At 46.1% G+C, this 66,795-nt stretch overlaps 2 protein-coding genes across 5 annotated transcripts in view; both read right to left on the bottom strand.

Moving 5' to 3' along the window:
* PPIL2 (peptidylprolyl isomerase like 2) overlaps positions 1 to 9,129 on the bottom strand; it is a 55,291-nt gene extending 46,162 nt beyond the window's left edge. For all 3 annotated transcript variants that reach the window (XR_011600834.1, XR_011600835.1, XM_070951291.1), the window contains exons 1-5: positions 9,067 to 9,129; positions 7,466 to 7,515; positions 6,656 to 6,701; positions 6,380 to 6,442; positions 5,090 to 5,141 (exon numbers count right to left, since the gene is read on the bottom strand). Coding sequence is in view for 1 of the 3 variants with exons in the window: in XM_070951291.1 (XP_070807392.1) it covers positions 5,090 to 5,141; positions 6,380 to 6,442; positions 6,656 to 6,701; positions 7,466 to 7,515; positions 9,067 to 9,098 (243 nt within the window). In the remaining 2 variants the exon portion in view is untranslated. The remainder of the gene's footprint in view (positions 1 to 5,089; positions 5,142 to 6,379; positions 6,443 to 6,655; positions 6,702 to 7,465; positions 7,516 to 9,066) is intronic.
* Positions 9,130 to 12,950: 3,821 nt separating this feature from the next.
* HIRA (histone cell cycle regulator) lies at positions 12,951 to 64,464 on the bottom strand. 2 transcript variants are annotated; one of them, XM_070950519.1, is made up of 25 exons: positions 64,103 to 64,464; positions 55,530 to 55,592; positions 52,858 to 52,968; positions 51,921 to 52,011; positions 48,365 to 48,459; positions 46,687 to 46,782; positions 44,886 to 45,046; positions 43,748 to 43,915; positions 39,320 to 39,433; positions 35,480 to 35,550; positions 34,416 to 34,521; positions 32,902 to 33,129; positions 31,525 to 31,610; positions 29,893 to 30,087; positions 28,998 to 29,168; positions 27,218 to 27,410; positions 24,811 to 24,912; positions 22,762 to 22,910; positions 20,935 to 21,096; positions 20,748 to 20,806; positions 20,362 to 20,467; positions 18,935 to 19,057; positions 17,179 to 17,342; positions 15,878 to 15,966; positions 12,951 to 14,028 (listed from the first exon to the last, which is right to left on the bottom strand). In XM_070950519.1, exons 1-25 carry the CDS (start codon positions 64,137 to 64,139, stop codon positions 13,912 to 13,914), a joined length of 3,057 nt encoding a protein of 1,018 aa, XP_070806620.1. In that variant the 5' UTR covers positions 64,140 to 64,464; the 3' UTR covers positions 12,951 to 13,911. The 2 variants fall into 2 exon arrangements, with proteins under 2 accessions (XP_070806620.1, XP_070806621.1); XM_070950520.1 differs by lacking the exon at positions 29,893 to 30,087.
* Positions 64,465 to 66,795: the final 2,331 nt, after the last annotated feature.

Here is a 66,795-nt window from a genome sequence, read left to right as displayed (position 1 = left end):
GGCCTGTTAAAAAAATGAGCAAGTGCGCGTGTGAAACTCCTGAGTGGAGTTTCACGAGCGAGCACAAGCGCCTTCTGCTCACACTCGCCGAGCTTCGCACACTCGTGCAAGCACTCGCCGCTCACAGACAAAGCTCCCATTTTGCACTAGTGGAGCTTTGCACATATGTGCATCGCTCCCACACAAATGAAGCTGTTCGCGGACGCATGTACCTGCCACTCACATGCCCGCCTGCCTAGGCCGGGCCAGGCCGCCAAGCTGGAAAGGTTAGGGATCCCTGGTTTAAACCGAGGTTTCCCATTTTCCGCAAGCGGAAAGATTTTGCAGAAATCAGAGGAGAGGATACGCATGCATTTCTGCAAGCGAGTTTTTTTCCAAAATCCCTTTTGGAGAAAAAGACACCCAAGGTAAAAGGTAAAGGTTCCCCTCGCACATCTGTGCTAGTCGTTCCCGACTCTAGGGGGCGGTGCTCATCTCCGTTTCAAAGCCGAAGAGCCAGCGCTGTCCGAAGACGTCTCCGTGGTCATGTGTCCGGCATGACTCGACGCCAAAGGCGCACGGAATGCTGTTCCCTTCCCACCAAAGGTGGTCCCTATTTTTCTACTTGCATTTTTTTTTTACCTGCTTTCGAACTGCTAGGTTGGCAGAAGCTGGGACAAGTCACGGGAGCTCACCCCGTTACGCGGCACTAGGGATTCGAACCACTGAATGCCGACCTTCTGATTGACAAGCTCGGCGTCTTAGCCACTGAGCCACCGCATCCCAGCTAAAAAAAATTATGTGGATTTGTAGTTATAAAAGACCTGCTGGCCGGCTTTAAAAGTTGCAAACTGGCTTGTGCATTTGGCACGTGGCTGGCTGGCAGACTAACAACTGCACAGGTCTTTTATAACCACAAATCCCCACTCCGTCAAACAGCTGACAGACGCACAACTATTTTACTAGGAAGAAGCAACCAGAATATTGTAGGCGTCTGAGGTTTTCCATTTGCTGAAAAGGCAGCGTGTTCTTTTTACGTAACGTCCAGCTGAAAGGAGGGAGGGAGGCCAGGGGCCGAGTCCACACACAGTGCTAAGCCACGGTTAGGGTAGCCAGCTGGGAATTAGCATCCTAATATAGCTAAGATAACGCTTGGGTAGTTTAAATCTGAAATATTAAGCCAGTGTTTCTCAACCTTGGTAGATTGAAGATGGATGGACTTCAACTCCCAGAATCCCCCAGCCATTGAAGTCCACCCATCTTCAAGCTACCAAGGTTGAGAAACACTGTATTAAGCCAATGCCAGGGATGGTCAGATTTTTAAACCCTATTAAGGGTATGCAGAATGCTATTATTTCAACATGGAACAAAGAAAGGAGAGCAATAGCAACGATACTTCGACTTATATACCACTTCGCAGTGCTTTTACAGCCCTCTCTTAAGCGGTTTACAGAGTCAGCCTCTTGCCCCCAACAATCTGGGTCCTCATTTTACCCACCTCAGAAGGATGGAAGGCTGAGACAACTTTGAGCCAGTCAGGATCAAAACTCCTGGCAGTGGGCAGTTAGCCTGCAATACTGCATTCTAAGCGGAAGGAAGGAAGGAAGGAAGGAAGGAAGGAAGGAAGGAAGGAAGGAAGGGATATATAAGTTTAAGGACTTTTGCTATCCTTCCTTCCTTCCTTCCTTCCTTCCTTCCTTCCTTCCTTCCTTCCTTCCTTCCCTTCCTTCCCAGTGCTTTACAGCCCTCTCTAAGCTGTTTACAGAATCGGCCTCTTGCCCCCAACAATCTGGGTCCTCATTTTACATTTTACTGACCTCAGGAGGACGGAACGCTGAGTCAACCTTGAGCCTGGTGAGATTTGAACTGCCAAATTGCAGGCAGCCGGCAGTCAGCAGAATTAGCCTGCAGTACTGCACTCTAACTACTGCGCTACCATGGAGAGGATGAATGTTTACAGCACGGAGAATTGGTGGAAGTGAGGGATGCACACACATTTAGGGGATCCTCGATTTACAATTATTCATTTAGTGACCGTTCAAAGTTACAACGGGACTGAAAAAAGGCGATTTATGACAGTTTTTCACATTTATGACTGTAGCATAATCAGGCCATCAAAATTCAGCCACTTGGCAACATTTGAATGACGATTGCAATGCCCAAGAGTCATGTGATTCCCTTTTGTGACCTTCTGACAAGCCAAGTCTATGGGGAAACAGGATTCACTTAACAACAGTCCTACTAACTTAACACCTACACTGATTCACTCATATCTCAAGAGTTAAAATGGACACCTAACATCAAAAACGTCATCAAAAAAGTTCAACAAAGAATGTTCTTTCTGCGCCAACTCAGGAAGCTCAAACTGCCCAAGGAGCTGCTGATCCAGTTCAACAGAGGAATTATTGAGTCTGTCATCTGCACCTCCATAACTGTCTGGTTTGGTTCTGCAACCCAACAAGAGAGACACAGACTTCAGAGGAGAATTAGAACTGCAGAAAAAACCATGGCTACCAACCTGCCTTCCATTGAGGGTCTGTATACTGCACGAGTCAAAAAGAGGGCTGTGAAAATATCTACAGACCCTTCGCATCCTGGACATAAACTCTTTCAACTCCTACTCTCAAAACGACGTTATAGAGCACTGCACCCCAGAACAACTAGACACAAGGACAGTTTTTTCCTGAACGCCATCACTCTGCTCAACAAATAATTCCCTCAACACTGTCAAACTATTCACTAAGGCTGTATTACTATTATTCTTCTCATCCTTCCCATTACTATCTCTTCCCACTTATGGCTATATCCATGTTGCTTGTATCTTTACAACTTATATTGTTTCTTCTCTGTGGGAGCCCCAGCCCTGTGGAACGAACTGCCCCCGGAAATACGTAAGATCTCCGACCTCCGGGTGTTTCGCTGCGCTCTGAAGACCCTGTTGTTCCGCCAGGCCGGGCTATTAACATAACGTTTTAAACTGGGGTATTTTAAATTTCTGGGATTTTAATTGGAGCCTAATTATTTAATGATTTTAAATTTTAATTGTTGTTTTGTTTCTGTGTTTTTAAATAGGCTGTACACCGCCCTGAGTCCTTCGGGAGAAGGGCGGTATAGAAATAAAATTATTATTATTATTATTATTATTATTATTATTATTATTATTATTATTATTATTATTATTATTATTATTATTTGTTTCCTAGTATGATTTGATTGCTTATTAATATCCTATGACTATCAATAAGTGTTGTATCTTATGATTCTTGACGAATATATTTTATTTTTTCTTTATGTACACTGAGAGCATATGCACCAAAGACAAATACCTTGTGTGTCCAATCACACTTGGCCAAGAAAGAATTCTCTTCAACTGTGGCAAGGAAGGTCGTAATATGGGATAAAGCTCACTTTAAGAACTTGCTTAGCAACGCAAATTTGGGGTTCAGCTGTGGTCAAAAGTTGAAGATTCCCTGTAGACTTTTCTCAAGAATGGTTTAGAACTAAAGACACAGAAAGTTTGGTTCCAGTGGTGTAGGTTAAACTTATACCCCTGCTCACAGATCTTCCCAGAAAAATCTCCAGGAATCAGTAGTCATTTAATGTGACAATCTCCAAATATGCAGCCACCAAGAACAGAAAAAGCACAGAAGAGGTTAAAGGGGTGATTTTCCCTGGAATGGATTTGCTGCAAATTTAGAGATCTGGACAAGCTTTTCTGGCCAAACGCTCTGACTGCCCCCTCGTGTTTAAAGAAAAAAACAACAGCCCGTGTGTTCTACAATCCCAGATCCAGGTTTTACATCTTTTTTATGTGGCTAATACTGTCAACAAAAGAGCGTATAGTCAAGGCGATGGTTTTCCCAGTTGCAATGTATGGCTGGGAAAGTTGGACCATAAGAAAGGCTGAGAAGGCCAAAGAATGGAGGCCTTTGAACTCTGGTGCTGGAGAAGACTCCTGCGAGTCCCTTGGACAGCAAGGCGATCCAACCGGTCAGTCCTAGAGGAGATCAACCCTGACTGCTCTTTAGAAGGCCAGATCCTGAAGATGAAACTCAAATCCTTTGGCCACCTAATGAGAAGGAAGGACTCCCTGGAGAAGAGCCTAATGCTGGGAAAGATTGAGGGCAAAAGAAGAAGAAGGGGACGGCAGAGAACAAGGTGGCTGGATGGAGTCACTGAAGCAGTCGGCGTGAGCTTCAATGGACTCCGGGGGATGGTAGAGGACAGGAAGGTCTGCAGGAATGTTATCCATGGGGCCGTGATGGACATGACTTCGCAACTAACAACAATAGATAGATGATAGATAGATAGATAGATAGATAGATAGATAGATAGATAGATAGATAGATAGGTAGATCCAAGCGAGTCCTGCAAATCGCTTGGATTGCAAGGCGATCCAACCGGTCAGTCCTAGAGGAGATCAACCCTGACTGCTCTTTAGAAGGCCAGATCCTGAAGATGAAACTGAAATACTTTGGCCACCTAATGAGAAGGAAGGACTCCCTGGAGAAGAGCCTAATGCTGGGAACAATGGAGGGCAAAAGAAGTCACGAACCAATTAAGGGAACTAATTGTCTCCTGCAAACTCCCCTCCCCTTTCGCTCCTCTTTTATTCCCTCTGAGAGAGGCCATTCCTCATCCACCTGTGGCTTTCCTCCCAAGTCGACCCTTTGTTCTTTAACTTTTCCCTGGCAGTTCTGCGCATGCGCACACTGGGACCAGGCTCCAGCTGTTCTTCTGCCTCACTGATGTCTGACTCCAAAGGCAGCTGACAACGGTCAGACGGCTCTGGCCCCATTTCTGCCTCCGACGCAGAGCCCTTGTCAGAGCCTTCCCCAGACTCTAGGACTGGCCCATGTTCCTCCCCAACCTCCTCATTGTCTGAATCTGCTGCCAGCTCTGCTGACGGGCCACAACAGTGTCTATTTCCTGATCTGATTCATCTTATCCTGAAGAACTGACATATTTGGGATTTTTTTTCTTGCTACTTTATACATATCCCAAATGGAGTTTTCCACCTGCTTTGTCAAGCTCTCGTTTTTGGAGATTTTAATATTTGTAGTCTGGGGGTTGGAATGGATCCCATATTTTAAAATTCAGCAATACTTGCCTCCCCCGTGATCGGATTGGTTCCATACTTCTTTATCCACGGAACAATATTCCTAAAACAAGACAAGATGCAGAGTCAGAACAGTTTGGACATTGGTTTCTACATTTAAGTACATTTTGGGTAAAAGAAAACAACATCAAAACTCAAAGGGCAGACTTGAGGAATGACCTAGGTTTCCCTCCCTCCCCGGACTCAGTTTTCTGTTTCTGTTCTGCCCATTCTTCAATCTCTGTGAAATCTACTTTGTTTCAGTATGGACTCCGTACAATGGATTTCTGTTACTGTCTGGGCCAGTTAGCAGGCAATATTTCAATTTTGCTTTTGTATCCCCATACATAATCAGGTGGGATGCTCAGTTAAAGGGTTCCAATCCGAACCCAGGTAGTCCTTGACATACAACAGTTCGTTTAGTGACCGTTCAAATGTTGCGGCCCGTCAGCGGCCTGTGCAGCTAGTAGCTGTTTCTGACAGCGAGGAGGCTGGTGTGGTGCTGCGCCAGCAGCCTGTGCAGCTGGCACTCAAGTCAGAGAATGAGGAGGCTGGAGAAGATGTGGTGCCAGAGGTGAGGATTCAGCCAGGGCCTTCAGAACCTCCAGAAGCTCCCTTAAGTGATGAGGACGAAGAGGAGGAGCCGCTTCTCGATGCACGGGCGCGCAGAGCTGCCAAAAGGTAGGAGTGGCTCCTCAGGAGGAGGTCTCCTCGAGAGTAAGGCTTGGGGCTAATTGGCCACTCCCCTAGCCTATTTAAGGAGGAACTCCGACTGAAGCAATTTGCAGGGAACAACATCATTCACATACCTTTGTGTCTTGTCTTGCTTATCTTATCAGCTTCCTGCAAATTGCTTCTGGGCATTCTGCCAACCGCAGTAAGCTTTCAGTTATTATTCTTTGAATTCTTGGCGGCTGTTAATGCAGTTAATTAACAGCCGTGGTTGTAAAAAGCTGATTTATTTAGTAAAATAAGGTTTGAACGGATTTTGTGTGTGCTGCGTTCTTTGGGGTCCATAGCTGGGGCAGAACATCAAAGTTACAATGGCACTGAAAAAAGTGACTCCCTTTTGCAACCTTCTTATAAGTAAAATCAATGGGGAAGTCAGATGCACTTAACAACGTGTTACTAACTTTACCACTGCAATGAGTCACTCAACGATGGTAGCAAGAAAAGCCATACAATGGAGCAAAATTCACTTCACAAATTTCACTTAGCAACTGATGAGATAGATAGATATAGACAGACAGACAGACAAGAGAGAGAGGTAATGTAAGAGAAACTGGAATAAAGACAACTTACAGCAAGTCAAAAATGGTCCCATCTGGTGTGCAAACTGGATATTCAAATGGTTGCAAAGATAAGCTAGGATGGGGAAAAAGAATTCCATTTTCGTATAAAAAAAAGCATTGTGAACCCATTTGGCATAACATTAAGCCAACAAAGAAGAATGACCCACCCAACCCGTATAAACTGATTCCAACCAAAAGCAATTTTCAAGACTCCTGTAAAAGTATGGAACGAAGGAACATTTTTCCGATTTTCCGATTTTTATGATTCGATTTCTTTCAAACTTACCTACAGTGATCAAAAGGCAGGCGCCGGAAGTTGGACTGTGGAATTTCTATTCAAAGAAAAAAAATATTATGTCTCACACATTCAGCACATTCTTCTTCGCATGAATACCCTATAAAAATGTTGCAATTAAGTGACTTTGGTCAATTCTCCCTTTTAGTTCAGCCTATCCTACAACTTTCTGTTTTTAGATAGCACACTAAAAAGCAGAGACCTCACCCTGCCGACCAAAATGCGTATAGTCAAGGCGATGGTTTTCCCAGTTGCAATGTATGGCTGGGAAAGTTGGACCATAAGGAAGGCTGAGCGCCAAAGAATGGAGGCTTTTGAACTCTGGTGCTGGAGAAGACTCCTGCGAGTCCCTTGGACTGCAAGGCGATCCAACCGGTCAGTCCTACAGGAGATCAACCCTGACTACTATTGAGAAGGCCAGATCCTGAAGAGGAAACTCAAATACTTTGGCCACCTAATGAGAAGGAAGGACTCCCTGGAGAAGAGCCTAATACTGGGAACAATTGAGGGCAAAAGAAGAAGGGGACGGCAGAGAACGAGGTGGCTGGATAGAGTCACCGAAGCAGTCAGCGTGAGCTTCAATGGACTCCAGAGGATGGTAGAGGACAGGAAGGCCTGGAGGAACGTTGTCCATAGGGTTGCAATGGATCGGACACGACTAACAACAACAAATCTTACAACTGGGATACTATGAGGGACATCTTCCTTCAAACACCCTCCTCCCAGGGGGTGACCCAAAACATAACTTAAGACATGCAAATGAGACAAACAGCAAATGAGTCAACAGGTCTGGTCACATACCAACTTTCTTCCCTCCGTAAAAATGGGTATATTCTGTACATGTTATGTACCTAAAAGAGAAAGAGACAATTGGAGGAATATGTACCTTGACTTATGTACCTAGAAGAAAGACAAAATAAGCTAATTGAAGCATTGGATCCTAATTAGGTAAAGGTGTTCCCCTCGCACATACCTGCTAGTCGTTCCCGATTCTAGGGGGCAGTGCTCAACTCTGTTTCAAGAGCCAGCGCTGTCCGAAGACATCTCCGTGGTCATGTGGCCAGCATGACTCAACACCATCTATTTTAATATCTATTTATCTATCTATATCTATTTATACCTGTCTATAACTATCTTTATCTATCTCTCTCTATTCATATCTCTCTCTGTTTATCATCTATCTATATTTATATATATATATATATATACCTGTCAATATCATACTATACTTTATATCTTTCTATCTATATCTCTATCATCTATTTATTATCTATCTATATTTACATCTATCTATCTACCTATCTCTATTTATACCTGTCTATAACTATCTTTCTCTATCTATCTATCTATCTATCTATCTATCTATCTATCTATCTATCTCTATTTATCATCTATCTCTATTTATCATCTATCTATATTTATATATATATCTGTCAATATCTTACTATATTTTATATCTATCTATCTATCTATCTATCTATCTCTATCTCTATCATCTATCTATATTTATATCTATCTACCTATCTCTATTTATACATGTCTATAACTATCTTTCTCTATTTATCTATATATATTCATATCTAACTCTATTTATCATCATCTATCTATCTATCTATCTATCTATCTATCTATATCTATCTCTATGATCTATCATATTTATATTTATCTATCTACCTATCTCTATTTATACATGTCTATAACTATCTTTCTCTATTTATCTATATATATTCATATCTAACTCTATTTATCATCTATCTATCTATCTACCTGTCAATATCTTACTATATTTTATATCTATCTAGCTATTTATATCTATCTCTATCATCTATTTATTATCTATCTATATTTATATCTATCTACCTATCTCTATTTATACATGTCTATAACTATCTTTCTCTATCTATTTATCTATATATATTCATATTTATCTCTATTTATCATCTATCTATCTATCTATATACCTGTCAATATCTTACTATATTTTATATCTATCTATCTATTTATATCTATCTCTATCATCTATTTATTATCTATCTATATTTATATGTATCTATCTATCTACCTATCTCTATTTATACCTGTCTATAACTATCTATTTTATATCTACCTACCTCCTTATCGTCTCCCTCTCCCTCCCACCCTATCTAATCTAGTCTATCGCAGTGACTGGTTCGTTGCCTTCCCACCTCGCCTTCAGCCTTGGCAGGAAAAGAGTCTAAGGAAGCCAAGGAATAAAGAAGCGCCGGTGCCCGGATTGAAACCCCTCCAGCAACCCTTTCCCCTCCCCCGAACAACCTCCCTGCCAGGTAGGCTGGGCAGAAATGCCACCCCCAGTCCCCCCCCCCTTCCGGAGAGCTTCCGAGGCGCCCCCACCCCCACCCCTCCAGAGCCGCTTCGCTTACATTTTGTCCTTCTGGTGCTGCCTTTTCCCCATGGCGGCGGCGGGTCTCCCTTCCTCAACTCGGCTCCGAAATCACCCGGCGAGAAAAGCCCGAAACGTTGCCCGGGGGAAAAAAACAACAACTCCACTTCCGGGAAAGACGCTGCGCGCGGCTCTGCTTCCGGTTTAGCGCGGTACGCCGCGCAAAACAAACCCAACCCCCGGCTGAGGAAACAGGAAGCTGCCACTAAAGGTTCCGCCTCTTCTTCTGCTTCTTTTTTTATCGCTTTAGGGCAGAGACTGCCAAACCTTGGCAACTTTGAGATGTATCGGGTTTTTCCAGAATTCCCAAACCAGCATGGATTTTTTAAAAAAAAAATTCCAGTAATAAAGGTGGATATTTCTTCAGCTAACTGGTGAAACTAATCAAGGAGAGAAGCAATCTGAAACTAAGGAGAAACTTCCTAATGCACCAAAGACAAATTCCTTGTTTGTCCAATCACATTTGGCCAATAAAGTATTCTATTCTATTCTATTCTATTCTATTCTATTCTATTCTATTCTATTCTATTCTTTCTCCTCCTCCTTCTATTCTAATTCTAATTCTAATTCCAATTCTAATTCTAATTCTATTCCTTCTTTCTCCTCCTAGTCTAGTCTGAAGTAAAGAGCAAATAAAGAATAATGTAGATAAAAGAAATAATGTGAATAAAATAGGAATCATACAAAGTCAGATATATGGGCTCTGGGGGACCCTCTCTATTCACATTATTATAAAGGGAAGACGTGCTTGGATACATGAACTCTGAGAGACTCTATCTAACATTATTATAAGAGAGGAAAGTGCTTGTTGGAAATTACATTAACAAACAGTTAAACCCTTTTAAGTGGTAATATATCTTCTGATACCTAGATGTCACAGAAAGGACTGCTATATGGAAAAACATCTGAGTGACCTGACTGTGAATGACACAAAGACCTATATGTTACAAAGAGTTACTTAATCTAATGAACTTACCCAAGGATAGTAGTAACTCTCCCATTAGCGACTCTGAGCACTTAAGAAAAGTTGTGTGGCTAAGATAATTTTATAAACTAAGATTAATGCTTTAAGTAATTAGATGAACTTATTAACAAGTGAATGTAACCATAGAAGGAAAATCGGATGTATGATCTCATGATTAACCATATATGGAAAATGTATGATCTCACTGAATCCTTTGTCTTAGAAATGTATAAAAACCATTGTATCAGAGTTCTTTCTTTGTTCAAAGCTTCAGGTACAAATCTGGCTCTGAACCTTGCGCAATAAACTGTCTCTGACTGGCCTTGGAATGTTTTTTAGTCCTTCCATTCCACAACAAGTCCAGTCCAGTCCATTCATACTAACAGTAAGGACAATTAACCAGTGGAATGGTTCGCCTCCAGAAATTGTGGGTGCTCCATCACTGGAGGTTTTTAAGAAAAGACTGGACAGCCACTTGTCTGAAATGGGATAGGGCCCGCTGCTTGAGCAGGGTTGGACTGTAACAGACAATACTTGGCAAGAATGCAGGAACATATATCCAAATTTAAACCCCAATTGTTGGAAATGTGGACAAAAGTACCTTCTTTCACACATGGTGGTTATGCTCTGAAACAAAAAAAATATTGGATGAAAATACATAGTTGGATACAAGAAATAACAGGCTTCCACATAGAATACATACCAGAATTGTTTCTTCTAGGAATAATGAAAAGGAATTATTTAAAAAAACCCTATATTATTCTACACGACAACTGCGGCAAGTTTGGCCTTTGCGCAATGTTGGAGAAGCTCAAATATACCCTCTGAAGATTTAATAATTAAAAAGATATTGGAATGTGCCGAGATGGACAAAATGACACTTGAATTGAAAGGATTGATGGACTCGGATTTTTACGTAATATGGGAGAAACGGTATAACTCGATCGAAAATAGAAAAAAAGGAAAATAATAGTAAAAATATAGAGAGAATAGGTGACTACTAGTATGATATGTAAATGGTCACAGTCATGCACAAGAGTTGAATAATGGTTAATTGTAAAAATTCAATAAAATATTTTTTTTAAAAAACTGCAGGAACAGATCTTCACCCAAATGAACAAATTGTCTCCTGCAAACTCCACTCCCCTTTGTGCCTCTTTATTCCCTATGGGAGGAGCCATTCACCGTCCACCTGTGGCTTTACTCCTGAGTCGACCCTTGTTCCTTAGCTGTTCCCTTCTCCTGGCAGCTCTGCGCATGTGCACATCGGGAACAGGCTCCAGCTGTTCTTCTGCCCCACTGATGTCTGACCCCGAAAGCCGCTGATAACTGTCAGACGGCCCTGGCCCCATCTCTGCCTCCGATGCAGAGCTCTCATCCGGGCCTTCCCCAGACTCCAGGACTGGCCCATGTTCCTCCCCAACCTCCTCACTGTCCAAATCTACTGCCTGATCCGCTGGCTGCTGGCAGGCCACAATAACTATAATATACTAAACTTTTAATATCTTCCCTTGAAATGTGTCTACCCCATCTTTTTTTTCCATCTATCAAATCTGATCCACCTCTCTGAAACAACATTGTGTGGCTTTTTAGAAGACTCCCTCCTAACAAACTAAGTTGAAAATCCTGTCTGGAGATTCAAAACTAGTATTCCTTGGGAAATGATAAAAAAAGAAAAAAAAAAAAGACAACTTTATTACATGACAGAATATGCAGTTGCAAATGAGTGGGGGGGGGAAGACTTAAAACCAGCAAGATTATACAGTACATATAACACACTGGAGACCATTGGACATGTAACATCAGGAAGGCTGTTTATATGTGTTGCTTCATTAAGTCATAGGTCCGTGATGGCGAACTTATGGCATGAGTGCCACAGGTGGCACACGGAGCCATATCTGTGGGCACGTGAATGTTGCCTTAGCTCAGCCAGCTGATTTTCAGGCCTTCCGGGCCCACCGGAAGTCAGGAAATGGGCCGTTTCCGGTCTCTGGGTGGATGGGGAAGGCCGTTTTCCGCCCTCCCCAGGCTCCAACAAAGCCTCTGGAGCCTGGGGAGGGCGAAAAAAGAGGCCTATCGGGCCCACCATGCCATCGCGTGACAAAAGCAGGGGTCACACGTGGGGGGGAGGTCATGCATGCATGCGCAGGGGGCGGAGGGCATTGAATTATGGGTGTGGGCGTGCGCGCAACACCCCTGCGCTCCCCTCGCTTTTGGCATGCGATGGCAAAAAAAATCACTGTCAATCACAAATCATGTTATGAGCCTTGGTGGCGCAGCAGACTAAAGTGCTGTTAAGTAACACCATTACTGCAAGTTCAAATCTCACCAGGCTCAAGGTTGACTCAGCCTTCCATCCTTCTGAGGTAGGTAAAATGAGGACCCGGTTTGTGGGGGCAATAAGCTGACTTTGTATAAAAAAGAACACCGCTTTGGGGGGGGGGGGGGGCAAAAAGCCCTATTAAGCAGGTATATACAAAAGTATGAAGGCTATTGCTTAATGCATTGTAAGCCGCCCTGAGTCTCTGGAGAAGGGCGGCATATAAATCGAGCCAATAAATTGACTCAGCCTTCCATCCTTTCTAAGGTAGGTAAAATGAGGCCCCGGTTTGTGGGGGCAATAAGCTGACTTTGTATACAATATACAAAAGTATGAAGGCTATTGCTTAACGCATTGTAAACCCACCCTGAGTCTCCGGAGAAGAGCGGCATATAAATCAAATAAATAAATAGATAGATAGATAGATAGATAGATAGATAGATAGATAGATAGATAGATAGATAGATCACTCATTGTCATAATCTGATATTATCCCCCTTGCTTTGTAAACTGCTTTGGACCAGTATTACATAAGGAACCATGGCCCCCCAAAAATAAAACTAACTATCTGAACGCTGAGTTCAAGATTTTGTTTTCACAGGTGGAGGCCTGTAGAGTTTAATGCTACAAGCAGCACAAAGGCATTCATGTTTGTTCTGAAATCAATGCAATGTTCATTTATTAATTGTACTTACAAAACAAAAAAAATAATGCCCTCCCACCCCAAATCCCTTTTCCTTTTTTGAGCTATCCCTTCCCGTTTTGCCAATACCTTTTACAAATAGTTAAAAAAAAAAAAAAGACATTTATTTTGGTACAATTGTTCAGCAACGTAGCTGTCATAATTAATGAAGTTACGTTTTGATACGACAAGAGGACTTTGGGGAGGAGGGGGGGAAGGGGAGGGGAGGGGAGGGGAGGGGTGGGACGGGGGAAATTATTGGCCAAATAAAATTCTCATATTACAAGTTAGCAAATTCTAGTATAAAAATAGTCCGCGGTGATCAAAACAGCCTCTCGTTTCTAATGGTGATCCGCAATTGGAGAGTTTTTGTGGGCTGCATAATTCTGTAGGGATTTTCGGATTTTCTGTTTTGGGCGGCTCCTCTTTTTATCTCCCCAATACATAAATCCTCAGTAAAGAACCCCGAAATGAGGGCTTTGTATGACATTCAGTTTAGCTTCTTGTAATGTGCTTTTTTTCAAAGGATATTCAAAAGGCTCACTAAAAACGTGTCTCTGGAATCCAACAATCCTCTTTGAAGACCATTCTCACGCCCTGACAGCTACAAGCTGTGAGGCTCAACTTCCAGGAGAGAACCAAAAAAAGACATCCTTTTGCTTCCCCCAGATGTTCACACTTCCCTCTTGCGATCTTCTTTTTAAAAACGGCAACATTTTAGCTTGTTAAAAGACCCCAGGCCTGGCTCCTGCCCCCCTCCCCCGTGTTTTTCAGGAGTGTTAGCTTCTGCCAATGGACCTTCTATTTCTCCTTCTTCTTCCCTGCTCTCCTATAGGCTGGAGAAAGATCTCAGAGGACGCTACTTGTCTTTCAAAATGTCCAGCTGCTCCTGGTATTCCGTAAAAAGTCGCTGGAAACGAAGGTTCTGCCCGATGACGGGCAACAATTCCTTCAGCAGGTCCCGTTTCCGTAAGCCCTGTACAAAACACACACACAAAGAAGCATGTCACGGAAGTCAAAAGTCAGAGAAGCAGGGTGGATACTACTGCGCTGAGCTCTTCCCTGTCCCTTGTCTGCATGGAAACGCCCCATTTCTATAGAAAGAGGCTCGGGAAGCGTAGTGGTGAGAGTGCAGTACTGCAGGCTACTTCTGCTGACTGCCGGCAATTTGGCACTTCAAATCTCACCAGGCTCCAGGTGGACTCAGCCTTCCGTCCTTCCAAGGTGGATAAAATGAGGACCTAGATCCGTGATGACAAACCTATGGCACAGGTGGCGCGCGGAGTCATATCGGTGGGCATGCGAGTGTTGTCCTAGCTCAGCTCCAGCGCGCATGCGTGCACCGGCCAGCTGATTTTCGGGCCTTCCGGGCCCACCGGAAGTCGGCAATCGGGCCGTTTCCAGTCTCCAGAGGGCCTCTAGGGCGTGTGGGGAAGGCCGTTTTTGCTCTCCACAGGCTCCTAGAAAGCCCTTGGAGTCTGGGGAGAGTAAAAAATGGGCCTTCCGGGCCCACCAGAAGTCAGCAAATGGGCCGTTGCCAGCCTCTGGAGGGCATCCAGGGGGGTGGGGAAGGCTGTTTTCACCCTCCCCAGGCTCCAAGAAAGCCTCTGGAGGGTGAAAAACAGCCCTACCAGGCCCACCGGGTCATCGCGTGCCAAGAACAGGGGGAGCGCGCGCATGTGCAGGGGGGGAGGGGGCATTGAATTACGGGTGTGGGCATGCGCACGCACAACCCTCCCGTGCTCCTCCCCACTTTTGACACACGACAGCAAAAAGGTTAGCCATTTAGGTTAGACCTAGATTGTCGGGGGCAATATGCTGACTCTGTAAACCACTTAGAGAGGGCTGTAAAACACTGTGAAGCGGTATATAAGTCTAAGCGCTATTGCTATTGTTCTTCCTTTTCTCCTTCCTTCCTTCCTTTCCTTCCTTCCTTCCTTCCTTCCATCCATCCATCCATCCACCCACCCATCCACCCACCTACCCATCCATGGTGCACAGTGGTTAGAATGCAATATTGCAGGCTGACTCTGCCCACAGCCAGGAATTCGATCCTGACCGGTTCAAGGTTGACTCAGTCTTCCATCCTTCCGAGGTGGGTGAAATGAGGACCCAGATTGTTGGGGGCCAGAGGCTGACTCTGTAAACCCCTTAGAGAGGGCTGTAAAGCACTGTGAAGCAGTATATAAGTCTAAGCGCAATTGCTATTTTGGAAAGTACTATTACAGTACTTTCCAAAAGGAAAAATACGTTCACAAGACCTTGTATGACAGAGGTAGTCCTCAACTTACAACAGTTTGTTTAATGACCGTTTGAAGTTACAATGGCATTGAAAAAAAAATGCGATTTAGGATCGGTTTTCACGTTTGTGACCGTAGCGGCATCCCCATGGTCACATGATCAAAATTAACCAACTTGGCAACGGAGTCGTATTTATGACAGTCCCGGTGTCCCCGGGGGTTACGGGATCCCCTTTTGCAACCTTATGACAAGCCAAGTCAATGGGGGAAATCAGATTCATTGAAGAGCTCTGTTACTAACTTAAACGACCGCCGTGACGTAACAAACTGTGGCAAGAGAAGGTCGTGAAATGGGACAAAATTCATTTAACCAATGTCTCAGTCAGCAACAGATATTTTGGGCTCAATTGTGGTCGTAAGTCGAGGACTATTTGTATGTTATACGTTCCGTTCTATATGGCTGGAAAAGTGAGCAAGATGGGGGTGTGGGGGAGGCATTCAGGCTGATGCAGCTGAGTTAGGGAGGGAGGGAGGGAAATGTAATTTTATGTGTTCCCCCCCGCCCCCCAAAAAAGCAATGCTTACCACAACGGTCGATTCCCACTGACTTCCAGAGGAAGAATGGACAGGACCTAACAAATCCTTGCATAATTCCCTCAAGCGATATTCAAAGCCTGAGGAAGAGAGTAAAGAAGAAGAGTAAAGACTCACAAAGAAGGCAATACTTTCTCCAACTAATTCAGAGGCAATAGGTGCCTGGGGTGTAATCCCCAAAACAGCCGGAGCACTATTTGAATATCATCGGCATTGACAGAATCCCCATCGGTCAATTGCAAAAGGCAGCTTTGCTTGGAACAGCTGACATCCTGCAACGAGATCTTTGATACCGTCAAACAGAAACATTGGCCTGTCCTAAGCCCTCAGTATGTCCTAAGTCCTTCAATGTCAAATCCAGTTCGAGCATCTGGCTGACTGTGCAACAAAACCATAATCGTAAGCATCCCCAAACACCTGGAACATCATTTGAACACCATCGGTATTGACAGAATCCCGATTGGTCAATTGCAAAAGGCAGCTTTGCTTGGAATAGCTGACAGCCTGCGACGATACCGCTAATACCATTGAACAACAACGGGTCCTTAGGAAGGACTCAGAAGGTGGACAAAAATGCTAATTCCAGTCTAAACATCTGGATGATTGTGTGACAAACCACTGACAACATCTCCATCGGTCAATTGCGGAAGGCAACTTTACTTGAAACAGCTCTCATCCTGTGATGGTATCTTTGATATTATTAAAAACTTCTGACTATTCCAGGTCCTTAGAAGGACTCGATGCTGAGATAAAAATGCCAAATGCAGTCTGAACATCTCTGTATAAAGGTAAAGGTAAAGGTTCCCCTTGCACATATGTACTAGTCGTTCCCGACTCTAGGGGGCGGTGCTCATCTCCGTTTCAAAGCCGAAGAGCCAGCGCTGTCCGAAGACGTCTCCGTGGTCATGTGGCTGGCATGACTCAACGACAAAGGCGCACGGAATGCTGTTCCCTTCCCACCAAAGGTGGTCCCTATTTTTTCTACTTGCATTTTTTACGTGCTTTCGAACTGCTAGGTTGGCAGAAGCTGGGACAAGTCACGGGAGCTCACCCCGTTACGCGACACTGGGGATTCGAACCGCCGAACTGCCGACCTTTCGATCAACAAGCTCACATCTTAGCCACTGTGTCTCTTTTATCTCTGAATCCCAAAGCAACTGGAGCACAACTGGAACAACACTGGCATTGACCACAGTCCCATCAGTCAATTGCAAAAGGCAGCTTTGCTCGGAACAGCTGACATCCTGCGACGAGACTTTTAACACCGTCGAACAAGCACCATCATTCCTTACCTTCCTTAACCAGGTACCGTGCATAGATAAGCAGCCAGTGACGATATTCATGACTTGACTGTAAAGCCAAAGCAGAGGCCACCTGATTCTCCAGGTACGCCGTGGTGGTTTCTTGCTGCACCAAATGAGGCATGGAGAACAATTTGGCTGCCTGTCGCCCAGAGCTGTGGGAAAGGAACAAAGAGGAGGCAGGTTTTAGGAGCTGAGAATGGAAGGAAGTGTAGGTGGTGACCAGGCTGAGCCCGTGGGAAGGGGTCAAACGCGTCATAAGTCTCGAGTCCCTGCGCGCCTGCGAGAGATCTAAGACCAGCCCACTTTGAATGCCTTTCTTATCTCCCGCTCATTTCCCTTGACTGTTAGTTGGCCAGATTCTTGTAGAGAGCTTTAAGCTTCTAATAAATCTTTATAAAGGTAGTCCTGGACTTACGAACACAATTGAGCCCAGAATTTCTGTTGCTACTGTAAGTGAAACCTTTTGTTACGTGAGTTTTGCCACTTTTTACACTGTTCTTTCCAGTATTGTTATGTGTATCATAGCAGTTGTACAGTTAGTAACATGGTTGTTAAGTGAGCCTGGCTTCCCCCATTGATTTTGCTCGTTCAGAAGGTCGCAATGGGGGATCCCATGTCCTCGGGACACTGCAACCGTCATAAATAGGAATCAGTTGCCAAGCATTTGAATTTGGATCATGCGACCACGGGGATGTTGCAATGTCGTAAGTGTGAAAAACAGTCGTTTTTCAATGCCGTTGTACCTTTGAACGGTCGCTAAACAAGCTGTTGTAAGTAGAGGACTACCTGTACTCATTTGAGCTGCCTGAATATCCTGATTTCCCTGGTGCTTGACAGGAAGCTATATAGGAGCTTTTGGGGGATTGATTTATTTAGCGTTTGGCAAATACAGCAGGGGTGAAATCTAAAATTTGTTATTACCAGTTCTGTGGGCGTGGCTAGGTGGGGGTTAATGTGACTGGGTGGGCGTGGCCAATTTTTTTTTTTTTACTTTTAAAACCATTTTTCAAAGAGGTTGTAGAAAAAATGCTTTTAAAAGCCTTTGACGATCCCAGCTGAGCTGCGTGATCATCGGAGGCTTTTTTTTTTTTTTTTTAACTTTTAAAAGCATTTTTTCGGCCAAAGAGGTTGTAGAAAAAATGCTTTTAAAAACTAAAAAGAAAAGCCTCTGATAATTGCGCGGCTCAGCTGGGCATTGGGGGGGGGGGGACAGAGATTTTTGCTACCGGTTCTCCGAACCACCCGCCGCCATCACTACTGGATCGGGCGATCTGGTCCGAACCGGGAGCATTTCACCCCTGAAATACAGGGACTTATAGTAGTTCAAATGTTAATGTCCAGTCCACCCTGCCATTCAAGGACAGGGCAGTCTATGTTGAAAAATATCAGACAAATATCAGACATTGGGCCAGTGTAAGTTCTTGATGGACATTTGGACACAATGTGGTGAATAATTTGTCGAGGAGCACCACAGTCACACTGAGGGGTAGAGACAAGACCCCACTTAAACAATGAGTCCTGGCAGACACCATGTTGGGTACGGATCCTGTTCAGACTTGTCCAATGCTGGCGAGGAAGGTCAAAACCTGGCACCTTTTCGGGGGGGGGGGGGAAATCTGCACAGTTCCAACAGGGGCAGCATTCAGAGTTCAACGCAGGGGTCCCCAAGGTTTTGGGTGATCAAGAGCTTGGCTCGTTTTGGCGGTAAAGACAGAGAGGTAGAGCGAGACAGACAAGGTCGTACTTTGACATTCGTCCTTGAATGATGGCTAAAGGTCCCGAACACAGCATGGACTCCTGGGATGGTAGACTGCTCCTGAAGTCTGCACACTGTGCCAATGTTTCCTGCTTGTCGGAGACAAGGTTCCTGGAAAGGCAGAACATGTTACAGTTATCCAAGTGGAGGAAGGAGAGACCTTCTCGCAAAATTAAACAGGTGCAAAGTGGGAATTTAACCAGGGGTGGGCTGCTCGGGGTTAGCCCTTAGCTAACCTCTAGCTAAGATTCTGTGCAGTTCGGAGAACCCCCAAATCCCACTCCTGGCTGGCCCCGCCCCTCCCAGGAGTCCCCACCCAGCTCGTTTTGGATGCAGGTAAGTCCACGTGCGGAGGCTCGGGGAGGGTGAAAAACGGGCCTACCGGAAGTTCTGGAAGGCCGGAAAGGGGCCTGTTTCCAGCCTCCAGAGAGCCTCCGGAGCCTGGGGAGGCCGTTTTCGTCCTCCTGGAGGCTCAAGGAAAGACTCTGGAGCCCGGGGAGGGCAAAAACATCCCCCCCCCACCGCCGTGGTGCAGAAGGCTGACTAGGCTTGGCCACGCCCACCCAGCAACCCGGCAAAGAACCCCTTGCTAAAATGTTTGAAGCCCACCCGTGAGTTTAACCCATTTCATTTCCCTTCCAGCCGAGTAGATGGACCTCAATTCCCGTTTAGATTCATCCCATTGCGCAAAGTCCAACCCTCCACTTAAACAACAGGTAGGTCAACTGCCAAACAGATTCCCATTTTTTTTTAAAAAAGAAACCTGTATTCTTTTTTAATTGACAGCAAGCCCAAGGGAACTGTAGGACAAGGCAGTGGCAGGACCTGAGGGTGGAGTCAGAGCCTCTAGTACAGTGGACTAAAGCACTGTTATTAACATCTGCTGCTTGCAATTACTGCAAGTTCAAATCTCACCAGGCTCAAGGTTGACTCAGCCTTTCTAAGGTTGGTAAAATGAGGACCCAGTTTGTGGGGGGCAATAAGCTGACTTTGTATAAATACACAAAAGTATGAAGGCTATTGCTTAACGCATTGTAAGCCGCCCTGAGTCTCCGGAGAAGGGTGGCATATAAATTAAAGCAAAAAAAAAAAGAAGAAAAAAAAAGAGAGGCGTTAGCCTAGAGTCCTACGTAGCCACAATTGGCTTAAAGTCCAATTCCCCTTGAATTCTGTCAACCCTTATCTAATTCCGAGGTGGTGCTAACCGTGAGTCGAGCATAGACACGAGTAGTAATAAGTCAAGTTTAATTGGAAGCTCACGGGTGGACCTGGTCTTTCGTGCAGGAGCAAAATAAAACCGTGTCTTATTGCCATATTAACTTTATATAGTTTGTTCCAGAAGCATTAACGGCGGATCGATCCTGCTTAGCTCTTAAAAGAATCACCTCCCTTGTACCTTCCACCTTGGGGCTCACCAAGAAGACAGAGAAGGGTTAAAGCAATATGCTCTTCCGTCCGACATATTCATCACGGGGATGCCATGCTGAGTCAGCAAGATTTGAGAGACGGTGGTTTCACTTCCTGCGGAGGTCAAACATACCCGTCAGTTTTCTTGGTGGCACAAACACGGGATGGGTCTTGTCAACTGACGGGCGGAGGACGGGTAGTCCTTGACTTATAACTATTCATTTTAGTGACTTTTTGAAGTTACAGTGGCGCTGGGAAAAAAAAGCGACTTGTGCGCGGTCCTCGCGCTTGCAACCCTCGGTCACGTGACTGACCACTTGTCACCAATTGCTAAACGAATGGACTACCTTCGAAGAGAGTTTAGGTGGCCCTAGGTGGACTTGAGCGTCGTTACCTGCTAAAATGGTTTGTAGGGACTCGTCTTTCACCACCACGGACTGCTTCCGCACGTTCCTAAAAGGGGAAAATGTGGAGGAGAAACAAAAGTGTCGTTTGAATTCCACGTGACGCGTCTTGGCAAAGGAAGATGTGAAAATGTGATGGGGGGGGAGGGAGGGGAGAGAGAGAAGTTCGGTGCTTACCAGACGGAGAGGGTTGCAGCCGTTGTGAGAGCCATCATGTAAAACCCTGTACAGTGCAACGTGGAGATGGGGGAATGGAGAACGATGGGAGGGAGAAGGCGACGGCCACACGCCGAAAACACAGAGAGGGTCCGCTTTTCACAGGCCACACTCACCACTTCGCTGGAGGGAGAAGCACAAGACAAAAATAGTCGTTTTGGTACTTTGGGCTAGTGGTAAGGGCATCCGGCTAGAACAGGGGTCGGCAACCTTAAACACTCAAAGAGCCACATAGGTCCTGACCGGAAGCCCCCGTTCAATTCTGGAGCCGACCGGAAGTCCGGTTCCCACCACCACCACCACCACCATAGAGTCTCCTCCTAGAGTGGCGTCCTTTTTCCTCTACCTGTCCTAACCGAAAGCCCTATCAATTGTGAAGCCGACCAGCAACAGGGAGCCGCAGCAGAGGGATGAAAGAGCCACATGCGGCTCCAGAGCCACGGGTTGCTGACCCCTGGGCTAGAAAGAGGGAGACGTGAGTGAGTTCTAGTTCCACCTTAGGCGTAAAAGCCAGCTGAAGGACTTTTAACCAATCATCCGGAGACAGTGAGTTTCTAGTCCGGCCTTAGCCATGAAAGTCAGCTGGGGAACTTTCGGCCAATCATTAGGAGACTGGGAGGTCTAATCCCGCCTTAAGGCATGGAAGCTGGTTGGGTGACTTTGGACCAATCACCAGGAGACTGGGAGTTCTAATCCAGCCTTAGCCATGAAAGTCGGCTGGGGAACTTTCGGCCAATCGTTAAGAGACTAGAGGTCTAATCCCACTTTAAGGCATGGAAGCTGGTTGGGTGACTTTGGACCAATCACCAGGAGACTGGGAGTTCTAATCCGGCCTTAGCCATGAAAGTCGGCTGGGGAACTTTCAGCCAATCGTTAAGAGACTAGAGGTCTAATCCCACTTTAAGGCATGGAAGCTGGTTGGGTGACTTTGGACCAATCACCAGGAGACTGGGAGTTCTAGTCCGGCCTTAGCCATGAAAGTCGGCTGGGGAACTTTCGGCCAATCATTAGGAGACTAGAGGTCTAATCCCACTTTAAGGCATGGAAGCTGGTTGGGTGACTTTGGACCAATCACCAGGAGACTGGGAGTTCTAATCCAGCCTTAGCCATGAAAGTCGGCTGGGGAACTTTCGGCCAATCATTAAAAGACTAGAGGTCTAATCCCACTTTAAGGCATGGAAGCTGGTTGGGTGACTTTGGACCAATCACCAGGAGACTGGGAGTTCTAGTCCTGCCTTTGCCATGAAAGTCGGCTGGGGAACTTTCGGCCAATCATTAGGAGACTAGAGGTCCAATCCCGCCTTAAGGCATGAAAGCTGGCTGGATGAGTTTGGACCAAGTGAGTGTGTGGCAAACTGGTGGTAAAGATAGGTAAGAGCCTTGATAGTACAGTGGTTTAATGCACCCTGTTATTAACACAGCTGCCTGCAATTTCTGCTGGTTCGAATCTCGCCAGGCTCAAGGTTGACTCAGCCTTCCATCCTTTCTAAGGTAGGTAAAATGAGGACCCAGTTTGTGGGGGCAATAAGCTGACTTTGTATAAATATGCAAAAGGATGAAGGCTGTTGCTTAGCGCATTGTAAGCCGCCCTGAGTCTCCGGAGAAGGGCGGCATATAAATCAAATTAAAAAAAAAAAAAAAAGATAAGTGAAATCTACCTCTGATACAGAGGCATCACATTGGGAAATGTCACTTTTTAATCCGATGCACCAACTTTTGAGACTGGGCACCTGAGCATTCTCTCTTTATTGTGCACCTCCTCAGACCCGTCCCCCCCCCCAAGCTTACCAGCTTCCCGCCGCAGAGAGAATTCGGCTGGTGAGCACCGTTTCCCACTCTTTCCCTTCTCGGTTGCACTTCAGTCTGCTAAGTTTGACTCCTCCCACAGTTGTGATCTCGTTTTCCACTTCAATATACATGGAGGGATCGGAGCTCACCTGCAAGAGAGATTCCTTTGGAACCCTAAGCAATCCCAGTTCAAGCCAGGAGAGAAACGTGGAGGTTTGTGAAGAACCTGATATGGTGTGTAATTAAAAGGGCAGCTGCTTGTCTATTCCTCTCTGATACACAGATCGATAGATCGATAGGAGATAGAAATAGAGACAGATAAGCTGAAATAGGTATAGATAGATAAGATGGATTAGATTAGATAGATAGATAGATAGATAGATAATGAGAGATGAGAGAGATAAATGTAGATAGATAGACAGATAGACAGACAGATGAGAGATGAGAGATAAACAGATAGAGATAGATAGATAGATAAATAGATAGATAGATAGATAGATAGATAGATAGATAGATAGATAGATAGATAGATAGATAGATAGATGAGAGAGAGAGAGATATAGATAAGAAACTGAAATAGGGATAGATAGATAGATAGATAGATAGATAGATAGATAGATAGATAGAAAGATAGACAGACAGATAGCCGAGAGAGCGATAAACAGAAAGATATAGTTAAGAAACTGAAATAGGGATGGATAGATAGATAGATAGATAGATAGATAGATAGATAGATAGATAGATAGACAGATAGATAGATAGATAGATGCCATATTTTTCGGAATGTAAGACGCTCCGGACTATAAGATGCACCTACCTTTTTTGGTGAGGAAAACAAGAAAAAGAAATCTGCCTCTGCCTCCCAGCAATTTTGCCTCGTTGCAGCAAACAGCCTGCTTTAGTTTCATTTTCGTTTTCAGCATAGCTTGATTAGCACAAGAAAAGAAAAAAATCTGCTCCCAGCAATTTACCTCCTTGCAGCAAGCAGCAGAGGCCCGAGCAGCAATAGGCAATGGCAATCCCTGCAGCCTGAAACAGCTGAGAGTCGGGGACAATCAGCTTATGCTAATTAGGCTGTGTTGAAGCTGAAATGGGCTGTTTCTTCTTGCTGCTTGCTGCAAGGAGGTAAACTGCTGGGAGGCAGAGGCCAAAGGGTGGGGGCCAGAGGGTGGGAGGGGCTACATTCGGTGTATAAGACGCACCCAAACTTTCACCCCCTTTTAGGGGGGAAAAAGGTGCATCTTATACTCCAAAAAATATGGTAGGTAGGTAGAGCTAGATAGATAAGACAGACAGACAGACAGGCTGAAATAGATAAGTAGATAAACAGACAGATATTACAGAGTCAGTCTCTCTATCTATCTATCTATCTATCTATCTATCTATCTATCTATCTATCTATGACAGACAGACAGACAGACAGAGAAATTCTTGGAGGAGTGGGAAAGTGTTAGCAAAAAAGAAACAGAGAAAGAATGTGTGCAATTGAGGCAAATGTGAAATCTCCAGTTCCCAGTAAGCTTTATCCAAAGTTCTTAGCCAATTTGTTTTCTTTTCATTAGGACAATAATTCTTTTTTTTAAAGACAAAATTTAAATAAATAAAAACTGCAGTGAGCCTGAGTTATTGATTTCGGGGGGGGGGGGGTGTCCTGCGTTCGATTTCACATTAGACAGATACCGTGTTTCCCCGAAAATAAGACCTTGTCTTTTATTTTTTTGAACCCCGAAATAAGTGCTTGGACTTATTTTCAGGGAGGTCTTATTATTTTGGGGCGTGTGGAGCAAGACGGGGCTCCTCTTGCCGTCTTACCTGATTTCCAGCTCTGTCTCCCTAACCCTAACCAGAGGAAATGGCAGGGACCGGCTGCACGTGCATTTAAATATTTTCGGGGAGGGCTTATTTGGGGGGGGGCTTATTTTAGCACATGCACTCAAAAGCCCGATTGGGCTTATTATCAGAGGAGGTCTTATTTTAGGGAAAACAGGGTAGAAAAATGGCAGGATAAAAAAAAACACCTAATAATAAATACTATAATCTACCTCTTACCTGCAATGCGAACGATTTCTGTAGGACTGGGTTCGGCAATTTAAGTGCTAACGGTGTACTGTGGCAAGCACCATCTTTCTCAGTTGCTAATATAGCCGGAGACTGGGAGACAAAACAAAACAAATGTTAAGAGCCTTGGTGGCGCAGCAGGCTAAAGTGCTGTTAAGTAGCACCAGCTGCCTGCAATTACTGCAAGTTCAAATCTCACCAGGCTCAAGGTTGATTCAGCCTTCCATCCTTTCGAGGTAGGTAAAATGAGGACCCGGATTGTGGGGGCAATAAGCTGACTTTGTATAAAAAAGAACACCGCTGGGGGGGGGAGCAAAAGCCCTACTAAGCAGGTATATACAAAAGTATGAAGGCTATTGCTTAACGCATTGTAAGCCGCCCTGAGTCTCCGGAGAAGGGGAGCATATAAATCGAACCAATAAACAATAAACAATAAGATGCCCCTCTCAACTCCACTCTAGCATAAATTCTATCAACTGATTAGATTTTGCGATTGAGATGGTATTCGGAACAATTCTGCAGGGTGAATCTCAGCTAGTTTTGAAGCAGGCCAATTGGGCTGAAGCGCGAGCGTGTTTGGTGAAAAAATTCTTGGGAGATCTTGGAGTCTTAGTGGACAACCAATTAAATAATGAGCCAGCAGTGTGCAGCGGCAGCCAGGAAAGCCAATGCAATCCTAAATTGCATTAACAGAGGGATACGATCAAGATCAAGAGAGGTACTAATATCACTCTATAAAGCCCGAGTAAGACTACACCTAGAGTACTGCATCCAGTTTTGGTCACCACACTATAAAAAAGATGTTGAGACTCTAGAAAGAGTGCAGAGAAGAGCAACCAAGATGATTAGGGGACTGGAGGATTAAACAAATGAAGAACGGTTGAAGGAACTGGGCCTGGCTAGTCTAGTGAAGAGAAGGACCAGGGGAGACAGGATAGAAGTCTTCCAATATTGGAGGGGCTGCCACAGAAAGGAGGGGGGTCAAGCTATTTTCCAAAGCACCCGAAGACCAGACAAGGAATAATGGGTGGAAATTGACCAAGGAGAGATTCAATTTAGAAATAAGGAGAAATTTTCTGACAGTGAGAGCAATCGACCAATGGAACAGAAGTTGCCTTTGGAAGTTTTGGGAGCTTCATCACTGGAGGCTTTCAAGAAGAGAGTGGACTGCCATCTGTCAGAAATGGTAAAGGGTCTCCTGCTTGGGCGGTGGGGGGTTGGACTAGATGACCTACAAGGTCCCTTCCAACTCTGTTCATCAGTTAAAAATCAGTTCTTAAAAGAGTGGGATTGATTAAATCAAGTAGCTATATAGAGATCACCGATTGTGCAAGTGCTAGCAATAGCACTTAAGACTTATATACCGCTTCTCAGTGCTTTACAGCTCTCTCTGAGTAGTTTACAATGCCAGCAGATTGGCCGCAACAATCCGGGTCCTCATTTTACCGACCTCGGAAAGATGGAAGGCTGAGTCAATCTTGAGCCCCATCAGGATCGAATTCTAGGCTTTGGTATTCCAGAATTTGCCTGCAATATTGCATTCGAAATCACTGCGCCACCAGGCGCCGGTAAGCCAATAAAAGAGAATTATTGGCAGCTCAGCTGCCAATAATTGGTTGGTTGTTTTCTTGCAAATGTCTCATTACCCAACTAGGCAACATCATCAGTGTGCCACTATGCAATAAACCATGATGATTGGCTTAATGTGCTTGCAGCTAGATTTAAGAAGATGCAGTCCGGTTTCTAAAATGGAAACGAAAAGGATCGGTGGTTGTGTATCAAAGAGAGGTGGCTACTGCTGACCTAGGCTCCCTTAAAAAGCAGGAAGCAGAGTCTTGGACCCGGCAAAAAACCCCTTTTATTTACACGACTGTGAATTCCTTTCATTCACAGTCAGCAAGGCCTGACCAAACAGTCTTTCAGATGAATATTTATCAACACAGACCTTATCTCGCTTGGCAGGCTGCCAAGTCAAGTTTCCAAAGGCAGTGCAAGGCCAAACTTGGTACAGAGTCATGGACAGATCTTTCCACTCTCGAAACAACCGAATGAACGAATTGTTTCCTGCAAAAGCCCCCTCCCCGTTCGCTCCTCTTTTGTTTCCTATGGGGGGGGCAATCACCTCCAAGGTGTGGCTTTACTCCCAAGTCGACCCTGCTTTCTTAGTTGTTCTTGTCTTCTGGCAGCTCTGCGCATGCGCACACTGGGAACAACCTCCAGCTGTTCCTCTGCCTCACTGCTGTCTAACTCCCTCTCTGCCTCCGACGCAGAGCCCTCGTCCGAGCTTTCCCCAGCCCCCAGGACCGGCCCATGTTCCTCCTCAACCTCCTCACTGTCCGACTCTGCTGCCAGCTCTGCCGGCTGCCGGCGGGCCAAAACAACCACCTTTTTTGGTTACCTGAACGGTTAAAGTGACAGGCATGAGCCGGGAGTCTTTCCGAGGTCTTCCTTTCTTTTTTTTTTCAACGTCAAGGTCCAGCTTTCGCTTGGAGAGTGACAAGGGTTTGGTGGCCAGCTTTTCTTCGCTATCGCTGCTACTTTCTAGGAGATCCCTGGGTTTGCTTTCCCGAATAGAGTTCTGCTCCTTCAGTCTGCAGAAAAAAGAAGGGGGAAAAACAACCACCGTGTGATCCAGTTGTTAAGGAACCAGCTTAAGCTTAGCAAATGGAAGGCTCCGAGTTCTAGTCCCCCCCCTTAAGCATGAAAGCTTGGCTGGGTTTTGTGACTTTGGGCTACTCACTCTCAGCCCAATGCACCTTACAGAGTTGTGCTGGAGAAAATAGGAGGAAGCAGATAAGCCTGCGGTCTTGAGTTACCGTATTTTTCGGAGTATAAGACGCACCTTTTTCCCCCCTAAAAGGGGGTGAAAATTTAGGTGCGTCTTATACACCGAATGTAGCCCCACCCACTCACTGGCCCTCAGCCTCTGGCCTCTGCCTCCCAGCAGTTACCTCCTTGCAAGCAAACAGTAAGAAAAAACAGCTCCTTTCAGCTTCAGCACAGCCTAATTAGCACAAGTTGATTGGATCGGCCTCCCGACTCTCAGCTGATTTGCTCTCAGTTGTTTGCAGGGCTCTCCTGCTTGCTGCAAAGAGGTAAATTGCTGGAGCAGATTTTTTTTTTCCTTGTGCTAATCAAGCTATGCTGAAAACGAAACTGAAAGTAAAGCAGGCTGTTTGCTGCAAAGAGGCAAAATTGCTCAGAGCAGAGGCAGATTTTTTTTTTCTTCTTTTCCTCACCAAAAAAGGTAGGTGTGTCTTATACTCCGGTGCGTTTTATACTCCGAAAAATACGGTATTTCTAAAGATTATAAAGGTGAGATACAAATAGGTAAGTAAATAAATTAGGGTTCCAGGTCTAGACTGTAAATAGGGATGGGTTCATGGGGGTTCGGCAGGGTTCAGGCGATCCTCTAGCCAAGGATCGCCAGGGTTTGGTGAACCCCCAAATGCCCACCCCATTCTGCCCCTCCCAGGAGTCTCCACGCGGCTCGTTCATCATTCCAGGTAAGTGCAGGTCTGGGAGGGTGAAAAACAGGCCTCCTGGAAGTTCCAGAAGTCTGGAAACAGGTCTGTTTCCGGCCTCCGGAACCCAGGGGAAGCAGTTTTTGCCCTCCTGGAGGCTCAAGGAAAGCTTCTGGAGCCTGGGGAGGGCGAAAAATGTCCCGTCCCCCCTGCCATGGTGCAGGTGGCCAACTAGGGCATGCCCACGCCCACCCAGCAACGGGGCAACGAACCCGTTGCTAAAGGATCTGAAGCAGTGGTGGGTTGCTCCTAGTTTGGTCTGGTTCTTTAGAACCGGTAGTAAAACCGGTGGGAGGCTCCACCCACCCGCCACGCCATAATCATAGGTGATTTGCGAACGCGCAGAAGCTTCTGCGCATGTGCAGAAGTGCGTGTGCTCCCGCTGCGAATTGGTAGTAAAGGTAAGTGGAACCCACCCCTGATTGTAAATATTTGGCTGACCACTAGATGGCACCAAAGAATGAGAGTTTCTGGCTCTCTTTGCTGCCATCTAGTGGACATTTAAATTTTTAAAGCGCATACCGTAATCTCCCTAAACGAGCATTCTTTGGACTGCAGCTCTCAGAAAAATAGAGGAGGCTAGCTGGGTGCTTTCTCCTTTGCTTAAAGAAAGGCGTCCAACTGAAACGGTTCTTTTCCAGTTCAGCATCTCACCTGTCCAAGGTAACCTGATTGGTGTGCGAGACGGGGGAAGTCCCTGAGGTGGCTTTGGATCGCTCCGTAAACCGAGAATCGAAAGCCTTCATGGGCTCAATCTTAGAAGAGGTGGGCAGCACTGAGGGTGAAGCGGCTGGGAGAGCAGCTGAAGTCGAGGTAGCGTTCAGACTGGGAAAAGAAGAAAGGAAAAACGTATTTGAAGCACCCCACATATCCGGCAGGGCTCCGCTCTGCTCACAATTGGGCAAGAAATAAAATCACGAACCGCTGCGGTTTCTATCCCCCTACCCCACTGGATTTAGGGGTAAGAAGCGCCACACTCAAGCCCAAGTGCCATCAACTTTCTGAAGCAGCGTTTCCCAACTGTGACAGCTTGAAAGATGCGGGGACTTCAACTCCCAGAATTCCCCAGCCAGAATATCTGGGAGTTGGAAGTCCACACATCTGTAAGCTTGCCAAGCTTGAGAAAACGCTGCTCTGAAGTAGCCAGGACTGGGACAAATCCAGATCAGACTAGCGGATGGCGCTCGCTTCGCATCTGTTACATTAAAAATTGGGGATACCTAAGAGGGGCACCGGGCAAGCCACATCCTTCGGAAACGTAACCTGACCTAACCATGGAATTTCCGTCTGCGTATCTAGGTTCTAGTAGCAAGTAAAGAAGAACGGGGCAACTTGCTGCGGCCAACTCACTACTGCCTACTCGCCATGGCCAATTTGCCACGGGACACGGGCTCGCCGTGGAACAATTCCGTTTTTAAATGATTTTTAAAAAAATATATACGGGGCTTCCTCCTCGCTAAGCCAACCCACGCTGCAGTGAACGGGTCCTTAAGTTTCCACCCCACCCACCCCAATTCGTAAGGAGAAGGCCTTTCGTTTCGATGCTCACCCATCCTTGTTGGCTACGTCTTCCGCCGATTTAGCGGCCGCTGCCATGGGCTCTAAGGCAGGCTTAACGGTGCCCAGGGAGTTGGCCGCGTTGTAATCTAACGCTATGAGCTGATTGGTCTGGGAAGCTGACATCATGGACCCGGCTAAAGACCCCGAGAGTGGGATGCTGTTAAAGAGGGCTGTCGAAAAATCCCTGTTGGGAAAAAGAAAGGCGGTCAGGGGAAATCGGGGCGTATTATCCCCGCCGGACCATCATCTCCTTTTTAACAACCCCATCATCCCTGGCGGGGTGGAGCCTGGGCAACTGAATGGAACTAGCAGAATGTTTTCCTGGCCGGATGCCCTTCCTGTCGCCAATGCGGAGTTTTGTTCAGCAGATATAGTCTCGGTGCGCGCAGAGAGAGAAATATCTGCCTCTACCTACCGTATTTTTTTTTTGAGTATAGGACGCACCTTTTTCCCCCCAAAAAAGAGGGTGAAAATCTGGGTGCGTCTTATACTCTGAATTGTAGCCCCGCCCAGCTTCTCAAACGGAGATTTCAGAGGTTGAAAAAAGCATCAGAACTGATGTTTCAGAAAAGAAGCCTCCAAACAGAGCTTCAGAAAAAAAGCCTCCAAACAGAGCTTCAGAGGCCTTTTTTTCTGAAGCTCTGTTTCGGAGGCTTTCAGAGGCAGGAAAAAAAAGCAAAAAAAATCAAGGCACAGAGCTTACAACCAAGGAATCTGTTGCTAAAATTCACCTCTGGGAACAGCTGATTGGGGGTATTCTGGGAGGCCATCCACCTGCCAATCAGCTTTTTTCTTATTTTCCTCCCCAAAGACTAAGGTGCGTCTTATACTCTGAAAAATACGGTAGGATCGAACTCACGGCCACCGCTAGGCCACCGCGCCACTCATTATCCCTGCCGGACTGACCAGGACAACCTGATCCTATATAACTGAAACAGGACCGTGGTCTACAACTTACAAGCCTTTCTTTAGCGACTTTTCTGACAGAAAATAATGACTTATGACCCATTCTCACACTAACAACGGTAACAGCATCTTCGGGTCACATGATCAAAATTTAAATCTTTGGAAACCAATAGGCCATTTATGACAGTTGTAGAATCCCGGGATGATGCGATGGCCACTAGTGACCTTCCCAACTGGCTTCTGACGAGCAAAATTCACGGGGGAAAGCCAGATAACGACCGCATTAAGGATGGTTTGGTGAACAAGTGTGGCAGGTTTACTTAACAAAAGCACGGCTCCCTTAGTGACTGCGGCGACCTGCCTAACGACGGTGGGGAAAAAAAACTACATTTGGGCACAATTCATTGAATGACAATCTGGCTTAGCAACAGAGCCTCCGGTCCCAATTCTGGCCATAAACCGGAGACTGTATGGGCTGAAATCTGAGATTTTTTTTTACAAAAAGAGGAGAGGTGATATCGGGATACATCTCGTTCCTTCTTTGCGGTCGTAGCTGGATGGGGAGGGGGGGAGGCCCTTCTGAAAGTGGTTTGGTCTGTCCTGCTTCTTCCTCACACTGAGAGAGAGAGAGGTGAGGGGAGCTTTGCAAGGTTTGTTCACCTCTACCTTTGTTTTCGAAACAAAATGAAAATCCGACATATTTTGAAAACAGTACCCTGTGTCCAACTGAGCTATGCAGAGCGGTGTGATCCTTCGCCGACCATCGGCCGTCCTGGTCTCGACTTGTTTCTTTAAAAGGTTCTGCCAGGAAGAAATTAGGATTATTAGGATTTTGGGGTGTTTTTTGTCATCGCAACACAGTTCGTCTAAAGTCCAGCCTCCCGGTATCGCTTGCTCAGGTTGGCGGCCGTATGAACGGGAGGGATAAAGAAATATTAGATAAATAGATAATGTCAAAATATCTTTAGATCGATGTGAAACCCCCGTTTGCCTTTTAGCCTTTGTTTTTTGTTTTTTTTTTACTCCCAATGATGTATTCAAAAGCAGTTAATCGAGAAATCTACTTTTAAAGGCAGTTTTGCTTCATGCACCAAAGACAAATTCCTTGTGTGTCCAATCAAACTTGGCCAATAAAGAATTCTATTCTATTCTATTCTATTCTATTCTATTCTATTCTATTCTATTCTATTCTATTCTATTCTATTCTATTCTATTCTATTCTATTCTATTCTATTCTATTCTATTCTATTCTATCCCTATCCCTATCCCTATCCCTATCCTATCTGTTTACAATGGACTGCCTTGACCTTTTGTTCCCTAGACACAAAGGGAGGAAGAGAGGAAGGAAGGAAGGTATACCTGTAAAGAGAGAAGAAAAGAGAAGACAGAAAGGAAGGGAGGTAGGAAAGTAGGAAAGAAGGGAAAGGAAGGAAAGGAAGGAAGGAAAGGAAGGAAGGAGGATATACCTGCAAAGAGAAAAGTAAAGAGAATATAGTGGAAGGGGGATAGGAAGAGAGAGGGAGGGAGGAAATGAGGACAGGAGGGTGGGAGGAAGATATAGCTGTAAAGAGAGAAGGAAAGAGATGACAGAGGGAGGGAGGGAGGAAGATATACCTGCAAAGTGAGAAGTAAAGAGAAGAGAAGAGAAGAAGGGAGATAGGAAATGGGATAAAAAGAAAGGGAGGAAGCAATGGCAGGAGGAAGATATACCTGTAAAGAGAGAAGGAAAGAGATGACAGAGAGGAAGGTAGGTAGGTAGGTAGGTGGAAGGAAGGAAGGAAGGAAGGAAGGAAGGAAGGAAGGAAGGAAGGAAGATATGCCTGCAAAGAGAGAAGAGAAGAAGGGAGATAGGAAGTGGGATAGAAAGGAAGGGAGGAAGCGAGGGCAGGAGGAAGATATACCTGTAAAGAGAGAAGGAAAGAGATGACAGAGAGGAAGGGAAGAAGGGAAGAAGGAAGGAAGGACCATCTTCTATCCAAGAGGCATCAGCTCTTCCATGGCTACATGGCCTGACATGTATATTTCATTTTACCATCTGTTCACCAAAACAGAAGGACCAAAAAGAATGGAAGAGGCGAGAGGAAATCGCTACCTTTCTAATGTCCTCCAAGCTTTCTCCATTCACCATGCTGGCCAGCTTAGGCGCCGTTATCGCTGCTGCGGGGCCCATTCCGTCTCTCAGGGCCTCGTTCTTCTTCTCCACTTGCTGCTGCCTTTGTTGGTACTTCAACATCTCTGGATTCTCGATAATAGCCGTCGAGAGATGCGCCTCCGTCATGATAGCTAAACTTTTACCGTACGTCGACTGGTGGATGTTGCTCTGAAAAGGGAAAGAGCACCGGAACGTAGCATCAGGCCACTGGCCCATCTAGGCCAGGGGTGTCAAACTCAAGGGCTGGGGGCTGGATCCGGCCTGCGGGGTGCTTAGATCTGGCCCACGGCACCACCATGGAAACAGCGAAGGATCGGCCCGTGATGCCTCTGCCAGCGAAAATGGAGCTCGCCCTCCCGAGCTCTGTTTTCGCTGGCAGAGAGTTGCAGGAGGTTATTGCAGCCAAAAACGGAGCTCGGGAGCCTGTTTTTGCTGGTAGAATGCTCGGACCTCCACAAGTGCCCCCAACACGAGTGACGTTGAGCTAGCCACACTCATTCCGGCACCCCGAGGTCAAACTCAACCCTGATGCGACCCTCCAATGAAATCGAGTATGATACCCCTGTTATGGAGGGTTAGTATGTTTTCTGGACTTCTATCCAGTTTTCTTGTTTTGTAAAACTTTTTTTTTTTTTTTTTAAACCTGTTGCTGCTTTGCACCAATGCAGACAATTTCCCCACTCGGCTGTCTGCTCTCTCCTCGGCTTCCAACTAAGACAGGTTTAGTAACCTGAGATTCTCAGATCCAACTAAAGACAGCCTAGCTCTCAGTTCCATCCCATTTGCTATTTCTGGGAAACCTGTGTAGGCAGTTTAAGCCAAACCACTCATTTCCCTCCTTGTTCCTTCTCTCTATCTGGAGATTCCCCGATCGCCTTCACCAAGCCTGGATAATGTCGTTTTCTGCATCTCAATCTACGTTGCCCGGACGATGATCCAAACCAACGAAACAAAGTTTAATCAAGTGTGGTGGCATCACAGATTATATCTCACTTTGCCTGATCTCTGGGGTCCTATCTCAGAGCCCACCCAGGCTCTGTTTTTGGCTGTGACAGCCTCCTGCAGCCCTCTGCCAGCACAAATGGAGCTCAGGAGGGCCGCATGCAGTCCTCCCAGGCTCCGTTTTTGGCCGCGACAGCCTCCTGCAGCCCTCTGCCAGTGCAAACGGAGCTCCATTTTTGCTGACAGAGGGTTGCAGGAGGCTGCCGTGGCCAAAAATAGAGCTCGGGAGCCCATTTTCACTGGAAGAGCGCTCAGGCTACTACAGATGCCCGGACATAAGTGACATCAAGCTGGCCATGGCCACCCCTGCACCCCCCACCCCCGAGGTCACAAACAACTCTGATGTGGCCCTCCATGAAATCGAGTTTGACACCCCTGATCTAGGCAGTCTGAGAATATTTAAAACAGAAGGAATTAGAAAAGTCAGCATGCTCAGCGTAAATTGCAGCCACCTTCTCTTCCTCGCTCAGGGGGTCCCCAAGCTCGTCTTGGGAAAAATCCAGAAATGCCACCGATCCATCCATGGAGCAGACTAAAATGCCAAGGCCGTTCAAAGTCCTGAAGGAGGAGAAACAAAGAGAGAGAGAGAAAAAATCTATGGAGATTCTCAACTCATCCAGGTCATTTTTTTTTTTTCTTCTTCTTGTGCCATATCTGTCATCGGACGTTGGCGATCCCTATTTTGATCAACAGCCGCAACGAAAAAGTGCCGCTGAGTTTTGTCCAAACCCAGTCCCTTAGATTTTGAAGCTATGAGCTTCTTCTTCTGCCTGGACCTCGTTTGCCTTCAATCTTTCCCTGGAGGATTAAGTGAAGTAATCCAGGTCATAGTTGTTTACAAAAGCAGACTTCATTTTTCCTTGAACGCATTTCGCTTCTCATCCAAGAAGAGTTTGAAAACACCCCAAAAAAGCTAACTCTGAAATAATTTCTGCTTTTCAGAAGACCTGGGCTTCGCCCAATCCCGTTTCAATCCCTCCGCGAAAGCCCTTTAGGGTGTGGAATTGCAATTCTAGCACTGATGAAGTTACCTGCTGGGGTAACGAAATGTCTGCAAAAAACAACCCAAATTCCGAGATCTCCCCACCCCTTTCCCAAGGATCCCACAATTGTAATTAAAAGAATGTTTTGGTTTACAATAAATAAATAAAGCCTATAAACCACTTTCCGGGGTTTGACCGTTTAAAGGTGGGCAGGTTGTGATTAAATTTTCATTGTAAAAAATGTGCTCTTAGAATTATGCATGAGGCATGAGCAGTAACGTAGCTAATTGGGTTCTTCGCGGGCAGATTCGGTTGTTCTCACGCAAATGCTTAAAATAACATGGAGGAGGGGAGATTTTGAATAGAATAACAGAGACGGAAGGGGCCTTGGAGGTCTTCTAGTCCAACCCCCTGCTCAAGCAGGAGACCCTGTGCCATTTTCAGACAAATGGTTGTCCAATCTCTTTTTAAAAGCCTCCAGTGATGGAGCACACACAATGTTTGGGGGTGAGTCCCCATGAAAGCCACCTTACCATGAGATATCCATGATGGACTTGTCGAACAGCTCATGTATGACGACCAATGGCCTTTTCAGACACGTCAGCTAAAAACAAAATGGCGGGTATATGAATTATCACAAAAGGAGCCTCATGTCCTAAGATTTAATGACACACCTAATTTAGCATACATTCGTCTTTGGCTATAAGAATGGAAAATTTTAAGAAAATTGGTGGGAACCTGCAGCTTTCAAACTGTGTTACAGGTAGTCCTCGATTTATGTCCTTTTGCGGCATTCACCAATCTCACAAGCCAGTGGTTTAGGGTGGTTTTGCCAAAAACCAACACAATTGGCAAAACGTTGTTGCAGTAGTAAGCAATGGGTTCATTTAACACAACGGCGGCGTTCGCACTTCGGCCGCGTAAGAATTGCCACAAAATACTCCACAAAATCAGGTCGGCCACTTATCCGACCCCCTTTCTATAATTGTTACAACCATGATGGACATTACAATCGTAACTTGAGGACCAGCTGTATAATACAATTCCAAGCAGCTCCAAATGTCAAAACGAAGAGCTTCCAGGAATTGCAGATGTTGAGTTTCAGAACAACATCAGAACCACCAATCAGGGCCACGTTTGAATCCGAAGGAGTAGCAACGATGAGGTTTACAACCTAGTAGAAATTATAAATTCTGAGCCACGGACTGGTTTGGCTGCTACTGCAAAATGATTTGATTGGCCATTGTGTTCCTCATCGTTGTCTTTTAAAAAAACAAACAAATAAGGAAGAGACAAATGACACTCGGGAATCTGAATAAAGCTGGTCGATTAATCATCTTTTTTTAACGACCCCATAACTCCTTGCGGGGTGGAGTCTGGGCAACTGAATGGAGCTGAGTGTTTACTGGCCGGATGCCTTTCCTGTCGCCAGGGCGGAGTTTTGTTCAGCAGATAGATTCTCCTCGTGCCAAGAGAGAGAGAAATATCTGCCTCTACCTAGGATCGAACTCACAGCCTCCTGATTGAGAGGTGAGAGCTCCACCTCTAGGCCACCGCACCACTCTAAAAGCTGGTAGATTAATGTTGTTGCCTAAAACCAAGCCCGAAGTGTTATTTTATTTATTTATTTATTTTATTCAATTTGTATACCGCCCTTCTCCTAGTGGACTCAGGGCGGTGCACAGCCAGAACTAAAAAACATAACAATACAAAATTTAAAATTATTAAAAGAATTATATGCTTTGGCCCAAATTTAAAACAATTCAAATTAAAACCCATTAACAGATTAAAAGCTAAACAACTAAAAAACTAAAAAAGGGATGTGCATTGCAGAATAAATCCTCAAGTTACTTTTCTTCATCGATTTCTGCATTTCTTTCCTTCTGCAGGAAGATCGGGGTAACCCACAAGCACCCCCACATTCTCTCCTTCGCGTTTAAAGGGGAAAGGGATTGAAAACTCACCATGTGGGTCTTTTAAAAACCCAATACTTCAAAACGCATGGAACCTGACTTGGTCTGAGATCAGTTTTAGAAGCAAAGCAGGGTCTGAATCTGGATTAAGCCTAAAACAGGGGTGTTCCAACCTTGAATCAGAGTAGATCTGGAAGGGAGCTTAGAGGTCTTCTAGTCCAGCCCCCCTGTGCTCAAGCAGGAGATCCTACAGTAGTGGCCAAAATTGTGGAAACCTTTGGGGAAAAGTGTGTTTTCTAAAACTAGCTAATAACACCACTTTTTCTGGGAGCAGTGCCGTAAAATTATATATCAATGGAAAGATAATTTAATCAAGAATGTAATGCAATAACTTTAATTTTTTATTTATTTATTTATTTTTATATGCCGCCCTTCTCCGGAGACTTAGGGCGGCTTACAATGTGTTAAGCAATAGCCTTCATACTTTTGTATATTTTTATACAAAGTCAGCTTATTGCCCCCACAAACTGGGTCCTCATTTTACCCACCTTAGAAAGGATGGAAGGCTGAGTCGACCTTGAGCCTGGTGAGAATTGAACTCGCAGTAATTGCAGGCAGCTGGATATTAAATGCTGCCTTAGTAGGAGGCATTAGCCTCCTACGACACTCAGGCTCCTGAAGGATTTGCTATTAGAATAGCAGTTACAGTATAAAGAAGAAAAGTGAAACATGTAGAAAAAACGAGATATACAAAAATTATCAGAAAAAAAAACGAGATATACAAAAATTATCACCAGAGAAAAAACGAGATATACAAAAATTATCACCAGAGAAAAAACAAGATACACAAAAATTATCACCATGTCAGTTAATCCTTAGTTGGGTAATCTTTAGCATGAATTACGGCCTTACAACATCTTCTCATGGAGTGAACCAAGTCTTTGAGTTCTGCAGCTGTTCTAATGTGAAACCAAGATTGAAGGATGGCTTCTATTAACTGGGTTTTTATTGCTGGGTCACTTCTGATTAACAAGTTTCTTTAATGGGCTCCATAGATTTTCAATTCGGTTAAGGTCTGGGCTATTCCCAGGCCATTCCAGCAGTGGAATAGGATGATCTTGAAACTCCCCAAAAAAGTGGTGTTATTAGCCATCAAATCTCAAAAATACACTTTTCTCCAAAAGGTTTCCACAATTTTGGCCATAACGGTATACCATTTCAGACAAGTGTCAACAACCTTGGCAATTTTAAGACTTGGGGACTTCAGCTCCCAGAATTCTCCAGCCAGCCATGCTGGGAGATGGAAGTCCGCCAGTCTTAAAGTTGCCAAGGTTGGACATCTTTCACTTAAAACATTGTCCCAAGAAGGAGGGCCGAAAGATTTTGATTTCTTCCTAGGGAAATGGGTGCAAAAAGACGGACACACACAAAAGACCACCTGCCCCTGGCACTTCCCACCCGCAAGATTGGCAAGAATTAGTAAAAACCACTCCCCAATTTGTTGGAAATGTGAGGTGGATCTAGGGTTATATTACCATATGTGGTGGGAGTGCTCAAAAGCCAAAAGTTTCTGGCAGCAAATAAGGAGCTGGTTAGAAGAGATGTTAATGTTTAAAATAGAAGTTAAGCCAGAATTTTTCTTACTGGGCATGACAGATGTCAAATATGACAATAATGTAACCTATTTAATATTGCATATACTTACCGCGGCAAGACTAGCATTTGCTCAAAAATGGAAGTGTAAAGAAATACCCTCAGCAGAAGAAGTAATACACAAAATTTACAGCTGTGCAGAGATGGACAGACTTATTTTAAAACTCAAAGACAAAAGTGAATCAAGATACTATGAAGTCTGGAATAATGCCTCCTACTAAGGCAGCATTTAACATCCAGTTGCCTACAATTACTGCGAGTTCAATTCTCACCAGGCTCAAGGTCGACTCAGCCTTCCATCCTTTCTAAGGTGGGTAAAATGAGGACCCGGTTTGTGGGGGCAATAAGCTGACGTTGTATAAAAATATTCAAAAGTATGAAGGCTATTGCTTAACGCATTGTAAGCCGCCCTGAGTCTCCAGAGAAGGGCGGCATATAAAAATAAAAATAAAAAAAAAAAAAAAAGAGGAAGAATGCCAAAAACAAGGGATAACGAATGTCTGGGAATGTGTATATCAATGTATATCAATGTATATTGAATTTGTGAATGTAATATAGGTTTATTAAATACATGCATAGTTGTTTAGGAAGTAAAATACTGCATACTTGATATATAATGAAATAGGAGATATGTAAATTTGTATATAGATCAGGGAATAGATTACTTATTAACTTGATTTAGACGCAAATGTTAGAAACCAGAGACGTTGAGCAATGTCCATTGTTTTACTTTTAAAACTAATAAAATATTTTTTTTTTAAAAAAAGACCACCTACCGCTTAAAATCTGATTCGGCCTGTTACTTACCCAGACAGAAAGCGATCGGTCTTTGCTCCCAACTGCACAACAGCAATACGGGCAGCTGGGTTTGGTGGAACTGCCGTTCTTCTGCTTCTTTTTAAAGATTTTTGGATTGAATTTCTGGAAAGAAAAAAAATCAGTGTGGTTTTTTTTTTTTTTTTAAAGATACTTTTAAGAAACGGAACCAACAGATACTTTGGAGGCAGTCCTCGACTTACGACCCGTTTTGAAGCGGCTGTTTGAAATTACAACAGCGCTGGGAAAAAAAGGGGGACTTAGGAGCGCTCCTCTCACTTATTTAATTTAATTTAATTTAATTTCGAATTTATATACCGCCCTTCTCCCTGAGGACTCAGGGCGGTGTACAGCCAAGATAAAAAACATAGAATACAAATATTAAAACATTTAAAAGTATATATAAAATTTGGCCCAAAAAATTAAAAATCGCAGACTAATTAAAAGAATTTAAAAATTTTAAAAATTTCTTCTTAAGCCAACCCGGCTTGCTGAAAAAGATAGGTTTTCAGGGAACGACGGAAGGCATTGAGGTCCTGGATTCTTCTTATCTCCGGGGGCAACTGATTCCAGAGGGTGGGAGCCCCCACAGAGAAAGCCCTCCCCCTGGGGGCCACCAGCCTACATTGTTTGGCTGATGGCACCCTGAGGAGGCCCTCTCTGTGGGAGCGCACGGGTCGATGGGAGGTCGTCGGTAGCAGCAGGCGGTCTCGGAGATAACTAGGCCCTATGCCATGGAGCGCTTTAAAGGTGATAACCAACACCTTGAAGCGCACCCGGAAGACCACCGGGAGCCAGTGCAGCTCGCGCAGGAGTGGTGTTACATGGGAGCGCCATGTTGCTCCCATCACTACCCGCGCTGCTGCATTCTGGACCAGCTGGAGCCTCCGGGTGCTCTTCAAGGGGAGCCCCATGTAGAGAGCGTTACAGTAGTCAAGGCGAGAGGTGACGAGGGCGTGAGTGACTGTGCACAGGGAATCCCGATCAAGAATCCCGATCACTTATGACCATCAAAGCATACCTATGGTCATGTGACTCACGTTTACGACGGTTGCAGAGGTCCCAGGGTTACTCGATCCCCTTTTGTGACCTTCTGACAAACGAAGTCCGTGGGGAAGCCAGGTTCACTTAACAACCCTGTTACTAATTTAACCACTGCAACGATTCACTTAACAAATGTGGCAAGAAAAGTCGTAAAATTGTGTGTGTGTGGGTGGGGGGGGATTTCTCACTTAACGACATGAATTTTGGGCTCTGTTGTGATCGTAAGCTGAGGACTATCTGTACTTTCTTAAGGGGAATGTTGTGGGTTTTTTTTTAATTTTTAATTTTATTATAATATATTATAATATATTATAATTTTATAATAATATAAATTTAAAAAAAAGCAATGCTGTTTTTGGCTCCAGATTTATTTGTCTTAATATGAAACTCTGATATTCTGGGTATTTTGACTCTCCTTCAATCTACCCACATCAACATTTTATTTAGAATAGAATTCTTGATTGGCCAAGTGTGATTGGACACACAAGGAATTTGTCTTCAGGGCATAAACTCTCAGTGTACATAAAAAATACATTTATCAAGAATCGTATGATACAACACTTACCGTGTTTCTCCGAAAATAAGACCCTGTCTTAAATTTTTTTTGAACCCCGAAATAAGCACTTGGCCTTATTTTTGAGGAGGTCTTATTATTTTGGGGTGCATGGAGAAAAACAGAGGAAATGGCAGGGACCAGCTGCGCATGCATTTAAATATTTAGGGGGAGGGTTTATTTTCAGTGGGGGGTTATTTTAGTGCATGTGCTCAAAAGCCCGATTTGGCTTGTTATCAGGGAATGTCTTATTTTAGGGGAAACAGGCAGGGGTGAGTTCTAAATTTTTTTACTACCGGTTCTGTGGGCGTGGCTTATTTTGTGGATTTGGCTTGGAGGTCATGTGACTAGGTGGGCGTGGCTAGCTGGTCAGAGTCATTTCTGGAAGGTCCTTGCACTTATGACCAGTCCTTGCACTTACGACCCGACTCATTTGTTTGCTTTTAACACTGATAAGCTGTAGGGCGGCCCTTTGAAGCCCCGCGGCAAGAGTTTAAACAGTTTTTTTCCCTCTAGTCATCAGCTGGGACTCAGGAGGCAGCAATAGATTGGGGGTGGGACCAAATGAAAGGTAAGAATAATGTGGATGGGTGGGGGGGCAGAACTGGTCGTTGACATCATATCGTCACCGCTACTGGCTTGGCCGAACCGGAAGGAACCCACCACTGGAAACAGGGTAGTGATAGTAATAGGATACTAAATAAGCAATTAAATCATACTAGGAAACTAAATAAAACAATATAATCGTAAAGATACAAGCAACAAGCTTATAGTAGAAAAGGAGATAGATAATAGGAAAGATGAGAATAATAATAGTAATACAGCCTTAGTAAATAGTTTGACAGTGTTGTGGGAATTATTTGTTAAGCAGAGTGATGGCATTCAGGAAAAAACTGTTCCTTGTGTCTAGTTGTTCTGGTGTGCAGTGCTCTATAGCGTCGTTTTGAAGGTAGAATTTGAAACAGTTTATGTCAAGGATGCGAGGGGTCTGTAGATATTTTCACAGCCCTCTTTTTGACTCATGCAATATGCAGGTCCTCAATGGGAGGAAGGTTGGTAGCCATTGTTTTTTCTACAGTTCTAATGATCCTCTGAAATCTCTGTCTGTCTTGTTGGGTTGCAGAGCCAAACCAGACAGTTATATGAGGATGACATCAACGATGCCCTTGAAGTGATGTCCCAGTGCCTGGAGGCTGTGCGGATCTGGATGGGGAGGAACAGGCTCAGGCTCAACCCTTCCAAGACTGAGTGGCTGTGGCTCCCGGCATCCCGATATAGTCAGTTGACTCCATCACTGACTATTGGGGGCGAGTCTTTGGCCCCCACTGAAAGGGCTCGCAATCTGGGAGTCCTCCTGGATAGGCAGCTGTCTTTGGAGGAACATCTAACGGCTGTTACCAGGGGGACCTTTTATCAGGTTCGCCTGATTCGCCAGTTGCGGCCCTTTCTTGATCGGGATTCCTTGTGCACAGTCACTCATGCCCTCGTCACCTCTCTCCTTGACTACTGCAACGCTCTCTACATGGGGCTCCCCTTGAAGAGCACCCGGAAGCTCCAGCTGGTCCAGAATGCAGCAGCACGGGTAGTGATGGGAGCAACATGGCGCTCCCATGTAACACCGCTCCTGCGCGAGCTGCACTGGCTCCCGGTGGTCTTCCGGGTGCGCTTCAAGGTGTTGGTTATCACCTTTAAAGCGCTCCATGGCATAGGGCCTAGCTATCTCCGAGACCGCCTGCTGCTACCGACGACCTCCCATCGACCCGTGCGCTCCCACAGAGAGGGCCTCCTCAGGGTGCCATCAGCCAAACAATGTAGGCTGGTGGCCCCCAGGGGGAGGGCCTTCTCTGTGGGGGCTCCCACCCTCTGGAATCAGTTGCCCCCGGAGATAAGAAGAATCCATGACCTCAATGCCTTCCGTCGTTCCCTGAAAACCTATCTTTTTCAGCAAGCCGGGCTGGCTTAGAACAAATTTTTAAATTCTTTTAATTAGTTTGTGATTCTTAACTTCGGGCCAAAATTTATATATATTTTAAATGTTTTAATATTTGTATTCTATGTTTTTTATCTTGGCTGTACACCGCCCTGAGTCCTCAGGGAGAAGGGCGGTATATAAATTGGAAATTAAATTAAATTATTAAATTAAATTAAATTAAATTAAATTAAATTAAATTAAATTAAATTAAATTAAATTAAATTAAATTAAATTATTAAATTAAATTAAATTAAATTAAATTAAATTAAATTAAATTAAATTAAATTAAATTAAATTAAATTAAATTAAATTTGTTATGTCGCCCATTTCACCTGTAAAGGGGACTCCCCCAGGGGTAAAATCCAGCAGGTTCTGACAGGTTCTGGAGAACCGGTAGCGGAAATTTGAGTAGTTCAGAGAACCAGTAGCGGAAATTTTGAGTAGTTCGGAGAACTGGCAAATACCACCTCTGGCTGGCCCCAGAGTGAGGAGAGAATGGGGATTTTGCAATATCCTTCCCTCAGGAGTGGGGAGGGAATGGGGATTTTGCAATATCCTTCCCCCAGGAGTGGGGAGGGAATGGGGATTTTGCAATATCCTTCCCCCAGGAGTGGGGACGGAATGGAGATTTTGCAGTATCCTTCCCCTGCCACGCCCACCAAGCCACACCACGCCCACCAAGCCATGCCTACAGAACCAGTAGTAAAAAAAATTGGATTTCCCCACTGGGAGAATCCCCTTTCCCCTATGAACCCCCGAGCAAGATTTCCTCCAAAGCCTGACTTATCAACATTTGCTTTGGAGCCGTTGACTTTGGAGCAATCTACCTTCAGGATGGGAGAGAACTCACCACTACTGTCACTGCTTTGCGGTGGCCGACAAAATCCATGTTGGTTTTCCATCCGTCCCTCTCAATGATCTGGGCGGTGGGCCCGGAATTATTCATCGCATGGGCCGAGACCAGGTAATGCCCGTCAGGAGACCAGCTGATGCGCAACACGTGTGTTGTGCCTCCACACTGAAAGAGAACGAGGGCATCGTGCACAAAACTGGCGAAGATTCACAGGCAGAGAAGCATGAAAGAAATAAGCAGGGCTATTCGGATTTTCCATAGCTATGTGTTGTGGCATGGCAGCGGATTCAGACAGTGAGGAGGTTGGGGAGGAACATGGGCCAGTCCTGGAGTCTGGGGAAGGCTCTGATGAGGGCTCTGCGCCCGAGTCAGAGAGGGAGCCAGGGCCGTCCGACAGTTATCAGCTGCCTTCGGAGTCGGACATCAGTGAGGCAGACAAACAGCTGGAGCCTGTTCCTAGTGTGCGCATGCGCAGAGTTGCCAGGCGAAGGGAAGAGCTTAAGAACAAGGGTCGGCTTGGGAGTAAGGCCACAGGTGGACGATGAAGGGCCCCTCCCAGAGGGAATAAAAGAGGAGCGAAAGGGGAGTGGAGTTTGCAGGAGACAATTAGTTCATTCCTGCATTCTTGCCAAGTATTGCAGCATTTGAAAGATATCGGCCTGGCCACTCTCCAAGGCTGATAAAGGCCGGTAATTGTGAACTATCTTGAAAGATTGTGGGAGAGGAAAGACTTTGCTGGAGAGGAATTCACTGTAAAACGGTCAAAGCAAATTGGTGGTAGATAAGAGTCAATGAATTCAAGGTGGCCTGGACTTAAGATCTCTTGTGGATGCGAAGGGACTCGAGACTGATGACATGTTTGACCCCTCCCTCAGGTTCAGCTGGTCCTCTCCTACGGTGGCACTTGGTATCTGATTCCCCACCCCAAAAAATGGTGCTGAGAAGTGTGAACATAACCACCCTCTGCAACTTTTTCAAGCAGCTGGGTCTTTCCACTATGAGATTCCAGGAAAAAATGCAGCTGCTTTAAAGAGTTTTGGGCAGGTGGGTGTCTTGAAACTGACTCGGAAGCCCGACTGCAAAAGGACAGAACGATGCATGGAAACGTTAAGCTCATCGTTATCGCACTACGTACTTCGTCAAAAGGTTTGGTAATGCTGGTTTCTAGCTGCCAGTCCATGGTTCGCCAGACTTTCAAACTTCGGTCATCAGCTTGAGATGCAATATATTTCCCAACAGGGTCCCAGGTCAGCCCCTTAACCAGGCCAGAGTGACCTTTCAGAGTGGCAAGGATTTCTGCGGACAGAAAAAAAAAAGAGAGAGAGAGGGTGAAATGGGTAGTTAATGGAAATGCTTTGGATTCAAACAGGAAACGGGAGCCTCATACATTGGCAGGACAATTCAGTCAGTGGGAAGCTCCTTACCAGAATTGAGATTCATTTTTTTAAAAAAATCAATTTTAGCAGAGCATCCAATACAAAAATATAAAGAGGAGGAGAAATAGAGGAGGAAAAGAGGAAGAGAGAAAAGTATAGGAGGGGGGCGGGGAGAAAAGAAAAAAGCATTGACTTCCGAGTCCTTTTGGTGCAGTAGAATAGGACAATAACATGAAATCTCAACTTTTTACTTTTATACAGTAAAGTATAAAGTAGCCATTTCTATAACATCAAATAGCAAGAGCACTTAGACTTATATACCGCTTCACAGTGCTTTTACAGCCCTCTCTAAGCGGTTTATAGTCAGCCTCTTGCTCCCCAACCATCTGGGTCCTCATTTTACCCGACTTGGAAGGATGGATGGAAGGCTGAGTCAACCTTTTGCTGGTCAGGATCGAACTCCTGGTTGTTGGCACAATCAGCCTGCAATACTGCATTCTAACCATTGTGCACCATGGATGGATGGAAGGAAGGAAGGAAGGAAGGAAGGAAGGAAGGAAGGAAGGAAGGAAGGAAGGAAGGAAGGAAGGAAGGAAGGAAGGAATAGCAATAACAGACTTATATACCGCTTCACGATGCTTTTACAGCTCTCTCTAAGCGGTTTTACAGAGTCAGCCTCTTGCCTTCAACAATCTGGGTCCTTATTTTACCGACCTCGGAAGGGTGGAAGGCTGAGTCAACCTTTTTTTTTTTTTTTTTTTTTTTTTTTTTTTTTTTTAATTTGATTTATATGCCGCCCTTCTCCGGAGACTCAGGGCGGCTTACAATGCTTTAAGCAATAGCCTTCATTCTTTTGTATATTTTATACAAAGTCAGCTTATTGCCCCCACAAACTGGGTCCTCATTTCACCTACCTTAGAAAGGATGGAAGGCTGAGTCAACCTTGAGCCTTGGAGAGATTCGAACCAGCAGAAATTGCAGGCAGCTGTGTTAATAACAGGGTGCACTAAACCCTTGTACTATCAAGGCTCTTGAGCCGGTCAGGATCGAACTCCTGGCTGTAGGCAGAGTCAGCCTGCAATTCTGCATTCTAACCATTGTGCACCATGGATGGATGGATGGATGGATGGATGGATGGAGGAAGGAAGGAAGGAAGGAAGGAAGGAAGGAAGGAAGGAAGGAAGGAAGGAAGGAAGGAAGGAAGGAAGGAAAATATATATTGCTTCACGGTGCTTTTACAGTCCTCTCTAAGTGGTTTTACGGAGTCAGCCTTTTGCCCCCAACAATCTGGATCCTCATTTTACCCATCTTGGAAGGATGGGAGGCTGAGCCAACCTTGAGCCTGGTGAGATTCCAACTGCCAAATTTCAGGCAGCCGGCAGTCAGCAGAAATAGCCTTGCAGTCCTGCATTCTAACCCACTGCGCCACCGCGGCTCTTATCTCTCTATAAACCTATCTAATCAGCGAAACCCAAAATCAACGTTTCATTACCCCCCCCACCACCACCCCCAGCCACCTCAAGCACAAATAAACCCAAAGCGGTTTCCAAATATCCTTACCGGGGAATTTGAGAGCATTCCAGATCACAACCGTGTTGTCCACGCTGCAGGAGGCTAGCCACGCGTCGTGAGGGGACCACGCCACGTCCATGACATCTATGTGGAAGTGTGAAAAACATGGTAATATGAATTCCAGGGACAGCATCCGGCCCATACCAATTAATCCTGTGACAGTAGGTCATAAGTCAAGGACTACATGTGCTCTTCTTCACAGACACCTGGTAAGGAAAGGTGGGCTGAGAGACCATGATCAAAGCAACCAGCAGGTTTGAGTGGCTGATGGGGTGGGGGTGGGTCTAATATCTGGGTATTGCTGGCTGTAGTCCGACAGACCAGGGTTCCCCAGCTTTGGAAACTTTAAGGCTTGTGAACTTCAACTCCCAGAATTCCTCAGCCAGCCTGGAGAATAGAAGCCCACAAGCCTTAAAGTTGCAAAAAGTTGGAGACCCCTGCCACAGACCACCTGAGTAAACTAATACAGGTGTCAGGGTCGGATGCCCTAATTAATTCATGAGCCTCGAGCCAAGTTTCAAAAGAAATCCAGTATTTTATTAGGAGCAACATGTCGGCACATACCCAAGTGGAGTCAGCTCTGCCCCACGTAATTTACGTCCGAACTATGAGCCTGTTTTTCCTCCCTCCTCCCAGGGTGTGTCATAAATCACATTCTCCAACGGAGCACTTTCGCGGGCAGTAGAGAACACGCCTCTCTGGCTGCCTCTGGTAACGTAGGTTGAGGCCTTGAAAAAGATATGCATGGAATGTGCTGCCGTGTTGCTCCATCAGTTTTCCCCCCTCCCTTCTATGGCAACTCGAGAGGAGGCCAGGAATGCTTTACGAGTTGATAACAGGTAGTACGCGACTTATGATCACAATGGAGCCCAACATTTCTGTTGTTGAGACATTTGTTAAGTGAGTTTTTACCCCATTTTACAAGCTTTCTTACCGCAGTTGTTAAGTGAACCACTGCAGTTGATAAGTTAGTAACCCGGTTGTTAAGTGAATCTGGCTTCCCTGTGAACGTTGCTGGTCAGAAGGTCACAAAGGGGATTCACCTGACCTTGGGACACAGCAACGGTCATAAGTCACATTTTTCAGTGCTGTTGTAACTTCGAACAGTCACTAAAAGAACCGTTGCAAGTTGAGGACTAACTGTGACTAGACTGGAATAGGTAAAGGTAAAGGTTCCCCTCGCACATACGTGGTAGTCGTTCCCGACTCTAGGGGGCAGTGCTCATCTCTGTTCCAAAGCCAAAGAGCCAGCACTGTCCGAAGACATCTCCGTGGTCATGTGGCCAGCATGACTCAACGCCAAAGGCGCACAGAACGCTGTTTCCTTCCCACCAAAGGTGGTCCCTATTTTTCTACTTGCATTTTTTACGTGCTTTCGAACTGCTAGGTTGGCAGAAGCTGGGACAAGTCACAGGAGCTCACCCCGTTATGCGGCACTAGGGATTCGAACCGCTGAACTGTCGACCTTTCGATCGACAAGCTCAGCATCTTAGCCACTGAGCCTCCACATCCCAGACTGGAATAACGCGATGCAAAAAAAAAAAAGAATGACATCCAAACGTCATCAAGCTTAGCCCGTCAGACGATCAAGGAGGAATCTTATTTTTTTTAGAAAGCAGACAATGCGACACAACCAAACCCCTCGGGAGTTTTCAAGCAGTCTTACCGCCTGAGTGGCTTCTCAGAATTGAGACACACCTCCACTGCTCTACGTTAGCCAGCTTACTACTGGAACCAAACACGGTGCTGGGCCCAATGTACCTAGGGAAGAAACAGGGGAGGTGTCAATAAAGGAGAAGATTTGCAGCTCAGAGTTGAAACGAGGGGTCCTTGCTGCTCTCTTGAGCTTGGTTGTTTTCTTGCAGACGTTTTGTGTCCGACGGGAATATCGTCAGCACTAGAAAGGGAGTGGAATTTGTGGAGAGGAGGAAGAAGGATGGATGGATGGATGGATGGATGGATGGATGGATGGAAGGAACGAAGGAAGGAAGAAGGAAGGAAGGAAGGAAGGAAGGAAGGAAGGAAGGAAGGAAGGAAGGAAGGGAGGGAGGGAGGGAGGGAGGGAGGGAGGGAGGGAGGGACTGACTATGGGTTCCTTGCTCCTCTGAGCATGGTTCTTTTCTTACAAACATTTTGGGTCCGACTAGGGAATATCATCAGCACTAGAAAGGGAGTGGAATTTGTGGAGTGGAGGAAGAAGGAAGGAAGGAAGGAAGGAAGGAAGGAAGGAAGGAAGGAAGGAAGGAAGGAAGGAAGGAAGGAAGGAAGGAAGGGACTGACTATGGGTTCCTTGCTCCTCTGAGCATGGTTCTTTTCTTACAAACATTTTGGGTCCAACTAGGGAATATCATCAGCACTAGAAAGGGAGTGGAATTTGTGGAGTGGAGGAAGAAGGAAGGAAAGAAGGAAGGGAGGGAGGGAGGGAGGGAGGGAGGGAGGGAGGGAGGGAGGGACTGACTATGGGGTCCTTGCTCCTCTGAGCTTGGTTCTTTTCTTACAGACATTTTGGGTCCGACTAGGGAATATCATCAGCACTAGAAAGGGAGTGGAATTTGTGGAGAGGAGGAGGAGGAAGGAAGGAAGGAAGGAAGGAAGGAAGGAAGGAAGGAAGGAAGAAGGGAGGGAGGGAGGGAGGGAGGGAGGGAGGAACTGTGGGGTCCTTGGTGCTCTCTCAGCTTGGTTGTGTTCTTGCAGATATTTCATTATCCAAACTAGATAACATCATTAGTGCTAGTCTGATGATGTTACCTCGTTTGCTAAATGTCTATGGAGATTCTCTGTCATCCAGGTCATGATTGTCTCAAAGGTGCTTTTTTCAAGAGGCAACTGGACTTTTTGCTTTTTTTTTTCTTTGAAGATGTTTCGTTTCTCATCCAAGAAGCTTCTGAAGAAGCTTCTTGGATGAGAAACGAAACGTCTTCAAGGAAAAAAACCAGAAAGTCCAGTTGCCTCTTGAAAAAGAATCTTTGGGAAGATAGTTTGGTAAGATCATCAGACTAGCATCGTCGGACTAACACTAGCACTGATGAAGTTACCTAGTTGGGTAATGAAACGTCTGCAGGGAAACACCCAAGCTCAGTGAGCACCAAGGACCCCACAGTCCACCCCCTCTCCTCCCTTCTAGTCCTGATTATGTTACCTAGTTGGGTTATGGTCTGTTGTGTGGATGTTTGGGTGGCTTAGGGGTGGGGAATTTGTGGTGGATGGGAGCGTCTTTGGGGATTGTTATGTGTGTTGGACCTGGTCTTTGGGTGTTAAGTGAATTTCGTTGTATGGGTATACTGTGTATACATGTACAATGACTATTTATTTATTTATTTATTTAATCAATCAATCAATCAATCATTGGCATCCTTCAGTTTCAAGAGACTATGGTACTGTGCTCTGGAAAGAGGTCCTAAAACAGCATTTAGTGCGACTAAAAAGGCCAATTCGAGAGTGGCCATCCCTTCCACTCTGAGGGCAGATACATTCATTATTAAATTCATTATTTATTTATTTATTTATTTATTTATTTATTTATTTATTTATTTATTTAATCAATCAATCAATCAATCATTGGCATCCTTCAGTCTCAAGAGACTATGGTACTGTGCTCTGGAAAGAGGACCTAAAACAGCATTTAGTGTGACTAAAAAAGCGCTCCATAGCTTAGGGCCGGGGTACTTACGAGACCGGCTTGGTAGTACAGTGGTTTAATGCACCCTGTTATTAACACAGCTGCCTGCAATTTCTGCAGGTTCGAATCTCACTAGGCTCAAGGTCGACTCAGCCTTCCATCCTTTCTAAGGTGGGTAAAATGAGGACCCGGTTTGTGGGGGCAATAAGGTGACTTTGTATAAATATACAAAAGGATGAAGGCTATTGCTGAGCACATTGTAAGCCGCCCTGAGTCTCCGGAGAAGGGCGGCATATAAATCAAATAAAACATAAAACAAAACAAACCGCCTTCTGCCACCAATAGCCTCCCACCGGCCAGTACGCTCGCACAGAGTGGGCCTCCTCAGGGTGCCGTCCGCCAGACAATGTCGGCTAGCAACCCCCAGGGGGAGAGCCTTCTCTGTGACGGCGCCCACCCTCTGGAACAACCTTCTGCCAGAGTTACGTATAATAACAGACCTCCGGATTTTTCGTTGGGCCCTGAAAACCTATTTATTTCAACTAGCTGGGCTGGCTTGAGCTAATTTTAAATTGATTTTAAATTGGGTTGTTTTAATTTACGGCCAAAATATTTAATTATTTTAATACTGTTTTTTAAATTTTGTATGCTCTGTTTTTACTTAGGCTGTGCACCACCCTGAGTCCTATTTGGAGAAGGGCGGTATAGAAATTTAATAAATAAATAAATAAATAAATAAATAAATAAATAAATAAATAAATAGGCCAATTCGAGAGTGGCAATCTCTTCCACTCTGAGGGCAGATACATTCATTATTAAATTCATTATTTATTTATTTATTTATTTAATCAATCAATCATTGGCATCCTTCAGTCTCAAGAGTCTATGGTACTGTGCTCTGGAAAGAGGTCCTAAAACAGTATTTAGTGTGACTAAAAAGGCCAATTCGAGTGTGGCAATCCCTTCCACTCTGAGGGCAGATACATTCATTATTAAATTCTTTATTTTTTTATTTATTTATTCATTTATTTATCTATGAATGAATGAATGAATGAATGAAATGTCTGCAAGAAAACCACCAAGCTCAGAGAGCACCAAGGACCTCTCAAACACGTGACGGTTAGTAAGAACAGCCAAGTGGCGGCATTGATACAAGAAGTGATGTCAACTCATTTTAGGAAACAAAACCCAGGTTTAACTTCCTCTCCATCGACAAGCCCATTCTTTGAATTCATGTTTACCCAACTTATCTATTTAGCGTATGGCACCTACAGAGGCGGTGCAATCGCTGACCTACAACACTGATAAAACACACAAGAGTGCACAAACCCAGAGTGAAGTTTAAATAGAGCCGTCAGCATAGGCAGGCAGGCAGGCAAAAATGTGTGAACGAGACAGTAAAGCAAGATAAAAAGTATTAAATTAAGGTAAAACCATGATAAAATGTGGCGCCGGGGTGTCGCTACAGGATAGATGTTATAGTTATAGATGTTTACCCAACCTTGACCGTAAGATAAAGAACTTTTTCCCCCCCAAAGAGCCTGAGGAAGATGCCAAGAATTAAATTTAGTGGGGGGGGGGGAAGGGAGGAAAATACACTTACGCTGCTCTCTTCCAGATCATGATCAGTTTGTCATCTCCCCCTGAGGCAAGGTATATGCCGTTGTTTGACCATCGCACGCAATTCACGCAGGCTGGAACAAAAATGGGAAGAGGAGGGTGCTTGAAAAAAAGACACATTTTTTTCCTGAGGCTGGAGCTGGTGGAAGGGTTACCACCTGGTGATATTTTCAAAGCACAGGTGGTGTTTTTAATTCTCCAAAATGTCAGATGGGCTTTTTTGGCATTGGACGATATATATGCCTTGTTTGTATCCTGCCTTTGTTATTTTTACAAGGTGGTGAACCTATCGAAACTCACCTTCCTCCTCCTATTTTCCCCATAATAACAACCCTGTGAGGTAGGTTGGACCAAGAGAGAAAGCGAGTGATTGGCCCAAAGTCACCCCAGCTGGTTTTCATGCTTAAGGTGGGACTAGAACTCACCCTCTCCTGGTGATTGGCCCAAATTCACCCAGCCAAGCTTTTGTACCTAACTCAGAACTAGAACTCACCCTCTCCTGGTGATTGGCCCAAAGTCACTCAGCCAGCTTTTGTACCTAACTCAGGACTAGAACTCACCCTCTCCTGGTGATTGGCCCAAAGTCACCTAGCTGGCCTAAGGTGGATTGGACTGAGAGAGAGAGAGAGACTGGCTCAAAGTCACCCAGCTGGCTTTTATGCCTAAAGTGGGACTAGAACTCACCCTCTCCTGGTGATTGGCCCAAAGTCACCCAGCCAGCTTTTATACCTAACTCGGGACTAGAACTCTCCATTTCCTAGCGGCCCAATGTCACCCATAGTTGGCTTTCATGCCTAAGGCAGGACTAGAACTCACGCTTTCTTGCTTTCCAGTCTGGTGACTTAACCACTAGACCAAACTGGCTCTCAAATTACGCTGGCCCATCACTCCCCCCAAAAGTTAGATCTATTCTACCATACCTAAATGATTGTCCATCTGACAAAGCATTTTGGGTACATTCTCGTTCTTTTCATCCTCTTCCTTGAGGACAGGAGCCATATTCCATATTACAACTTTTCCGGAATCTTGCCCTAAAGACACAAGGAAGAACAAATTTTTCACTGCAGTTATTGCGAAGAAGGAAAGGCAGGTTTTTATTTTTGCTAAAGAGCTTTCTTCAAAGCAGTGTGTAACCTCCTTCTTAATTTAGCAAACAATAGAGCACTAGACGCGTCTGCTTCGGCAGCAGAGTTTCTCCACCTCAGCAACTTTAAGCTGTGTGGACTTCAATTCCCAGAATTCCCCAGACAACCTGGCTGTGAGTTGAAATCCACACAGCTTCAAATGAGAGAACTCAATTCCACTGAGGCTTCTGCTGCAGCAATAGCATTTGAACAAAAATACACTACAAAGAAATGCAGTATTTCAAATATGGCTGCACATGTTTAAGTTTAGCTCAAAGTTGCAAAACTATGAATACACGTAGCTACAACCTGGATTCTAAAGAAAATGTAACTTCTGTACTGATACTACAGAGCAACAAATATTTTTTAATGATAAGATCTCAGGAAACACCTATGGCTTAATTCAGAGTGGGGTTTTTTTTTCTTCCAAATTCTGTAGCTAGCATCACTTTCATTAGGGGAAAAATGTACCCCTGCCACTATAAATAAAGGAGAGGGAAAGATACTGAACGCTGAAGCCTATTCAACTGCACATTTTAAATTAATCCAACTAATGCCACATTAATTATAACCTCGGGGTTGGCAAGCGAATTTGCTTCTGATATTTTATCCTAAGAATCTCAATCGCTGCTGTTCGCCACGCACGCTGTGGGGCTCACTGCAGGCGAAGTCCACCCCCTAAATCCGTGATGGCAAACCGGTGGCACGTAGAGCCCTCTCTGTGGGCAGGCACGCTATTGCCAGTTGCTCTTCTCGTTTCCGGCCAGCTGGTCTTTGCGGGTGCCAGAAAATGGTCTGAAAATGGCCAAAAACCAAGCTGTTTTTTGGGCTGTCTCCGGACCTTTTTCGGGCTGTTTTCTGGGATTTTTAGCCCCAAAAAACAGCCTGGAAATGGCCTGGAAAACAGCCAGAAAACGGCCTGGAAAAACACCAGAAAACGGCCAAAAAACAGGCATGTGTGCGCCAGCCAGCTGGTCTAGAGGTTTCCGAGAATCCAGTTTGGGCACTCGGTCCTGAAAAGGTCCGCCATCACTGCCCTAAATAAATCAAAACCAAATGCAGACGGACTCAGGAATAGCCCAGGCCTATTATAACTAGCAAAACAGCCTGCATCCGAACGGAGAAAGAGCATTTATGCACAGAGAATGTCCAAGTCGGTTATAACTCTAGGGGAGATGCCTTTGTCTGGCTTTTGTTCTTTACTGTCGCTCTGTTTCTATCGTTTTAGGCCCAGCAATATTTCACTTCTGTGATCCCAACTGAAAGGACCACAGCAACAATACTTTAAAATATTCCTTAGGTAAAACGTAATGTTTAGCATGACTCAATCCATGTTCTGCCCCAGCTACGGACCCCAAAGAACGCAGCACACACAAAGTCTGTACAAACCTTAGTTTATATGGTTGGCAGAAAGCCCAGAAGCAATTTGCAGAAAACTAAGTTCAAGGCACGAAGGAGAGTGAACGAAGTTGTTCCCTGCAAATTGCTTCAGTCGGCATTCCTCCTTAAATAGGCTAAGGGAGTGGCCAATTAGCCCCAAGCCTTACTCTCGAGGAGACCTCCTCCTGAGGAGCCACTCCTGCCTTTTGGCAGCTCTGCGTGTCTGTGCATCGAGAAGAGGCTCCTCCTCTTCGTCCTCTTCACCCATGGAAGCTTCTGGAGGTTCTGAAGGCCCTGGCTGAATCCCCGCCTCTGGCACATCTTCTCCGGCCTCGTTGTCTGAATCAGCCACCAGGTGCACAGGCTGCGTACGGGCCACAACAATCCAAGAGAGAATTGTTAAGGGCAAACGGATGCTTTTGTTTGCAGGCTGTTCTCACTTAATGACCTGAATTTAGCTGGCAGGAAACGCCACTGTTAAGTGAAGCGGTCATTCAGCAAGGACCTCCAAGATGACTTACATTACCCTGTTTTCTTCAAAATAAGACATCCATTGATAATAAGCCCAATCGGGCTTTTGATCGCATGGCAATAAGGCCAAACGCTTATTTCAGGGTTCAAAAAAATATATGACAGGGTCTTATTTTCGGGGAAACACAATAGCTGGCAGGAAACGCCACTGCTAAGTGAAGCGGTCATTCAGCAAGGACCTCCGCGACGACTCACAACATTTTTTCAGGGTGGCCGCTAAGTGAATCACAGGTTGTTCAGTGAGGAGCGTTTGGCTTCCCCCATTGACTTTACGTGTTTGGGAGCCAGCAAGGAAAGTCCGCAGACGGCGATCATGTGACAGTGGGAAACTGCAACAACCATGAATGCAGTTTGCCAAGTGCTCAAATCATGATCACATGACCGGAGGTGGCGGGGAAACGCAGCTCCATGTTTGTGAAGCAGTTTTAAGTCTTCCCTCCCTGGTCGCGGAACAAGTGGCCCCCTAAGCGAAGTGTACCCGCACAGGTTAACTATTTAAGCTCCTTTGGTAGACTGGGTGCAGGACTTTTAACAAGAAACTTTTTCGGCAACCCTACCTTGCCCTCCGGTTGCAAACTTGGTCCCATCTGGATGAATGTCAACTGAAAATATCGGCTTCGCTGGAAAAAAAAAAATAAGAGAGAAAAATACTTTGAGCAGAGTATCCTTGTAATGCACCACACTGCGGGGAGACAGAGAGATAGTTTATCACTAACAAAGTGATAAGTCAGCCAGCAACTATCTAAAATAAAATTTCAAAGCTTCCAAGTTAAATTTAAAGAGGAAGAAACCCGACTATTCCACTGCGTTTTTCCAAAGGGATCAATGACCAAAGATGCTGTAGACTGGGGTTTCTCAAAGTCGGCCAATTTAAGACAAGGGGACTTCAACTCCCAGAATTCCCCAATGTAAGGTAAAGGTAAAGGTTCCCCTTCGCACATATATGCTAGTCGTTCCCGACTCCAGGGAGTGGTGCTCATCTCCGTTTCAAAGCCGAAGAGCCAGCGCTGTCCGAAGACGTCTCCGTGGTCATGTGGCCGGCATGACTCAAAGCCAAAGGCGCACGGAACACTGTTACTTTCCCACCAAAGGTGGTCCCTCTTTTTCTACTTGCATTTTTTTTACGTGCTTTCGAACTGCTAGGTTGGCAGAAGCTGGGACAAGTCACGGGAGCTCACACGGTTACGCAGCACTAGGGATTTGAACCGCTGAACTGCCGACCTTTCGATCGACAAGCTCAGCGTTTGTTAGTTGTCAACAAACAACCAATAATACACTTTAAAACTGACACGTATCACACCCTCTGGGGGTGACCTCTTTCACGGCGAGGTTTGCACTCTGGAGGTCTTACTGCTCAACGTGATTTTAGCTGACTTTCTAAAAGAAGGCAGAACGGCTCCCAAGGAAACTCTGCAATGGGGCTACTTTGAGGAGTCCTTATCCACCAATCCTTTGGATGGAAGGAACTTCAAACACCCCTTCCTTGGAAGCCCAGCAGGACACTCTGGATATGGTATGGGTATTTGTAGCCCTTTCTTCACCTCTGCAAAGAAAAACAATCCAACGATGCTTCCAGATCCTTCTTGACAATAAGGATTAAAGGATCAGCAATACGCTTTGGAGATTTGCTCAATCTATATTCTTTAGAGGGTTAATATGTGATCTTCCGTTACTGCTGTTGGTTATCTTTACAAATCTCCTAGCAAGAAATCGCTAACGCAAAGCTTAACTGTCCAGGAGGCTAAATAAGGTTCAATAATGCACAATGAAAGATGATCAAAAGACAATCCTGCTTTCCATAAAAACCAACCAGACCCGTCGTAAAATGTTTTCCAAGTTAGAGATGCTGACATTTGTCTTCCTAATGGGAAATCTATGATCTGTTCAGCAGCCCAAAGTATAGTTTAATACTTTTTTTCCAGCGAATGTCCCATAGAGGGTCCAAGCAATTTCTGATCTGGATGGAAAATACATTTTCTTCAGAGGTCATGAAATGGCCACTTATGCGCTAGATTACTTCCAAAGAGCTCTTTTAAGTTTTCAGGGGGAGAAAAGGCCGTTTAACCTCCCTTTGATGGAAATACTGTGTTTCCCTGGAAATAAGACCGGGTCTTATATTAATTTTTTTGCTCCAAAAGACACATTAGGGCTTATTTTCTGGTTAGGTCTTATTTTGGGGGAAATACAGTACTAAATGCATCCATCTGGCTGACAATCTTAACTGGGGCTTATTTTGGGGGTAGGATTTATATTACTAGCATCCTGAAAAATCATGCTAGGACTTATTTTCCGGTTGGGTCTTATTTTCGGGGAAACAGGGTAGCACAATGCTAAAATAGGGAACTGTGCCCTTCAACGAAAGTATTGAGAAGATATACACTGTCACAGGTCTGCAGAAAGTAAGCAGTACTGTTTTCAAGTAGCGGAAGAGATCAGAGAACCAGAAACTGTCTCTTTAAATGCTAAGTTGTCACTAATACCTTTCATTCTATGCTGAACAAAGAAAGACTCAAACCACGAAGCCTAATTTAAATGTCAATAAATATCTCCAAGAAATGTCTATTACAGAGTCTTTAATCTGTGGTTGCGCGAGAGGTTGGGGGCTTGAAACAACCGCCCCACTTCCGCCTCATTTGTCTCTTCCCAGCGCTCCCCTTTTAAGACCGGGCCCACGGGGACCAACTTTAGCCGGTGGGACTCACTTCCGCTATGTTCTCACTACCAGCTGAACCCCCTGACTGTGGAGAGGGCTATGGAAAATTGGAGGTCGGTCCATAGCTGCATCCCTTCGGCTAAGGGGGCTGGACACCAGTTGGCCACCGTGAGAGGGTGGCCTGGTGTTGGGGCCTCCTGAGGGCTGAATCGGGATGTATTCACACATAAGCACATAAGCACTTTACCAGCGATGGGGACCCGACCATCGGACCAACTGCCGTGAGAGGGCGGTTTTTTGGACCTGATCCCTGGACACTGGATGTACTGACTCTATTGCTGCCACTTCACCACAAATGGGGGCGGACCAGCTGACCTAATCACCGTGAGAGGGTGGTTGGATCGATTTTCCCCCTTGGATTGTGGTCGTTGTGGATTGTGACTGTGTCCTCTGTTGTGAGGGGACAGTGGACTTGGTCCTGTGAATTATGTGTGAGATTCCCCATTTCCCTACCTTCTTCCCTGTCCTTTTAGGACCCTTAGGATATGGTCATGGCGAGCCACTATGACCAAACTGTACTCAGCAGCGGAGCTTCTTGGTCTGCGAGACTCCCCCCTCTCGCAGGCTTGGCCCTCCACTCTATCGAGGGCCTACCTCGATGACGGGCTTTGGAACCCCGAGAGGTGGCATGTCGCAAAGAGGGGGTTGCGGGGTTTTTTAAAATTGTCTATGTCTAACCTTTTAAGGGGTTTGGGGAGGGGGGAGGGGGGTGGTATTGGAATTAGGGGCGTGGGTTTGGGGGATAACCCACCAAGGGGAGGGTCAGGCCCGGCCACGACGCGCGGCGGGGCGGGTGGGGGACCCGGGGGCAATGGAGGGGGTCGAGCTTGTTCGGACTGTGTTTTTACCATCAGTACTGTGAGTGGGAGGGGTAGATATGGCGGGAGCAGGGGGCCATATCATGTTAAGGGAGCACGCACCTGCTGTCTCCAAGCGGTAGGGTGCTCCGGCCCCCAAGGCTCCACCCGTTTGCCAGGTTGCACAGATCCTCACGGCCCGGGCCTTCGTCTGATGTTGTGCAACGCCAGGTCCGTAGTAAATAAAGCCCCCCTCATCTGTGATCTTGTTCAGGAGGGGGGAGCGGACCTGGCGGGTATTACGGAGACCTGGTTGGGCCCGGAGGGAGGGGTCCCTCTGGTAGAAATGTGCCCACCAGGCTTCCGCGCATTCCATCAGCCGAGGTCACAAGGGAGGGGCGGGGGAGTGGCGGTTATTATTAGAGAAGGCCTTAGGCCCAGGGAGACCACTGTACCTCAGACAGCTGGCTGTGAGTCCCTCCTTGTGAAGTGGGGCCATGGGGTTCAGATGGGCTTGCTGATCACGTACCTGGCTCCCTGCCGCGTGGCAGCAACCCTGCCTGAGCTACTCAACGTTATTGCTGCGGTGGCGGTTGATACCCCCAGACTTATGGTCATGGGGGATTTCAACCTGCCGTCCGTGGGCGAGACGTCTGAGGTGGCTCGGGAGTTCATGGCTTCCATGACGGCCATGGATCTGACCCAACTAATTCATGGCCCTACGCACACTGGGGGAAACACACTGGACTTGCTTTTTGTCTCTGGACAGTGGTTGAGTGATCTTGAGATAGGGGATGTAGTCATCGAGCCCTTGTCATGGTCGGATCACTCTCTCCTTCGCCTTGACCTTCGTACCGCGGCACCCCGCTGCAGGGAGGCGGAACCGATAAGATGGTACAGCCCCAGGCGCCTGATGGAACCCGATAGGTTCCAAACGGAGCTTGGGCCAATTCCTGAGGTTCTGGCTCACGCCTCGACTGGAGACCTAGTGGCCGCCTGGGATAGGGCGGCCGCTGGGGCCCTGGATCGAGTCGTGCCTTTGCGGCCTCTGACCCGGCGTGGATCTCGCCTTGCTCCTTGGTTTACCGAGGAGCTGAGGGAGATGAAGCGCCGGAAAAGACGCCTAGAGAGTAGTTGGAGAGCTAGTCTTTCTGAATCGGACCGGACACTGGTTAGATCCCATATTAGGACTTACCTAGTGGCGATAAAAGCAGCAAAATGTACGCATTTTGCTGCTCTTATTGCGTCATCAGATAATCGCCCGGCCGCCCTGTTTAGGGTGACCCGCTCCCTGCTCCACCAGGAAGCGCGGGAGGACCCCTTGGAGGGAAGAGCCGAGGACTTTGTTCAGTATCTGTATGACAAAATCACTCAGATTCGGGAAGGTCTGGACTCCGACTGGGTAGATCCAGCGGGAGTGACGGAGGCAGGTCTTGAGACTGTTATCTGGGATGAGTTTGATCCTGTGACCCCAGATGACGTGGACAGGATTCTGGGTAGATTGAACGCGACCACATGTTTGTTGGACCCGTGTCCCTCCTGGTTAGTGCTGGCTTCCCGGGAGGTGACGCGAGGCTGGCTCCAGGGGATTATAAATGCTTCATTGGGTGAGGGTGTCTTCCCCGCCGCCCTTAAGGAGGCGGTGGTGAGACCCCTCCTCAAGAAGCCTTCCCTGGACCCGGCAATATTGGCTAATTATCGTCCAGTCTCCAACCTTCGTTTTGTGGCGAAGGTTGTTGAGAGTGTGGTTGCGGGACAGCTTCCCCAGTACCTGGATGAAGCGTCGTATCTGGATCCGTTCCAGTCGGGTTTCAGGCCTGGATACAGCACGGAAACGGCATTGGTCGCGTTGGTTGATGATCTCTGGAGGGCTCGGGACAGGGGCTGCTCCTCTGTCCTGGTCCTGTTAGATCTCTCAGCGGCTTTTGATACCATCGACCATGGTATCATGCTGCACCGGTTGGAAGAGTTGGGGGTGGGAGGCACCGTACTAAGGTGGTTCTCCTCCTTTCTCTCCGACCGGTCGCAGTCTGTGTTGACAGGGGGGCAGAGGTCGACCCCGAGGCCCCTCATATGTGGGGTGCCGCAGGGATCGGTCCTCTCGCCCCTTTTGTTCAACATTTATGTAAAGCCACTGGGCGAGATCATCCGTGGTTTTGGGGTGGAGTACCATCAGTACGCTGACGACACCCAGCTGTACATCTCCACCCCGGATCACCCCAACGATGCCCTTGAAGTGATGTCCCAGTGCCTGGAGGCCGTACGGATCTGGATGGGGAGGAACAGGCTCAGGCTCAACCCATCCAAGACCGAGTGGCTGTGGTTTCCAACGTCCCGATATAGTCAGCTAATGCCATCGCTGACTATTGGGGGTGAATCATTGGCCCCCACGGATAGGGTTCGCAACTTGGGTGTCCTCCTGGATTCACGGCTGTCGTTAGAAGAGCATGTGACGGCCGTGTCCAGGAGGATTTTTCATCAGGTTCGCCTGATCCGCCAGTTGCGTCCCTATCTAGATCGGGACTCCCTACACACAGTCACTCATGCCCTCGTTACTTCTCGTCTGGATTACTGCAACGCTCTCTACATGGGGCTCCCCTTGAGGTGCACTCGGAGGCTCCAACTGGCGCAGAGTGCGGCCGCGCGGGTGGTGATGGGAGCGACATGGAGTTCCCATATGACACCTCTCCTGCGCGAGCTGCACTGGCTCCCGGTGGTCTTCCGAGTGCGCTTCAAGGTTCTGGTTATCACCTTTAAAGCGCTCCATGGCTTAGGACCTGGTTATTTACGGGACCGCCTGCTACCACCAATAGCCTCCCACCGGCCAGTACGCTCCCATAGAGAGGGGCTCCTCCGGGTGCCGTCGGCCAAACAATGTCGGCTGTCGGCCCCTAGGGGGAGAGCCTTCTCTGTGGGGGCACCTACGATTTGGAACGAGCTCCCCCCGGAGATACGTAGGATCCCGGATCTGCGCACCTTCCGCCGCGCGCTTAAGACTTTTTTATTTTATCAAGCTGGCCTGGCCTAAATCTTCCCCCTTTTTAAATGTGGGAATTTTAAATTTTTAAATTTTAAATTCGTCTTTTTATAGGGGTATGGGTAAGGCATTTTAAATTGGGGAGCCATTGTAGATTTAATTCTGTTTTAAACGTATTTTAATAGTTTATATTGTATGTTTTTAACTTTTGGCTGTGCACCGCCCCGAGTCCTTCGGGAGAGGGGGCGGTATAAAAATCTAATAAATAAATAAATAAATAAATAAATAATCATCCAGATCATAGGTGTCCCAAATTTGCTTTTTCCAAAAGGCAACTAACTGGACTTCCTTGGTTTTTTCCTCTTTGAACGGAAGAAGCTTCTTGGATGAGAAGCGAAACGTTTTCAAAGAAAAAACAACATGGAAGTCCTGTTGCCTTTGGGATCTCCAAAAAATGTATACCATAGATATAAAATTGTAAATACCCTGAAAATGTTTCCCTGAAAATAAGACCCTGTCTTATATTTTTTTGAATCCCGAAATAAGTGCTTGGCCTTATTTTCGGGGAGGTCTTATTATTTTGAGGTGCATGGAGCAAGATGGGGGTCCTCTTGACATCTTACCTGATTTCCAGCTCTGGGTTTAAATATTTTCATGGAGGGCTTATTTTCAAGGAGAGTCTTATTTTAGCGCATGCATTCAAAAGCCCAACTGGGTTTATTATCAGGGGATGTCTTATTTTCAGGGAAACAGGGTACTACAAAAGCTACTGCCATCAAACATGTCAAAAAAACGGTTTTACATGCAAAATCCTACAAGGGAGGCATTTTTTTAAAAAATGCAGCAAACTCTTTATAAAAGTTTTCTGTATTATTCCTGCACTTCAAGGTCCTGATATCAAAACCCAGGACAAAGGAGAGTCAAAACTGTAAGGAGCTACAGCACTTCAGCCAGTAAACAAAAGACACTGCCCTATGCCACCTATTCTGATTTTCCTTAGGAATGGAAAACTTTGCACACGCTTAGAAGACTTAGAGAGAGTTAGAAGACCTCTTGCACTGGCTCAGAGGACTCCCCCCCCCACACTTTTCTCCTTCCCTCCCACGAGTCTGGAGGGGTCTCGCACTGGAGTCTCCCCCTAGCCCTCTGCATGTGCTCAGAGGTCCCCCCCTCTCTCCCCCCGCTTCCCCATTGAATATGGGAACCATTGACACTTCCCTAGCCCTCTTGCAGTGGCTCAGAGGACTTTTTCCTCCCACCCCCCCCACCGTGGGGATAAAGCCGAAGACCCCTCCCCCAGCACTCTGCACTGGCTCAGAGGACTCCCCCTCTTTCTCCTCAACCCCCCTCCCATTCAATATGGGGAAACAGTGATACCTTCCTAGCCCTCTATGCTCGTTCAAAGGACAACCCCCCTCCTTCCCGTGGAGATAAAGCCGAGGACCCTCCCCCAGCACTCTGCACTCGCTCAGAGGACTCCCCCCTTTCTCAACCCCTCCCCATTGATTATGGGGAAACAGTGACACCTCCCTAGCCCTCGATACTCGCTTGGAGGACCCCCCTCCTCCTGTGGGGATAAAGCCGAGGACCCTCCCATACCACTCTGCACTGGCTCAGAGGACCCCCATCCTTCCCCCCCCACTTTCTCCTCAACCCCCCCCATTGAATATGGGAAACAGTGACACCTCCCTAGCCCTCTATACTCGCTCGGAGGACCCCCCTCCGCCCGTGGGGATAAAGCCGAGGACCCTCCCGTAGCACTCTGCACTGGCTCAGAGGACCCCCATCCTCCCCCCCACTTTCTCCTCAACCCCCCCCCCCATTGAATATGGGAATTATTGACACTTTCCTAGCTCTCTGCACTCGCCCAGAGGACCCCCTCCTTCCCCCCTCCCCATGGGGATAAAGCAGAGTACCCTCCCCCAGCACTCTGCACTCGCTCAGAGGACTGCCCCCCTTTCTCCTCAAACCCCCCCCCACCCCACTGAATATGGGAACCATTGACACCTCCCTAGCCCTCTTGCACTGGCTCAGAGGACGTTTTCCTCCCCCCACCCCGCCCATGGGGATAAAACCAAGGACCCTCACCCAGCACTCTGCACTCGCTCAGAGGACTGCCCCCCCCTTTCTCCTCCAAAACCCCACTGAACATGGGAATCATTGACACTTTCCTACCTCTCTGCACTCACCCAGAGGACCCCCTCCTACCACCCTCCCTGTGGGGATAAAGCAGAGTACCCTCCCCCAGCACTCTGCACTCGCTCAGAGGACTCCCCCCACTTTCTCCTCAAAACCCCCCCACCCCACTGAACATGGGAATCATTGACACTTTCCTAGCTCTCTGTACTCCCTCAGAGGACCCCCCTCCTTCCCCACTCCCCGGGGGGGAGATAAAGCAGAAGACCCTCCCCCACCACTCTGCACTCGCTCAGAGGACTCCCCCACTTTCTCCTCAACCCCCCCACCCCCAATATTGAATACGGGAAGAATCATTGACACTTTCCTAGCCCTCTGCACTCCCTCAGAGGACTTTTTCCTCCCCCTCCCCCACTCCACTTTTCTCCTTCCATCCCACGAGCCTGGGGGAGGGGGGTGTTTCCCCCCTCGCCCCCCCCTCTCTCTCTCTGCACGCGCTCCTCTCACCGTTGTGGTTGACCCAGGTCGGCTTCAGGAGCTTCATTTTCCTCCTCCTCCTCCTCTTCTTCTCCTCCTGCTTCTTCCCTCCGCCGAACGGCTCCGTGTCGAGAGGCCCGGCTCAGGCTGCCCTGGGCGGAGGAGGAGGCGACGACGACAGCGGCGGCGGCAGCGGCGGCGGCCTCAGCCCCGGCCCCGCCGGCCGCCTCAGCGCCGCCTTCCTCCTCCTCCTCCTCCTCTTCTTCCTCCCTTCTTCTTCTTCTTCTCCTCCGCCGCCTCTTCGAGGCCCTCAGGGCCGCCGCGCCATCGCCCGTCCCGCCAGCAGCAGCAGCAGCCGCCGCCACCCGGCCGCATCCCCCGCTCCCGGCGGCTCCCCGGCAACGCCGGAAGTCAGCGGAGGGCAACGACCCAAGCGGCCCGGCGGGAAACAAGGGACGACGCCCAGAGAGGCCGGCCGGGTGGCGCGGCGGGGGGCTTCCCGGGAGGGCCCCGGGAAAGGCGAGGGCCCCGGTTCGCCGAGCCCGTCAGGGAAACCCGGGGTCCCCGGAGAAAAAGGAAGCGGCGGGGTAGAAAGAGGCTCGGAGGCGGCTCAGAGGCCCGGGCGGTCGGCATGGCTAAGGCGAGGGGGCTGGGAGGAGAGGAGAGACAAGAGGGGCGGCCCTGTCAGGCGGCGGGAAACTACAGCTCCCGGGAGCCTCGGCTATGGCGGCTGGGGCTTGAGGCATGCTGGGAGGTGTAGTTCAGCGGGAGGCGACGGGGAGCGAGGCAGAGAGCGAGAGGGGGGTGACGTCATGAGCGTCCCTGCAAGTCCCCCGGTCTGATTGATTTGGAGAATGGAATAGGAATAGAACTAGAATTAGAATTAGAATAGAATAAAGAATAGGATAGGATAGGATAGGATAGGATAGGATAGGATAGGATAGGATATAGAATAGAATAGAATAGAATAGAATAGAATAGAATAGAATAGAATAGAATAGAATAGAATAGAATAGAATAGAATAGAATAGAATAGAATAGAATATAGAATATAGAATAGAATAAAGAATAGAATAGAATATAGAATATAGAATATAGAATATAGAATGGAATAGAATATAGAATAGAATAGAATATAGAATATAGAATAAAGAATAGAATAGAATATAGAATAGAATAGAATAGAATATAGAATACAGAATAGAATAAAGAATAGAATAGAATAATAGAATAGAACAGAACAGAATAGAATAGAATAGGATAGAATAGTATTAGGATAGGATAGGACAGGATTAGAATAGGATAGGGTAGAATAGAATAAGATTAGGATAGGATAGGATAGGATAGGATAGGATAGGATAGGATAGGATAGGATAGGATAGGATAGGATAAAATAGACAATAGAATATAATAGAATTCAATAGAATAGAATTCAATAGAATAGAATAAATAAAATTCAATAGAATAGAGAATAGAATAAGATTAGAAGTAGAATAGAATTAGAATAGAATAGAATAGCATAGAATAGAATAAGATTAGGATAGGATAGGACAGAATAGAATAGAAATAGAATATAATAGAATTCAATAGAATAGAATAGAGAATAGAATTCAATAGAATAGAGAATAGAGTAAGATTAGAAGTAGAATAGGATAGGAATAGAATATAAACTTTATTGTCACTTTAAATGTACACTAATCAGCATACATTAAAATGAAATTTTGTTGCATTCAGCCCTTTAAAAGAGAACCATTACGCATATAGCCCCATGTACACATATTCAGGGTATACAAATATTATTTATTAATATATTTTTTCTATTGTATTTATATACTTTATTAAAATATATTTTAAAATACATTAAAATGTATTTACCTATTTTACCATTCAGGTAGTTCTCCACTCATAAGTTCATTTAGTGACCGTTTGAAGTTACAACGGCACTGAAAAATATGACTTACGACTGTTTTTCACACCTACGACTGTTACCGCATCACCTTGGTCACGTGGTCAAAATTCAGATGCCTGGCAGCTGGCTCATATTTATGACCGTTGAAGCATCTCTGGGTCATGTGATCCCCTTTTGCGACCTTCTGACAAGAAAAGTCAAGGGTGGAGCCCGATTCATTTAACAATTGCGTCACTAACTGCAGTGATTCGCTTAACAACTGTGGCAAGAAAAGTCAAAACTCAACAAATATCCCACGTAACAACAGAAATGTTGGGCTCAATTGTGCTCATGGACTACCTATATTAGATAGATAGATAGATAGATAGATAGATAGATAGATAGATAGATAGACAGATAGATATGTGTATATATATATATATGTGTGTATATATATGTATATGTATATATATGCGTGTGTTTATGCCCGTATAGGCCTTACCAGCCACCTGTGGACACATCGTGGACAGCCCACAACCTGTTAGATGTCATCCTCTTCGAACACGATTGCTGCCTGCAATTACTGCAAGTTCAAATCTCACCAGGCTCAAGGTTGACTCAGCCTTCCATGCTCTCGAGGTAGGTAAAATGAGGACCCGAATTGTGGGGGCAATAAGCTGACTTTGTATAAAAAGGAACACCGCTTAGGGGGCCCCAAAAGCTCTACTAAGCAGGTATATACAAAAGTATGAAGGCTATTGCTTAACGCATTGTAAGCCGCCCTGAGTCTCCGGAGAAGGGCGGCATATAAATCGAACCAATAAATAAATAGATA

This window comes from Pituophis catenifer, unplaced genomic scaffold (genome assembly GCF_029215685.1).
Source record: "Pituophis catenifer annectens isolate HBS135680 unplaced genomic scaffold, rPitCat1.0.hap2 SCAF_10, whole genome shotgun sequence".
Classification (NCBI taxonomy): Eukaryota; Metazoa; Chordata; class Lepidosauria; order Squamata; family Colubridae; genus Pituophis; species Pituophis catenifer.
Note: the sequence above shows the minus strand (reverse complement) of the source record. Positions and strands in the feature narration are given on the sequence as shown.

What these genes read in the sequence shown, in the direction of transcription:
- HIRA (XM_070950519.1), bottom strand. Translation starts at nt 64,139, where the DNA reads ATGAAGCTCCTGAAGCCGACCTGGGTCAACCACAACG. An exon ending in ATAGCTCAGTTGGACACAGG is followed by an intron (nt 30,088 to 31,524) that starts GTACTGTTTTCA and finishes TTTTCCCAACAG; the next exon opens with GGATTTTTCGACAGCCCTCT. An exon ending in GACGTAGCCAACAAGGATGG is followed by an intron (nt 29,169 to 29,892) that starts GTGAGCATCGAA and finishes TTCTTTTCCCAG; the next exon opens with TCTGAACGCTACCTCGACTT.